This window comes from Netta rufina (genome assembly GCF_964035555.1).
Source record: "Netta rufina genome assembly, chromosome: 17".
Classification (NCBI taxonomy): domain Eukaryota; kingdom Metazoa; phylum Chordata; class Aves; order Anseriformes; family Anatidae; genus Netta; species Netta rufina.
The window spans coordinates 6,119,047-6,190,407 of record NC_140141.1 but is presented as its reverse complement, the minus strand read 5'-3'; the positions used below and the strand labels follow the sequence as shown (position 1 = coordinate 6,190,407).

The 71,361-nt window shown below is 46.1% G+C and overlaps 1 protein-coding gene across 2 annotated transcripts; it reads right to left on the bottom strand.

Moving 5' to 3' along the window:
* Positions 1-36,279: 36,279 nt before the first annotated feature.
* Positions 36,280-68,370, bottom strand: HIC2 (HIC ZBTB transcriptional repressor 2; the record flags this gene model as incomplete). Of its 2 annotated transcripts, XM_084297184.1 has the most annotated exons (3): positions 68,305-68,370; positions 44,259-44,397; positions 36,280-38,028 (listed from the first exon to the last, which is right to left on the bottom strand). In XM_084297184.1, exon 3 carries the CDS (start codon positions 37,990-37,992, stop codon positions 36,280-36,282), a length of 1,713 nt encoding a protein of 570 aa, XP_084153310.1. In that variant the 5' UTR covers positions 37,993-38,028; positions 44,259-44,397; positions 68,305-68,370. The 2 variants fall into 2 exon arrangements, with proteins under 2 accessions (XP_084153310.1, XP_084153311.1); XM_084297185.1 differs by lacking the exons at positions 44,259-44,397; positions 68,305-68,370 and adding an exon at positions 41,289-41,378.
* Positions 68,371-71,361: the final 2,991 nt, after the last annotated feature.

The window sequence follows — 71,361 nt, the reverse complement described above, 5'->3', positions numbered from 1 at the left end:
TTTTGTACATTTGTTCTTGCCTTTGAGGGGCATCAAAGCTGTAAGATTGGGTTAGAAGGATGTGGAATCCTGTAAGCGAAGAGATTTTATTTTTTACATTTCAAACCATGGATATTTGAAGTGAGGCCCTCTGGGACTGCTAGGGCTGTGCGTAGCACTGCTGCTTTGCTAAGTTTGGTTTTGAGTCAGCGTTGTTTGTTCTCACCTGGGTTCTGCACGCCCTAGGAAGATGAGGTAGAGTCAGCCAGTACCAGCTTCTGCACGGCAGCGTGTGTACAAAGGGTGGGTGAGGGTAACCGACCCAGGGCAGGTAAAACCAGCAGTGTTTGAAGAGATGTTAGTGGCTTTGGTCAACCTATAGTATTGCTAAACCCACTCCTTGTGTGCCTAGCCCTGGCAAAATTAGTGAAACAAAACCAACTCCCCCCAGAAAAACTTTTTGCTTTGAATTTGTGTCACACGTGCAAAATCCCTCCCTCCAAAGGAAACTCAGCCAGATCCACTTCATTTGCCCTGCTTTGGAAACTTTAGGTTGGGCCAGGTTGGCTTTAAAGGTTGAGTGACTCCTGGCCAAAACCAGCCTGAGTTTAAAACTCAAAACAAAGAGAAATCCAGATACTTTCTAACTTCTGCTTCAGGACGTTTCTTGGAGCCCTGAAGTTACTGTCAGTTTGAAATCTGTCCCTGGGAGATGGCTGGTGCATATGGCCCATGGTCTCCAGAAGTGGCAATTCTTTTTCCTTCTGTTATTTCTCATACTTTTGTGGGAGGTGCCTTATTAGCCCTAGTAAGAGATTATTTAGAGCTTGCAAAATATGTCTTGTGACTACTCAGCACTTTCCATGCATCCCTGAGCACTGCTTCTATTTCCTCTTGATGGAGATGGGGCCCGGTCTCTTTGCCTCTGTCGTCCACGCAGCAGTTTCCTCACAGCATTACAAATGTTCCACTTCCTACAGATGCTGAGATTCGTCGCCCAGGGGATGTGTTAACCCTAGCAGTGCTGCTGCACTGACCTGAGCCTACCACTGGTAAGGAGCTGCCTTCTGGAAGCACCCCATGGGGCCGATGCCTAGCCACCCCAGGAGGTAGTGGGGCACTGGGTGGGCAGATCTGTAATAAAAAACAAGGAGCTGTTGGGCTGTGGCATGTCCCCGACACCTATGCAGTGCAGCCAGCAGTGGTTCGGATGCTTTCTATGGGATGGCAGCTGGACGGGTGGAGGCCTGGAGGCAGATGGCAGCAGTGGGTAGCGCAGCGTGCGCGTTGGTGAGGCACAAGCAGGTGGTGCACCCACGGCACAAAGTGACGGGCGTGTGAGCGAGGCATTTCATCCTGTGGTGATCCCGGGGCTGGATGCCTTGCACCATCTGGATTTCTGGTGACTTCCTGCTCTAGCTGGTGGCTTAAGGGCATTGATGCTCTTGCACACAGCAGGCTGCTGCCTGCCTGCATGGTCGCAGGATGCTTCTCCTGAAACACGTTCAAGCAAAGGTTGCTGTGTTACACCTAAGCGTTCTCTGTGGTTGCTGCACCGCTTTCCTCTCCCCCACCTCTCTGACCGTGAAGGGTTAAAGCCGACTTTTCCCATGTGCCTGCTGATGAGCTGTGAATATGCAGCTAGGACCTGTTTTCACACATATGTCCCTTTCTATAATCCAATCTTCTTCTCCACTGTGGCACAGACCTGGAGGCTCTTCTGCAGCATAGTGTGGCAGGTCTGCTGCCATGGGATAAGATGCAGTAGGTTGATTTACATAATCACATATGCAAATAGGTCAAATCAGGGTCCTTTCTTTCAGCTTTGGTTTTAATGGGACTGTGTCCATGGGCTTGAGAGCAAAGGGATTTGAAAGGATGGTTTCTTCTCTTGAGCTCTTGCAAAACAGAGCACAGCATCGGCAATGTATTGCTCTTACCAGCCTTGTACAGCCCACTGGGCATATATGATTAATTGTGCAAAACCACCTGATAACCCATCCCATGCAAATACACCCTTACCCTCTAGGCCTACATCATCTGTTCCCTCCACTGGAAGTGTGGACTGCATCCTTATGCAGGAAATGAAAGAAACTGCATCTCTGAGGAACAAAGGGAATTCATCTCTTCATCTGGTGGAACATTTAAAAGATGTTAAGAGCAGCAACAGCCTCACACCTGTGGCATACCAGATGAGCACTGGTGGAGACACGTGGGGAGGTCATTTTAATGTGTGCCCTTAAAAAGGCTACAGAGAATAAATCAGAGCGCGGCAGTGTCTGTCAGCACTCTGAATGAGGATTCCAAACATTTCTGCTCCTACTTGCTTCAGTTTCTTTCAGTTCTTTGCATTACCCCTGTCTTGCAGTGATGCTGGCTGGCCTGGTACGGGCTTCGGGGGAACTCCCAAAGTTGCAGAAGAGAGCAGTGGGAACCATCCACGATGAATTTGTCAGTCAGTTCACTGATCTGTTTCCAGTAATGAACGTTGTAGGAAATCCCAAGGAAAACTTCAAAAAAGTGAGGCTAACAAGGTAACAGTTAAGGCAGTACATGGTCTGGACTAGAGTGACTAGGACAGGTACCAGCGGTATCACACGTTCTAGCCTGGCTGCTAAAAAAAATAAAAAATAGCAAGTGAGACTAGAGGTAAATTGTATGTGTTAAAAGTTGCATGAAAAATAATGACCTCTTGTCAATTTTAAATGCTTTTCCTTTAGAATTCCACTGACTTCAAGGGAATGTGCATCTTGCTCTGCTCTTCTGCTTGCATGGCCAACTCTTGCTTGAACATATGTGGAACTTGCCAACTTGGTTTAAAGCTTTAGATGAAGGAAAACATGGCCAGGTGCTCTAGCTAAATGCCACGGTTCAAGCTCAAAAAAACAAGAGATGCAGTAACTGGGTGCTGTGAACTCTTGTCCATTAGAGATTCTGATGGCATGAAGCAGAACAGTGGGCATTCAGAAGTAGGTGAAGCATATTCAAAGGTGTCTTTAGCTGTGGGCAGTCTCCTTGGTGAGGGAGAATATTTTGCTCTAAGTCTCCTAAGCAGCTTCATCATCCTGGAGCTGCAGGCACTAGGCTGCTGTAGGTTTGCAGCTCAGTGCAGTGCACTTATATCTTCCTACCCAGAGGCTGGCAGAGCTCTGTAAATAGCTACTCTCATATCCACTATGCCGAGGGCAGAAGGAATGAAAAACTGCCAAATGGATTGCTTGGAGTAGTAAGAGATTCCCTCTGGCATATAGTTAAGTCACTTCGGCAGTCTCTTTATCCCTGGAGCGACACAAAGTTACCATAGATAGGATCTGAGTTGCCTCATTAGAAGTGCGTAAACTGCTCCTGCCCAGTTCTGCCTTCCTTGCACGCTCCATCGCACCCAGGAGACTTCTAAATCAGCATTTATTGCGAAGGACCAACAGAAGCATCTGCGCTAGCAGGACGTCTCAGAAGAGCAAAGAACCAAAGAAGTTGTGGTTCTTGTAAGAATCGGCTAATGCCAAAGAAAAGAGAAGAACATCTCTTCAGTCCTGGGAGCACTGACAGTAAGGAAGCTGTGAGCATCCTTTGCAGCTGTAATGCTCACACACGGACAGCGCTGAGGATATTGAGCATTCTCTGAGGCTTCATCCCAAAATGAAGCTGAATGCACTGTTACTGGTAGGAACCAGTGCTGATGTTAAGGCTTGATCTGAGTCCTGACTTTGATGTCTGAGAGTGATGTCTGTGCTACCGAGATGTGTTGAACTGATGTAACATTTTGCAGCACCAGTGCACACCAGGTCAAAGTAGTTAGATAAACTGGTGTATCATCGGCAAGAACCAGAGCGATCTCTTCTTGAATATGACTGGATAGACAGCATAGCTACTGCCACCACCATTCTTCAGCAAGCTTGTTAGCAGCTGAGGCAAGAAAGGGTGGGCACTGAAGGATGACTGGCGACATTTTTCCTTGAAAGGTGAGCTTTTGAAAGCTATGCCGAGCTTGCACATCAGGCAGAAGCTGGGTGTGCCTCTCCTGTGGTCTCTTGGAGAATCTGGGTCTGGAAGGCTGAGGCTGCAGCAGCCTTTAAAAGTGCTCATCCATGTAATTTGATTCTGTGCTTAGTATCTACAGTCAGTTTGGTTGTCTTTGCCATCTCATCAGCCTTATCCTAATGAGAAGCTGACCTGGGCCACGGTTGTCACCCAGCATCCAGGTTCTCAGTTCTGACCACGTCCAGGCTGAGTGAGATGGGAGGCATGCTGACCAGCTCTGCTTTTGCATACAGAAGTATTAGCCGTAGCAGAGAATCCTGCAAGTGTGAGTGTGTGTATTTATAGGGAGGCAGATTTAAACCACATTTGTCCTGTGTTTCTGGCAAAGAGAGAGCGTGAAATATTTGTGACCCGAGTCATTGGCTTTCCTGCCATTTGTATAAAAATTTCCAGATGTGATTGTTGATGCCTCACCTGGGACCAATTAAAGAAAGAAGGAATATCCAGAACCAACTGTGTACATGTGGATACTTGACTTGTTTGTGTGTGTGCGTGCGTGTGCGCATCTCTGTTGCAATGCGTGTGTTTTAAAGGAAAGCAGAATTTCAGTTCAAAGAACTTCTGTTTTCTCCTTCCAGGGCTTTCCTTTTGTCTACATTATCCTGTCCTCCTTGGATTGTCCCTGTCCCACAGCCGAGGATCAATTTGGATTCCTTTGACACTCATTCATATTTACCTTCACACCTTTTCTGTTTTACCCCCAACAGCTGCTCTGTGGCTCACCTTGGTTACTGTGATCTTCCATGCAGGCGTAACAAGTTCGCTGTAGAAGACAGCTCTTGAATGCTACAAACTTCTAGAAGGACAGAGAGGAGTCCTCAGTAACACAGCAGAGACTAACCCAATCAGGTTCCAGCACAACATTTGGACTGCTCATCACAAAGTGAGCCCAGCTTCTTGAGCTGTCTCCTGCCCTCACTTTTCTCACCTATTGCTTCAGCTGTCAGTCTGCTGGGTCCTTTTTAGACTGCCTAGGGATTAAACTCCTGGCTCTTCCCTTCCAGGCCTTTTTTCACCCCACTAATGTCTGGAAACATCTATCCTTCTTGCTCCTTTTTTGTTGAGTTTCTCCATACTTTCCTGTTCCTTCCTATAGTCCTCCCTGAGTGCATTTACTAAGCTACCTCCCTGCTTCAGTCAGTCACACCCTGCTGGAAAGTAAATCTTAAGTCATCCAATCTTCTTCCCTTCTTTAATTGTTGTTTTTGCAAGGGGAGTTCAAACAAACAAACAATCCCCCAAACATCTGGTGCCTTTCAGGAGCCTTATACTCATAGCCAGCGTGAGCATGTGGAAAGACAGGATGAGAACCCAGCTAGCTTGCAAAAACTAGGCATAGACCCAAAGACAGGGACCTGTTCTCATTTAAAGTAGCCAACAACACGAATTTGAACTTACTTTCCTGCTTATCAGTCTTTCCCTTCAGCCACGATCAAACCCATTTAATGTAGATCCTCTGTGCCTGCTGGTGTTACCCAGCCCGTGGTGTGGGCACAAGGCCTTCCCTGTGCAAACATTTCTTTTAAAAGGGGAAGAATGCAGGGTCTGGTCTGCAGCAGGAGTTATTGGACAGAAGGTCTGGAACCAGAACTGTTGCTGGAGGGGCTGTTTCTGCGTAACTTCAAACAGTGCGGCAAGCATCAGGTCCAAAGTGAACTTTGCTTTCTTCTGTCTCATTTTTCAGAATTCCCCGTAGAGCTCTTCCAAGTGGATTTGGGTATGTTTATGCTTCTTTTCAACAGAGAGGATAATTAAAATACAATTGTAAATGCTAGTGTACATTTTACACAGTCATTTGTTCATTAACAAGAAGTTTCCAGGGCAGTTATGTTTTAGCTCTAAACTTTCAGCTAGGATTTTATTCCTCTACCAACAGATATTCATAGCTGGACTAGAATCGACAGCCTTGTTAGATGCATGTTAAAACAGGACTATGACTCCAGTGTAGATTTATCTTTTCTGTGTCTGCTGGGGAGAAGTATACACATGCACTACGCAGCTGATTACAGCTTTTTCTAAAAGGGATATTTTTATTTCCATGGGTTATAGTGAAGGGAAATTATTCAGTGTGGTGTTTTGCCCTGGGAAATGTCTTAAAAGGTTAAAAGGGTCCTGCTTCATTTCTTATGAATTCGAAAGAGCCACATTCAGAAAATCGGGACACGGCTGTCTTCTGTACAGTGAAGCTTTTAGGTGCCTTATCTGCATCTGAAGTGGTATTCTCTTCTTGAAGTTGTAGCTGGCACGTGTGTAAACCTCTCAGACTGCCTTTATGGTGTGTGCTGGCACCGCCAGCCCCTGACACAAATGTTTCTGCAGGATGGATAGAAGTTCAACGCCACCGTGATGGTGTGGGTGCCAGGCACTCCAGCTGCCTGCTATGGAGCCTCCTTCTGTATGGCAAGTCAGAGAATTAATGTGCTGCTCTATTAGTGCCGTATCTGCTGTGTTTCTCTGCAGACATTCCAGCTGCCCGGGGCTTTATGCCACCGCGCCGTGGTGTGTGCTGTACGCAGCTGGTCCCAGAGAGGAAGGGTAAAGATAAACTGCAGCAGTTTAGCAGTGCAGCAGCCAGGTTATCTCAGCTTCCTGCTGGTGCCAAAGCTTCCCTGAGTTGGCTCTTTGATGCTTGGCCTCCCTGCCTTTAACCCTAGCAAGTCCAGGGCAGTATTTTTCCATGTGCTGTGAGCTGTGGCCTCCTGATGGAAGGGGGGAGACAGGGAAGTGACAACGGTGCCCAAAGGGCAAGTGTGGGAGGAATGAGGGTGGGCAGCTGGAAGCCAGGGGGTGGGAGCTGGGCTGCTCTGGGTCCCTGAGCACTGTGATGGCCCCAGGGCAGTGCAGGAAGATCAGGACTGAGGGAGCTGACTAAAAGAGACCAACTGGAAGATAGAAGTGGGTGAGGAAGATTCATGGCTGTATTACAGCAGGGGAGCAGAGCGCTAATATTCTGGTGGCATGATCAGGTATCTGGCAGGGTTTGCTTGCGGAGAGGCCAAGCTGAATATTGTGCTGCAGAAATGATTCCTTGCTTTGCAGGGGAATTTCTGCCAAGTCCCTTCCTCTTCTGGCTCCCAGGTCCGGGTGTCTTGCTCAAGTCATGGGGCTTCCAACCAGTTTCCTGGCCGCTGCAGACTAAGGTGGTGCCAGTACTAAAAACAGCCTGTGCCGTCTCCCCCTCCTCCTCCTCTTCTCTTTGGTGAATTCCTGCCTCCTCCCTTTCAAGCAATGCTTATTCAGCTTTCCTTTGTAGATTCTCCCCCCCACCTCCTCCCTGCTCCGGAGCAGACTGAGCCCTGACCTGAGGAGCGGAGTAGGTAATGCAGGAGGGGCAATTTTAGGAAATATTCGGCCTTCCCTGCTATTACAGGACAGGTCTGACTGCTTTAAGCTGTTCTTTACCATCTACACCGGCTTGTTTGTCCCAACAACGCTTAAACAAACTCTTTTAAAGCTTTGCATTTATTTATTTTTTTTCTGTCTGAAGGGAAACTCGTATTGTTGAGGATCTGGCCCAGTTCCTGTTTACCCGAATCAACGCCAGGCTTTGCATGAAACCCTAAGGACCTGGGGGGCCAAGAATCCCCCAGCTACGTGCCACCCACCCGTGGGTGCCCAGCATCGGGCGCACTGGGGGCAGCGAAGGTCCCAGGCTTCTGCTCCCAGACTCCTGCTGCGTCCTCCCCGGGGCTGGCAGGGCCATGGCTGGGCACATGCCTCGCTCCAGAGGGTGAGGGCCTGGAGGTGGCTCAGGGCAGGCGGCCCCATGGGCTGAGGTGCCGTGGGGCTGACGTGGGCTCTCCCAGCGAGGCAGCACCCCCGTGGGTAGGGGGAGAGGCCTGTGGGCGAGGAGAGGCTGGGGGTGCCGAAGGCGAGCGGCTGTCCGCCTTGTCTTGTCTGTCAGACTTGATTAGATTTGGCTGGCGCTCTGGCGAAGGCCTCCACGCTGCGAGGGGTGGGGTCTGGCTGGAGGGGCAGAGCCAGGCCCTCCTTCTTTTATGTGCTGCTGAAAAGTAGCCTTTGTTGTGGGGTTTGCAGGCTTTGTCCCCTCCTGGAAGCTGTGCCCCTTTCTCGGGGCTTCAGTCCCTGAATGAGGTGAGCAGCCCTGTCTTTTTGTGTCAGATCCCAGCTCTGCCTTGCTTGGGTCTCTCGCTGACCCCCCAGGGGTCGAGAGAAGCGTTTTCCCTGCTCGTTTGGAGTTCTTAACGTAAAACCGTGCTTGGCGAGGATCCAGCAAGGTGTTAAGCTACTTTCAATCAGGAGTTCCCCCCAAGTCCCTCCCCTGCTTCGTCAAGCCTTTGTGAAAGGGTTAGAAGAACAACTGGAGATAGAAACTCAAATAAAATCCACCGTTTCAGGGCTTTCTGCAAACACGTTCCTCTCAGCCTGAGTGATCTGCAGTCAGCAATTTCCCATAGGGGTTTCCACCGTAAGCTTTTGTCACGGTGGTATTAATTTTGAGCAGCGTAACAGACCGGGAGTAAGCAGCCCTTAGTGGGCTTTATGGACACCGAGCTCAGGGCTGGATCACTGTCCAGCCCCTACAAACCACGTACCAAAACCTCCCTGTCGGGGAGCCACGGGATGCATACCCCAGCAGCCAGAGGGCTCGGTGGGTGGGAAGGCAAAAGGTTGGTGTTCCAGGGCGTGAGCTGCAGGGCAGAGGTGACCGTGGGTCCCGGTGTTTTCGCCTTGCTGCAGGATGGAGCTGGCTGAACACGCAGCCGTGCCCAAGGCTGGTCCAGTGGCACTGCCGCCCTGCTCCCCGTGCTGAGGGCTTGGGCTGCCCAGCAGGCCCCGTCCACCCCTCACTGTAAGTCATTAGCTACATATGAAGTGCTTTTGGGGTACACGCAGCTCAGAAGTGCCACAGCTTATCTACTGATGCTCCGGTGTCTGTGTTCCTGCCTGCAGTAGGTGGCTCGTTTGCAAAGTCGTGTGAAGGAGATGCTTTTCAGGTCGCTTTCTGCACACAACCTGCATGGAGCATGACCAAGCACTGGGTCTTAAAGCCACCCCCAAGACTCCCTGTGCTCTCAGCATCACACCAGGACAGCACCAGAAGCACTACTGCAGCCTCCTGGAGCGGGCAAGTTGCAGTCTGCTTGCCCCTCACACCTGGAACACGTTGGTGGCCGTGCTGAGCTCCTCAGAGGGTTTCCAGGCACTGTTTGAACGTGTCCCAGGGCAGGTGGCACAAGGCAATGGAACCAGACCCGAGTGCCAGCTGGTTTCACAGTATGTGCTGTGTGCTTTCATTGCTTAGGTTAAAATAATTTCCCGAGTACAGCAGTTGGAGCTTTGGCTATTGTCTTTAGGCAGCAGGTCTTTAATATGACCAGCCCTCCTGTGGTGCCTTCAGGAACCTGGGAATGGCGACCGACTTGGTGCTTCCTTCTCTGCAGGCTCACGCTCCCGTTGCCGTGGGCGTGCAGAAAGCTTCGGCACTACAGGGGTTAAGCAGCTTGCACAGGGTGGAGGATTCTTCAGCCAAACCCAAGCTGATTGCACCTGGTTTGCTCAACCTGTGTGTAAATGACACCATGGGCTTCCCACCCCCACCCCAGCAAATGCCACAGGGGCTGCCAAGGCAGACGTGCAGGTAGGGCTGCGGCAGCAGGTGTGGGGCCTGCAGCGGTAGGAGGCTCCTCGCCCCGGCCGGGGGGAGCAGGGGAGCAGCCGTGCCAGTCACACGCACGCTGCAGCCTCGTGAGCTCTAATTGCCACAACCAGTGACACAACAGCGAGCCGAAGCCAAAAGTCCCCTCTGTTAAAATTTGCAGCCTCCTGTTAGACATACTCGGCAGTTACTGGCAGGGCGTAGGGGGGTCTGTTCCTCGGGAGGATGAGAAGCACAAATTTTGGTCAGGCAGCCCGCTCGCTCTGCATGGCTCTGCCTTTGTGCAGGGCAGCTGGAGCCACGTGCCCAGCCAGGCAGCTCTGTGGCGAGGCTCGCTCCTGCTGTTGCTCGCTGCCTCTGGGACGGTGCTCAGTGAGCACAGCGGGACGCGAGGAGGTTGCTACGTGCTGGGCTGTGTCACCATTGCTTTGCTGTCTTGGGGAGGTGATGAAGGATGCAGGGCCGTAGAGTCAGGACTCAGAATTTAGAGTTACTGATGTGGAGTCTCTGGAAAGTCAGAGGAATTCGGGGTTGTAGGAAATTGCTAAGGATGCGCTGAATTCCTTATGGGAAACTGCTCTGGAAGTGTGTTGTGTGAAACTGTGCTTCTTTTCATGTGGGTGCCTCATGCAGCTCTGAAAACAATCACTATCGTGTAGTCGAGAGAGAATGAAATTCACATTTGTCCTCTGCCCCCACCCTATCTCCAGGCAGACACCGTCCTTCCTTTTTCCGGTCCGCGTGCACAAAGACAATGGATGGCACGAGGTGACCTGGCTCCAGAGCAGCCCATGCTTTTTTACATGTCAGTGGAGATGCTGCTCATTTCTTGCTTCTGTGTTCACCATTAAGACCTACCCTAAATCTGTGGGTGTAAACGATGCCGTTCTGCTGATTTCAGTAAAGTTTTACCTGGCTACAGTGTGAAGACACTGGCCCAGAGCTCCCGAAAGCTGACCTGCATTTGGGCTTTCTTTGGCTTTGTATGAAGGCGCTGAGGTGAGTGGTAAGGGCTGGGGAGATTCCATGTTGTGGCCCAGCTGGCGTGTGCAGCCACAAATAATAATTAATTGGCTCTTTAAGAAGTCTTGCAAACTCTTTTTTTTGTCTGTCTGTCTTAAGCTCCTTTTAATTAACTTCAGTCATGTCCCAACACATCATCTTGGCTGAATCACAGACCTCACTGTGCCAGTTTTTCGCATTCCTGAAATACACAGGCCGCCAGTGTTGCGAACGCAGCTCGGAGGCAGCGGCTCAGAGGAAGTCGGGCAGCTCTCCTGGAACTCAGAAATTTTCAGGAACTGTTGTGAAATCAAGAGGCTAAGCAGCGAGAGCCTCCCTGCTTCAAACTCCCGTGCTGCCCAATTCCCAGCAGTGTTGCCGTCTTGCACTTTCCCCACTGCCTCAAGGAGCAGCAATTGTAGCAGGCACCTGTGTACAAGCATCTTTGTTCCTGCAGAAAGCACCTTTATTCGGGTTACAGTGCTTGGGGCACGCAGCCTTTTTTTTTTTTTTTTTCCTGTTCAAGAGCTTGTTTCTTTGTCGCACTTCGTATTGCAAAGGGTCAGCTTTCAAGATCGTTGGGCATGTTAACAAGATACTCAGGAATACTTAGTCACCAAACAAAGTCTGCGGGGCAACAGGACAAAGTTTTCTGCCTCTTCACTAGAAAGCTTCAAGCCCAGTCTAAGGATCATTTCCTTCTTTACAGGAATTTGGGGTTCAGGAGTGTCTCTTTATTGCTCTAAAACCTGGCAGTGCTCTCACCAGTGCTGGTGGAAATAATCCCCACGTTTCCATTGACTCAAAGGTCTATCAGTGCTTGTTGTCCCTGCTCTAAGTGTTTTGAGCTGGAGATTTCTGCACTTGATAACCCAGAATCAATCTTAGCACCCCTTTACCAATACATTTGTTTTACAGAAAAGAATACGGATGTTACACTAATCTGTTAGTACTTGCTTAGAGAATGCAGCTTTGATAATGAAATTGCCCAGTCAGGACAAAATTGGTGTGTTATATTCAGTGGTTTAAAGCTGAGGCTCAGTAAATTTAAGTGGGAAAGAGTGTGCGGCGTTACAGTGGTGAGGATCTTCATCCATTTGAACAACTGACCACTGAATTCTTCATCCCTAGCCCCTGGGCTGCAGGTGAGGAGCTGTGAGATGCCCAGAAAACGCTTTCAGCAATACTTGTGTTTCCATAGCAGCTCCAGGAGTGAGTGCTCAGAGGTTGTTGCTGTGAGGCGGACAGTGGTGGCACGTTGGATTGTTATGGTGGTGAGTTTCGAATAAGTGGGAGGAAGACAAGTATTATAGCTAACAAAAAGCAAAGAAAAAAGTGTCTCAGCCTTTTGGGAAGAGGATAGCAAAAACAGGAAAGGTGATGAGAAGCAAGGACCAGGTATGAGCATGGGAGCCATGCCTGGATTGCTGGGGGGCGCACACAAGGCCTGAAGACATAGACCCATTGTGAGAGGATGAGAAGCAGGAGCAGCATTCGATAATGAGCAAGAGAGTAAAACAAAACTGTCACTGATGAAGAATGCCACATCGTTCACGTGGAGCTCGAGCTAATTGCTGCTGCTTCTGGTGTTTGACACCTCACTGTGTGTATGGACCCTGCCCTAGCTGCAGCAGTCACTGATAGGATGTACGAGCTGTTTAGGTTGGGAGAAAGACCCAAGAAAGTCAATAGTGAAATAAACTGACAGTGAAAAAGAGTGAGAGAGCTTCACGAGCTGGTAGGGCACTCAGTCAGCTCTGTTGCCTGTTCAGGATTTAGGTGTCTGCTGAGACACAAAGGATGTGGGGTTCCCAGTTCCAGCCATAAGGAGACACCAGCTGTGCTACAGTGGGTATGTTAAGGAACACATTTCCTCTGAAATACTTCAGTTCTCACCACTTGGCTTTAAGGAGCATATTACTAACTGTTCCCAACGTGATTGTCCCAGGAATAACACTGCCGTGGATGTGGGCAGGACTAGACCCAAGGCAACGCACACTCCATTGTGCGAGTGCAGAGAATGGCGACCTGGAGCGGGCTGGGCCCTAGGAGAGGTGAATTGAAAACGCTGGGATGCCAGAACTGCACGTCTGTAATAACAGCGATTAAAAAAAAAAGAAGTCATGGATGTTACAGTATTTTTCCAGAAATTCTTCCGATCGGGAATAGTAAACACTGGTTTCTAAAGCACTTATTGGGCACCTGTCCCGGGAGAAGTGCTTGAACAGCAAAACTGAAGCGAGTTGTCAGAAAGGGCCAGACTTGGCCTTGAGCCACTGACAGCCAGTTTAATGCAGCGAGTGAGGTGCAAGAGGAAGAAAGGAAAACTGAGTCACTGGCTATTAGAAATGATGAAAACAGCTATCAGGACCTGCTCAAAAAGATCCAGTGGTAGGTAGCATGCTTTTTCTCTGAATAGGGGCAAGGCTTTAGGATGTCACAGAGGAATATGCTTAAACAAATGGTGGTGGTGCTGATGTATTCTTTTCAGCTATGTGTTTCTTTCAACAGCCTAGCCGTTTGCCTAGGAAAACTATGAATCTTCAGGTGTTGATGGCAAGGCTGTTCGTCTTGAGAATCTGGTGTTGGGGTTCATATATATGTTTATGAGCAGCAATACGTGCAGTCTTGTAGCATTTATACTTGTAGCTTTTATACTACCCCTCTCAGCTTTTTGAAGTCACTGCTGTTTGTAAGTGAAGGTGTTAATATAGCTCTCTTTCACCCCAGGTCAAGATGTGACCCCATGCCTCACACTGATGCGTAAGAGGAAAAGATCCTTTGAAAAGACAAAGTTTGGGATTACATAATGTGCAAAATAAATGGCAGTGATTAAAAAAGAAAAGGGCTTCGATAGCAGTACTCAAACCTGCGGCCTGCTGACTGGCCACTAGTTGCCTTCAGAGAGCTGACAGGGCAGCTCCAGGCTCGCTGACCTCTTCCAGCTACTCAAACAAATATATCAAGTATTTATTAGCTTTGCTTCCCTGTATTCCCAGTGGCTGGACCTCCCGTAAGGTTTTCCCAGCACCGTGCATAGATGTGACTCACAGCACAGACAGCTGGGAAGCTCTGCTTGCTGCTGCTCCTCTGCGCGCTGCTATCCTGGAAGGCTGGTTCTCAGCTGTTCTGCGTGGTTGTGTACCGGCATTTTCAGCCCACATTTCCAGTTCCAATGGACTTCAAAAGAGGAAGATACTCCCATTAATGTTTTGCATGATAACAAGTTAGGCAAGCATCATTTTTGGATCCGGTAGATGGAAGACTGGTTACTGCCAGTGCCAAGTGGGTGTCTGAGTTGAGACTATCAAATGATGTCTGTTGTGTTACAGCTTTGTTGGATTTCCTGCTTGGAAAGTGACGCGTGTGCCAGACAAGCAATGTTTTCTGTTTTGGCCTTAAAGCAATCTTGGCACCCGGTGCAAGCTGTTTACTTTAAAAACTTAATTTTAACTATAGTTTTGGAAACATACTTGGAAATGTCTGCAGATCAACAGCAATGGAGAGGACAGCAGAGCATCCCTTCTTTTACTCCTGTGTCCTGTAGAAATACCTTAATCCGCTTTGCTTTATGAGAGCTGCTTGTGATTGGTGTGTGATTTATTCATGCATTATCTCTTGCTGGGTTGGACAGACAGTAAAGAACATGTAGCTGAAAGACAATTCTGAATGGAGAGCACGGAAGAACATAACAGACAGCACCATTTTAAGTCCTTTTAGTATTGTTTCACAACTCTTTCTTGCAATATACCTCTGATGGAAGGAGAACATACTTCATTTTGCTGAGTAGCCAACAGAAGTAGCCCATGTTAGGACCTGGAAGGGCACTCTCCAGTCTGCTGCAAAGCCAGTGGTCACGCTGACACGCAGTGCCGGTAATTTCCACCTAGCAGAAAGGTTCTTCAGAGCGCCAAGCGTGACGCCAGAATAGAAAACACTTCATTCATCAAAGCCATAAGTAAGAAACTCTGTGTTTTTGGTTTTAGAAGTAACTTTTGTACATTTATGACTTTTTCCACATTAAACACCATTTATGGTTTGGAAATTGTTCAGGCAAGAGGCATGTGGTTTGTGCTCCCAAATATCAGCAGCAGTTTTGTTAGGTTGAATCTCTATTTTATGTTGACGTTTTTTTGGCTTTTCATTTATCTTTTGGGTGGACATCTCTGACAAAGCCAGCTGCCTCAAGGAGAACCCATAGCCCTCTCTCTAAACCAAGGACTAAGTGCTCTGCTTAAGGTGAAGAAGAAGGCGTTGGGAAGACGGCATAGGGAATTTGGGTTTGGAAGCCAGGCTTGTGAAAGTACCTAGTGAAGAAGTACCTCTTCTGGGATGTTCCCTCATCAGAGCAATTGCTGGAACAAATTGGGAAGAAGGAATTTCACACCTGGATTTTGAGACATGAGTTGATGGGTTTTTCCATACGCAATGTGAGAAATTATGGACTAGCTGTTGAATTTTCAGTTCATTCTATTCCTGCTGAATAAATGGTAAAGGCCTGATGCAAGACCTTGGTTTATGATCTAGGAACTCCGTTTTACAAATTCTACTGAGATTTCAAGGGCCTTCCTATGCGTAAGTGCAATGTTTGAAGTGGACAGAATTACATAAATAAGCTCTCTGTGTGTATCGAAGCAGAGGAAACTATGGATTGGATCTGCTTTTGTTCCTGCAGCATTTTAGATTCTAGCATTAATTCTTTCTTTAGCTGACCAGCCAGGACAGGATTTAGAAATGAATGCCAACATTTTTGCCTTTCAATATTCAGTGTTCAGGCCTAGAAGAGCAGTGCTTCTTTTCCAGAGTGCCTGAACACTCTGCAAGGACCCAGTGTGTCCCATTACTCCATTGAGTCACTCACGACAAATGCATGCTGTGGGGTATGTGGATGCAGTGACAGGTACTGCGGAGCACAAACTTTGGGAGCTGCTGAAAGCTCTCAGTCAATGCCTTTGTGATTTGGGGGTTTGAAACAGCACAAAAATTGCCCTGCAGGGTCAGAGCCATGGACCAGGGACATCTAGTAGTGTGAACCACAGTAAACGATGTCTGGTGCCATTGGAATATGGGAGCAAAACCTGCTTCTTTGGAGGGGTGTGAGCAGATTGCAGCTGTATTTTGACCTGTGTTTCCCTTTTTATGTTTGATTGGATTTGTCCCTTACCTACCACGGTTAACCTTCTGTCTGTGCTGGGTGAACAGCAGCCCTACATTTCAAGGAGAGAGAAGCAATTTTCCATTTTGTTTCCTGACTTGGCTAGATTTTCACGTGTGCCTACTTTGCATCCCAGCTGCTTCTGCAAGTCTAATGCCTCTAAACCCAGTTTCTCTTTCCTGGAGCCCTGGCCTGAGGGCTTGGAGCACTTATCTCTGGCCTCCCGTAGCAGCACACCCTGTGAGCAGGGTGTCACTCCCGTCCTCCCTGGGTCAGGACCGCAAGCCTACTCTTGGTGGTGCAAGCTCTCCGTGCTCCGCGTGCAGCCTGATTTGTGACGGTTTCCCAATAATGGGAAGAGATGATGAAAGCAAAGAAAGACGTACAGATGGGGAGAGATATCTCAGGGCTGCCAGGGCAGCTGTTTGAGATCTCTGAATCAGATGGAGACAGAGCTCCACCACCCTCAGCTTCCCCACCCTCAAACAAGCCATCTCCCATGTGCAAAGCAAAAGCAGCCGCACCCCGGCCCTGCCATGTTAGCTCACAGCCTGGTTAATAAATGGCAAATTCCAAGGGTAATCCTGTCAAAGTCTTCCTGACATCCCCAATTGATGATAGTAACCACAGAAGTGTCTCCTTGCTCTTCTGATTAATACCAAAAGAATTCTGCTTGATTAGATCATTACTGAGGGGAAATGTTGGAAAACATAAATATTGCAGGGAAGAAGCAGACTCCAGATGAGGGGGAAGGCTGCGAGTTTCCATGGTTTGTAACAGTTTTCACCTGATGCAGAAAAAAGGTCTGTGATTGTCTTCGGCTCTCCAGCAAACCTCCCAAGAATTTGCATGTCCCAGCCTTTCTTCTTCATCTGTAACTCATTCCTGTCATGTCGGGGTGTGCAGGAGCCACACAAGTGCATACATCTTGGAAGGGCTGGAGTAAATGTAAAGTCCCAAGGGCAAAGACTCAGGTAATTGTTTCCTTGACAAGTCTGGCAAGGTCAAATTAGTGCAATTTGGGATCTTGGCACACCACGGAGGCATTGAGGGTGCAGGGAGGAGCAGTTCCCTTATCTCTGTCTCCTTGCTACCATGTCCTCCTTCCCTGGAAAAGCTGGGGTGGCGGTGTGGAGGCTGGGTGAGAAACCCTGTGTTTCGGGGAGGATACCAGGCGGCCGCTGCCGTACCCATTCCTACCCCTTCCAGATCTGTGGTCCTGAGTTATCTTATGCTGAGATAAGTGGAGGCTGTTTGTGCTTCTCAGGCTGTCTGCAGATTCAGGCAGACATCATGAGATTCCTCACGCACGGTCTTTTATGCATTTATCACCTGCAGGCTTATGGACATGATGGTGGCTTATTTTTGCCTTTTTTAATGACTGTCAAGAATGTAATACAGAAGATCGGTAGAGCACTGCTTCACCCTCATCTTCTGATGCTGGCCTTGACATCTGTGGTGCTGCATCCGTGTTCCTCTGTCGCTGCGAAGTACAGTTGGCACCACAGCCTTGGTCATGTAGGTTTGACCAGAGCAGGAGCCACCAAACACTTGGGCTCCCCCGGGGTTGTTAGCTGCATGTTTCACCCCAGCAGCTCCCAAAACCTGGAACCTGCTTCACCCACTGAAGCACAGATTAGTGGGAAAAGGAAGTGTGGAGGCAAGAAAAGAGCAGGTTCTTCCGTGTGGACCTGATTCGCCAATCTATGCAAACACTTGATGGGTAGGGATAAAGGGGATGAGGCCAGAGTCTTCTCAGTGATTTCTGCTGTAAGGGTGACTGAACACAGGAAGGGGTTGTCCTGAGAGGCTGCAGAATCTCCATCCTCGGAGATCCTCAAAGTCCAACTGGAGAGCTCCTGGGCAGCCTGCTGTAGTTGAGCCTGGCTTGAGCAGGGGGGTTGGACAAGCAGTCTCCATGGATGCTTCTAAACTCCGTGATTCTGTGGCTATGTTTGCAAAATACTTGTTAAAGGGTAGTTTGCTAGGCTGCCTGGGAGGTGAAACCAGCTTCAAACATTCTCAGTAGGTCTCTGAAAATATCCCAGCTAACAACAACTCTCCACGCGTCTTTTTTAAGGTATATTTGTCCAGGCTGTGCTGGAACACAGCCTGCAGACTAATTGATAATCACAAGTGAGGAAAGGGATGAGCTGCAGCACGGCAGAGACAATGGAAAGGGGAAATTTCTAAGCCAGCTCTATTATTTAAGGCAATCCGTCATGCAACTGCACTTCAGTCCCTGCCCCCAAAGTGTGGGCCTGTGCCATTCTCTGCTGAGGTAGCAAGCTTGGCATTTGCCTGCAGGTATGAGAAGAGGATGGAGGAGGTCTCGATGAGCAGAACGCAGAGAGCCTGAGGCTCTGAGCCAAGGAGAATGAAGGAGCAATGCGATAACATCATGAAGTAGTAAAGGGCTGGAGGGACAATGCAAGTAACACAAGGAGGATGGGTATAATTTGTTCTCCATACCCAGGGCATATAGGACAAAATGTCAAAGTTTTTGACTACAGCAAGATGTTAGGAAAAATCTTCCTAGCGCTAAGGCTAATGAAGCCCTGGAATAAAGTGCAACAGTGGCTGCAGGGTCTACAAAGGCAGTTCTGAAAGCAAGGTATAAAAATTTCAGTCTCAGATTGCAGACTGAACTGTCCTGCCTTGGAGCAAGCAGCTGGACAGAGCAGAAGCTCCCTTTCTGTCCCTGGTTTCTGAGACTCCCTGCACCCGTGGGGGTTAGCATGCAGCTGAGAGCTTGCATGTAGGAAGGAGCTCCTCTCGCTGTCCCTCACTTGGATTCGAACTCACAGGGGAAAGCAACAGAGATGCATTTTGCCCTGTGGTTTTCTTACCTCTGAGCCTTGCCATGGCTGTTCACACCTGAAGTTCACAGAGTTCACGTTTCAAATTCAGAGTTAGTCCTGGGTCCAGCTCTGTCCTTGCAGAGGTGCTCAGCACCAGGAGTGGCCTTTTTGTTATGCTGAATGCTGGGCATTCTCCTTCCAAGTCAGTAGCCTTTCTAGAAGACCTGTGCAGGGTGGATAAAGCCTAGCATATCACGTAACTCGCTGCCAATATCAGCGTGTTTGAAAATGTCAGGTTACACATTAGGGTGGCTCCTTGACATGGAGCAATGCTGGAGGAGAGGGAGTGTGGCAGACAGGCAGGCAGCCTGCCTGGAGCGAGGAGAGGCAACCTTTCTTGTCAACTGATCGTGTGGGAGGAGGAGAGTGCTGATAAAAATAATAAAAGATCTTAACCCAGAGAAATTTGGGCACCAGTTCACGTACAAGAAACATCCCTAATCCAGTGAAGGACTTACTGTCCCGGTCTGACACATCCACAGGGAATTCCCCACCAAATATGCCTTACTTCCCTCCTCTTCGTGCTCCTACACCCCATCCTGGACCACAGATAACACTTTCAGGCATGCTGTGAGTAAGCACAGGGGACTGGATCCCACTGGTAAAGCAGGCAGCTGGGGAGGTGACGCTGCGTGCTTTGAAATGTCTTCTCCAGAGCCTGCCTGGCTTCAGCTCAGTGTTGGGAATGCATTGGCAGCTGAGCAGGGATTTTCAGGTTTTACTGGGGTCTGAGTGGGGAAACTGAAACCCCTGAGAAGTGTCCAAAACTGTCTGAGGCTCCAGCTTATAGTACCTTTTCAGACCATCACCCATTCCTTCCTTCTGTGGAAGGCGCTGGCCTCAGCAGCCTTCTGCCTTTTGCTCCCCGCACTTCAGAGGGGGCTTTTCAAGTGTGGGTTGGCATCATGCTGCCGTGAGTCAAAAACCCTGTAACATGCTGAGAGAGCAGACTCTGCAGTCCTGGCATTTCGTTATATTCCAGCCCACAGCCATTCCCTTTCTGAGAAACCTAACCACTTTGTCTCCTTTATTCCCTCCCTCTCAGCTCCCTGGACACGGCTGCTGCCATGAGATGTCTCAGCCAAGGATTTTGAGCCAAGATATCAGGGAAATGGTTTAACCAGATGTGTGCCCATGCCTGTGACACTGAACTCCGAGCTGCCGATCTGTAAAAAGCTTGTCATCTCCCCTGCCTCCCCGCAGCTAGGTGAGTATGGGTGGGACAGCAGCATATCCAGAAAAACACCTCTTTTCAAGGGGAAGGAGAGAAGGTTATAATTCAACTGTAAAATCTTGCTCCAGGCTGAAAGCTTGGCAAACAAAGGCTAAGCTTAGAAGTTATTTAAAAGGAAACAACAACAACAACAAAAAGCATAAAATAAATCAGGGCCGTCGTTTTGGGTGGAGATGAGGGTATAGACCTTAAAGATCATTCTTCAGGGGGGCAGGAGAAGGAATAGCTCAAGACAGAGTTGTATTTGGCTCTCAGCCCTACTATAACTAAGCCTTTTAAAGCCAGGAGAATAAATTGCAGCATCTGAATACGCGTCCAATGCCTGGCCTTTCCCTTCACCCATTTATCAGAAGGAAGTAAGGCCCTGCGTACCCATAAAAGCATAGTAGATGCAGATATGGTGGCACTAGCTGAATTCTTCCAACTGCTACTTTCTGAATGTGGATTTCTCTGTAACTTAAAGTGTAAAAGCAAATAAAGCCACTGAGGTTCAGCTGGCCCAGAGCAGAAGAGGAGAATATGTTGCTTTCAGTATTACAGAGTTTCTCATGTCTCTCCTTCTCTGGGCTCTATCACACTTGTTGCTCAGGATTGTGCCCTGCAGAAGCAGCCTCACACTCGAAGCCCCTTGAAGCCCTTACATGGGCTGACTTCTGCTCAGTCCCGGGCTCACAAAGTTCAGAAAGAAGAAGGAGAGCTGGCTCTCTGCATAGCAGCAGAGACCATGAGCACAGAACATGCCTCTGGAGGAAAAACATTTCCAACTATTATCTAATGTGCACACCACACGTGGTTGGCAGCATGGCTTGTACAGGCCTCGGGAACAAAGACAAGGCCCAGCCAGTTAGCAGCTCTTGTGTCTGTCCTCATCTCCAGACCCTTGGGCCTCCGCAGCCTGTGTGCCCACACAGAATTACACTGCAGGCTCCCTCTGTGTTGGAGGCACTGTGGGACTTTCCCCATGGTTTGGAGCCCCGACATGTCGAGTTAGGGAGGAAAGCGTAAGGCTGGTATTTTGGACAAACCCCTCAGCCCACCGAATTACCTATCAAATTGGATATAAGGAAAAAGCTTTTGCAGTAAGAGTGCATTAAGCACTGTAACAGGTCACCCAGCAAGGCTGTGAAAGCTCCATCCTTGGAGATTTTCTGAACATGATTGGATAAGGCATAGAGCAACCTGACATAGCTTTGCTAACTCTCCTTATTGCTCTGCACACTTCAAAACCAGCCAGCCCCTCGGCTGCCTTGGGGAGTGCTTTGGCTAGAGCAGGCACCAAGGTGATGATCATGTAAGATGTAAAAGGCCCTTTCTGAATTTTTCTCCCTCACTCCATGGTTCATACATGTTCAACTCCATCAGCAAAAGTGACCCAGTCCTGGTTCAGATGGGATTTTACCGAGTTCTGCCCAAAACAGGCCTCCTTTGTAGGGCAGCACAGCTTAAACTTTTCCGGCTTTTGTACCAGACTTCAGAGATTGCTTGCAAATCTTTTCATATGTGTTTGCAGATCCTTCCTTCAAGCACTCCTGTGCTGTCTGAAGAACTTAGTGCTCTCCAGCAGCAGACAGGGTCAGGTCTTGCTTCATATTAAAAAAACACACTTTAATTCTGTCCTTTCTCCAAGCTTAATGAGACAGGTGGAAGAAGCCAATAAAGATGCATTTAGGACTAGGTCTATTTGCTAAGAAGACTTGGAAAAACATTGTCTTGTGCTTCTGGCCATGTAACATCACCGCAGTATTAAAAGATCTCTTAGATACGCTAGCATACTGCATAATTTGAGATCAGGTTGTCAAAGCATTGCCTTCCTGAATGTCTCAGTAGGGTCAAAAGAGGAAGGCTCTTTCAGATATGTTGTTGAAGAAAAAGAAGCCTGGCCTTTTAGTCTGCTCTTATATTCCAGTGTTGATGCTCTCTTGTCATTTCTAGGGAAGACTGAGACATGGAATCCAGTCCATCTTCTACCTCCCCAAGTACAGCAAGAACATTTGTGGACTGATCTACAGCTTCTCTCAAGCACTGGAATTTCCAGGTGCATACGTTCTCAGGGCACAAGCAACCACAGGAGAGCTGCTTTTCAAAAGGTATGTCATCTCTTGTTTAGACTAAAAAAAATTCAAAAGAAAAGAGAAAGGAAAAAAAAAGAAATGAAAAAAATTGACCTTTGGCATCAAAACAAAGCGGGTCTTCCTTTTCTGTAATCTTTTTTTAACTGTGCTTCACACAAAACAAAGTGAAACTGTAACACTGAGTTAAGAAAGGTAAAGGTAAAAGCAAGGTACTGCCATTGGAGATAGGCGAAATCAGAGCCCAGCAGAAAGAAGATGGCAGGGGAGAAGTTTAACAAGTTCATTTTATGTGCCACTGTGTCACGCTTCCCTTTGTTGCTCAAGAATGTTGTCTCACTGGTTCCTAGGGTGTGAAAGGGCCATGTTGCTGGGAAGATGTGTCCCATAGACCACGCATCAGGCACTGTTGGGCTGATGCTGACAGAAGGTTGATCCTTCTGAAAACTGCTTTTTTAACTGACACTGCAGTTGTGCTGAGGGTCAGGAACTGATGAGAACTTCTTGATCAGAGGCCCTCTGCACTGCAGTAGTTTGAAGAACAGTACCATGCAGGGCAAAAGTGTAATGAGAGTAGGTAGGCACTTGAACTCAATCAAGGGAAATTAATATGCCTCAGTAGAAAGTGTTCACAGTGTTCAAGAGGTTTGGAAAATATCCATCTTGTTAGGAGTTCAGGAGATTAACCTAAATGCTCTCTAAAATAATGGAGATCCCCCTCACTTCTGCTGCCTTCAAAGGAAATAAAGAGGACAAAAGTGCTCATAAACAGCGTTCTGTGTACACACATAAAGCAAAGCACAGGAGGAGCCTGACGGACCTTGTCAGGAAGGGTAGAGTGCACAGGGAGCGTGTGACAAGCTCTGGCACATACAGACCTATCCACTGCGATCTGTGGCTCGAAGCCAGGCTAGGTCAGAGTTTACACCAAGAATTGACATCTCTCCCGCTGCCAGTATTTGTACACATCCTAAACTGCTATTGCACAACCTGGCGTGAGTGGCACGCTCTGCTCAGAAGCAGAGACTGGAAGAGCAGGCTGCATCTGTCTGTTGGGCAGGACTGCAGAGCGCTGCTAGAGACATCCCAGCCTGCTTGCTTTCTTTGCCTCCTTCCAGTTCCCACCCATGCCCCCAGCCCTGAAACAAAGACTCCCACTAAAAGCAAGGCAGGAGCTGTAGCAGCAGATTCCCTAGTTGCTGCCCAAATGTCGACTGCTGCTGCAGGCTGTGGCTTGTGTGATGACAGTCCTGATTCAATTAGCTGATTTTTGAATCCTTCCTCGTAGGGCAGTAAGTCACTTGTGTGGACACTTAAACCAGTTAGAGTGGCCAGGAACTGATCGAGCGTAAATCTGTTAAAGAAAAGGAGGTGGAACACTGCTTTCCTTCTCTTTTTCTGTCTGTTGCCTCTACCTAGATGCACAGCCAGGCAGTTTGGTTGCAGTGCTCAGCTGCTTTGCCTTAGAAGTTGCTGTTAGCTCTTTCTAGGAAGAAAAAGGTTGTTCTGCCCTTGGTGATCTCAAAGCCTGTTGTAGAGCAAATCCTTGTGTGCTCCAAGGCTGTTCTTTGTAACTGCCCCTTCAACCAATTCCAGCCTAAAGACATGCGAGAACTGACACTTCACAGGGCTTTACAGCAAAGGACCACACTTCACACGTAAAGGGCTCAGCAAAGTGAAGGTGTGACTCCTGTAAAGCTGTAACTCAGACCTTTTTGCACACATCATTTTTAGTTAATGTAGATGGTGTTAACACTAATGCCCTAACCCTTAAGGAAGCCAGTTAATTTCCAGCTTGATATGAGCAGGGAGCTGGCTAATTTCTAGTGTTTTGGGGAGGGTGCCAAGATGAGCAATGCCAGGGTGGTTTTGGTTGCTGGTGTTCCCGAAGGGAGCACAAACGGGTCTGTGCTTCATCCCAGGCCTCCACCCATGGCCTGCCACCCCACCGTCCTCTGCTTGCGCCGTGGGCTAGGTGTCTGTAACGGCAGGGCTACAAGCTGCAGCTGTATGTCGTGATACAGTCAACCAGGATGCCTGGAGGGGGACAGGCTGGCAGCTTGTTAACCGAGTGACACGAGGCTGGTGGCCTAAGAAGACACAGCTACCTCAGTCTAGTTCTGCGTGAGTAAGATGCAGAAAAAAGTGACACCATCACGCATGCACCCGCCCGTTGTTACCGAAACGTGGATCTAGCAGGGAAAAGGCTGTGGCAGGCAGGCAGGAGAGGAAAAGGGAGGGGGGAGTTCAAACCCTGTGGCCCAGAGAAAGAAAACCCTGCCTTCATGCTTGCGTCAGTAGCCTGTCTGTGTGCTGACCCCAGGCTCACCTGAGCCTTGGCAAAGCTCCCCTTTGTTCTGTGTTGGCTTCAGAATCCAGAGTTATCCCACAGCCACTTTGTGACCCGTTCCACCCAGACAGCCTGCCCATGATTGCTTCATAAAGCAAGACCCAGGAATCAAAAACAGGGCATGCTTCCTGAGCAGAGATGGAAAACAGCTGGGCTGGAAAAAAGGAGGGGTTTGCTGGCTGAGCAGTGGAAAATACAGATCAAGGCCTGGTTGTGCAATCTTCCCTGGCTGGCCTTTGGCTGCTATTGTGGCAAGGGGACCAGCTGGAGCTGGCAGGAGGCTGGTGCCAGGCAGTAGGGTAGGGAGAGCCTCCGGTGACAAGAGGGCCAGAAACTCAGCTCTTAGTTCTGCATGTTTTAGACTTGAGTGAGAGGAGACAAGTGACATGTGGTGATGTTGCCCTCTCCACTGTGCTGTAGTCAGATCTGTCCAGCTAGCCCAGATGGCATTTGAGTGGCCAAACCAGTTACAGTAAAGGCACCCAGAGCTGTAAGGCTGCAGAAAAGCGACCTGACTGGTGTGGAGCTTGATTCCTGGTGCTCATAAAGTGCTCGCTAGGTGGCCACAGCAAGGGCTGTGGTTCCATACTCTGGTCAGGTTCCTGCAGCTGAATCCTCCGTGCCCATCCTGGTGAGTGGGTGCACACCAAGCAACGAAACAACACACACGTGTTCTGCAGGGAGGCTGAGCAAAAAAAAAACGAAAAGGCAGAGCAGGCAACCATCACCATCCCCTGAAATCAAGGAAGGGCCTTGCCATGTTTTTCCTAGCCTTAACTGCTGGTTGCTTCAGGTCAGGCTTCTGGACAAGTTCTTGATTTGTGTTAAATTCAAATTCTCTAACCAGAAGTAAAGGAGCCTGTAGCTTTAATGTGGCAGCTGATTTTGAAGCCAGGGAAGAAGGGTGTGGGACCGTTTTTTTTGTTTTAAAGTCTAATTATTGAGTTCAAGAAGGAGGGGATGGACAAGAACAGAGATAGAGAGTTAGGCCTTCGCTTCAGAGCCAAATTATCTACAAAAAAATCACTACAGTCTCCTGCTGAGAGAGCCCTGCAACGTCCCTCTTCTCCCAGTGCTCCTCTCTGTAACTGAGCAAGAAACTAAGGGAAGGGGCAAAGTGGTAAGAAGCAGAAAGCAAAGGATGTGGGCAGGACCATCCATCACCTCCTCGGCTGATACATACCAGCTACATTGGCCTCTCTTCTTAGCACCTGGAACAGCAGACAGTATGATGAATGTTTTTCGCTATATAGTATTGGAGCCATGGACGCGCTGTAATTGCAGGGAGATCGTGCTTTCTTAGAACTGGCTCAACCGACCGAGCTGAAACATATGGATTCAGACCTTGCTCTGCAGCAGTTTTCAATCGTGTTCATCAATAAGACACAGCACAGCTGCAGAGGGAAAAAAAAAAAAAAAAAAAAAAAACCTGCTACAGAGCCCATGAAGGGAAAGAATGAAGATGTGTTGTGATGACCTGGAGGAGGCAGGAAACTAGAACTGAGGCAAGAGCAGCGCCCAGAGGAGTGCAAAGGGAAGTGGTTTTGTCCCAAATAGCAAACTTAGGAGCATTTCCGGCTCTCTGTGCCAAGTTTTGGCATACAGGTACCTCAAGGTGTGAGGTGGGATGGGTGTTGGCTTCAGTTACTGGAAGAACACAATCTCACGGAAACCAACACCAAGAAACAGCGTTGTGACCAGAAGCAGGCTGTGACAGGACACAAACCATCGTGCAGAGAAGGATGAAAACTACATTACATTTGCAGGCTAGGGGCTAGGCTTCCAAATGGATGCAACCATTGAATTATTGGAGTTCTAGGCAGTTTTCATCCTGCCATAAAGTATCCTGTGGTCCAGCATGGGGAGCTATATCCACCAGATGAAAGGAGTGAGGGACCTCCCAGCTCTGCTGGTACCAGTGGGAGCCCTTTCAGTTGGATTCTCAAGGTGCAGTTTAAGGGGTGCTGCTGGACGCAGCTCCCACTGTGGAAGAAGCCCAGCCCATAACTCTTACCCCAGCAGAAGAAAGCCTTTTCTTAGATACTTCTAACATTTCATGGTCTGAGAGAGTATATGTAATAGATTTTGAGAAGAATTCCTCTCTCAGAAGAGAAGAAAATTAGAAAAATGACATGCTTAGGGTTTTGTTCCTATAACAAATTCTTTGTAGACAAAGAACAATGAGTTTTGCTAAGGCAAATGCATAATTTTAGCTATTGCAGACTTAAGCCAGGTCACAATACACTTGGTACATAGCAGGCTTTGCACAAGTGCACGCAAAATCAATTTGTTTAAACCTGGGCAACTTTGTAGTACATCCAAACAAACAAAACCCAGGCAGATACACAGAATTAATAGGTGGTAATAGCTTCAGCATTCTAAGAGCTGCTGAAAATTTGGCATTGCTTGCAGATAAAAAACAGTGTTTCAGATTTTAGTTTCAATACAAAACAGGATGAAGGCGTTTTTTAGAAACAATTTGCAAAATGAGGTGTTAGTCTTTTGGCTTCTACTGACCTGAAGTTATTCTTTATTAAAAAAAACTGTCCTTCCCTTTTAACTTCTTAGTATGATATCTGTCATCAGAATTCTTATGAAACAAACATTCTGCATCTGTATCTACTCAGCAGGGTCAAAATTGGATTTCAGCAGTGGCTGAAACAAAATTTCATTTAACAAAAAATTGGAAGTTTTGTTCCCAAGGAAGAGTTCCAATTTTGATGAAATTGTATTCCCTGCAAAAGAGCAAAACCAAAGCTATCGTTCGAAGGTTTTACCCAACGTCTGTGTACTCCTCAAGAAGGAGAAAGGCACTGGAGAGAAAGCAAGTGTGGGTTTGGGAGAAAAGTCCTACCAACCAATAAATGGGAGCAATGAAAGCAGAGGGATGAAAAGTACAAATTCCCAGGCATTCCAGACATATCTGGTATCCTTTACATCCTGAGCTGGGCACTTCACTTGTACATATTTCAGTGTTCCACCACAGAAGCAGCTGCATTTCAGTCGTGAGTTATTATATGAAGAGTTCTGTATAGTTGTCGCAGGATCTTATGAGATGAAAAGGAGCTGACCGCGGCAAAGAAAGTAAAATAGAACATGCAATCTATTAACTATGCTGGAAACCACTTATGCCACAAAGAAGTGGGTGCCAGGAAGCAAAAACTTCCAGAAGAAATTAAGGGGGAAAAAAAAGGGAAGAAAAAAGGAAAAAGAAAAATATTTAAAAAAAAAAAAAAAAAAGGAAAAAAAGTCACCGGTAGCTGGGAGAAGAGTACAGGCTCGTTACCACATCTGAGCTGTTGAAAAATAGCCGCTGGTTTTCTGTAGCTCTTCATCTGTTTTTCTGTTCCTTTTTGTCCTTCTACTTAACCTTGCCGGGTAAAACACATCTCCAAGGACAAATAAAAATGATATTCTTACCAGCGCTGCTGACTTTGCAACCTGTCAGAAAACTGACTAAACTTGAAGCTCCTTCAGTCAGTCACTTTAAAATATAGTCAGCACTGCGCTTAAAAAGAAGAGGAAGAACAAAATACAGGAATTCAACACCAGGATTACTCTGCTGAATATTAAGACGTTCCAACGGGCTCTGGGAGAAACAGCACAACTGCTGTGATGCGCAGTGTGACAAAGGGAAATGGTGCAGAATATCAGGCTTGGCTCTTGCATTATGGTGCAAATACTTAATTTGTCTTCATTAAATATATATGAAAGCATGTTTAGATCCAGAAAGGTGGCCTGGGAACAACTGGGAATGCTGTTAAAACATGGACCAAAGAAATGTTAATTAATTTCACTAGGTTCATACTTCACCTGTCCAAGGAAAAATGACTGGTTTTTAGCATTTGAGAGGGCGAAATCTGCAGCCAGTGCTTTTGTCATTACTTACAGTCATCTTCCCTGGAAGCATTTCCCTGGTTTATGTGCACCACATGTGGATAGAGAACCTTAATTTCTTTTAGGAAACTTTTCTGCTTCAGATGCTTCTCTGCTCCTCGGAGATGGGCCTACAGAGTTAGACGTGCAGCCCAAACAGACTGCAGGGATCTGCAGATCAGGAGGTGCATCTGCCTCCTTCTGTCTCTGACAGAGGCTGCTTTCAAACTGTCATTAGGACATGAGCAGAGCAAAGCAAGAGTGACTGTTCAGAAACAGCCTCAGGTTGCTCAGGGTCACGACAAGAAAGGTAAAATTAGGGTACCACCACTGTCCTTCACCTGCACGTTTCCTGTATGCCAGCCTGGCCCGTGTTATTTATCCTTTCTTATATTCTAACAAGCACCACATTCTGGCTTACGAGCAGTAAGTGCATAAAACTGCTGTGTGTGGCTGTTTTGGCTGTGTTTGTGTGAGGCAGTGGCTCTTTGTGCAGCAGCTGGTTCAAATCCCTGGGCAAGAACAAATGAGGGAGGAGAAAACATGGACACAGTCAGCTGTAGGAACAAGGTGAACTCTAGAGCAGAAGAGGTAATTTTTCAATCAAGCTTTTAATGAAAAGATCATAAAATAACAGTTTCTCATCACTGTACATTAAGACTGCAAATTTCTGAATGCTGAGATCATATTATAATTTCTGTATCTTTTTATATGACACTTGAGTTGAAGCCACAACTCCGTGTGGCTCTGACCTGAATTCAAGCTCTTGAAGGAAATGAACAGAACATTGCAGCAGGAATGTCGGCCTTTACCTCGCCCTGCCCTCTTCTCCCCCTCCCCAGGAAACATCCAGGGCACCTAGACTGACTGACAATTAAGGCTTAAAATTAAAAAGAGAGAGAGAGAGAGAGAGAGATGGAGCATCCCCTTTTTAGTTGTATTTAAAGTATTAAAATAAAGTGGGGGAAAATATCCAGCCAGCCAAAACAAGGTCCTGTCCTCATTAGGAAAGTTATCCTCAGCCAGTTATCCTCAATTCTCGTGGCATTTAGAGCAACAGTTGTCCGGGTGCTTCGATTGATAACTTGTGAACGAGAAGGTTTAAAAAACATCCCACTCTTCAGGAAAAGCAAGCACTATGAGGTGTGTCCCCTAACTGCCAGCAAATACTGCAGCACAAAATATTGTTTTAAACCTTCCCTACAGCATCCCACAGGGTCTGCTCTGTTCAGAAAACACCGATCCATTTATATTTTGAAGCCACTGGGCTTCCAGGAGAAGAGACAGCAGGAAGGACTGAATGACAAATTAATTTCTCTCTCTGAACTTCTGTTTCAGTATTTTTGAGTCATGTTAGTTCAAAAAAGGAAAGCAGAATAAATAGCTGTTACATTGTGGCACAGAGATGAACTAGGGCTGAAATGAAGAAGCCTTCCTAAGAGGCCCAGCTGGGAACTCCACAGCAGAGCTGAACTGCCTCACAGAGGATCCTAGAGCTTTTGCTTTTACAAGGAAAGTAGCAAATATAGTGAGTGTCTTGGGAAATCGTCAAAGGTGAAATTGCTTTCTTCCCCTACCGTGAAAAAATGCAAATACAAGGAGTGGAAAGGGGCTGAAAATCATCGACTGCTTGCCTCCTTATCTCCTGCACTAAAAAAAGGACATTAAGGTACCATGGGACTTAAAATATTGCAAAAGCAGCTGCTGAAAGCAACCTCCAAATTTTGTTTTCAAGAATGTGACCCGTTCTGGAGTGAAAGTAACTATGGAAAAAAAGGGGGGGTTATAGTAAATGAAGAGACTTTGTTGAAGTTGAGAAAATCATTAAGTTTAAACAAAAACAACAACAACAAGAAAAAATGCTAGAAGACCAATTAAATACTGCAGGATCACAGGTCAGAGCTCATTTAGAATTTAAATTCCTGCTTAAATAAGTGTTTAATCAAACATGCCATCTCAGTGGTAAGCATTTCTGCTGGCTAGAGAGAGCTAGATGTTTACCATTTAGCACCTCATACCCATTTAAACTGTGGGGAGGATTTTTTGCTTTGTTTTTGGTTTACTTTTCCCTTAACTCCAGTACAGCTGATTGGGAAGGTTTCTGAATTTGGCATGTACCCTCAAACCAACAAACATCTCTTTCCTCGTTCTCATTTTTATGGTTATTGCAGGACCATAACTGCTAACTCTACCAATACTGGCACGAGAGGCTTTGTGAAGTACAGCTTTTCCCAGGGACTCTTACCACCTCACTTGGCAGGGAATCTGGCGCTTCAACGTCGTTTGCGAGGCCCATCACAAAATGGCACAAATGCTGTTGAGTTTGGCACGAAGCTTCCTCCAGCTACCTTGGGCATCACCTCCCCACCTTTCAGACCTTATTGCTTCTACAGTAAACAGTGAAAGGAGGAAGAGAGGGGGGTTGGTAAAGGAGCTCTGTCCTGACCTTCATGCAGGACGTAGACCCCTCTCAGTCACGAGTTGCAATCGGAAGCACACAACCATTCCTCTGATAACTTTTACATTCTCTGAATTTTGCCAGCATTTACCCCAGAATTAATTTTGTTTGACTGAGTGCGCTGGATGTTTCCCTGGTCAAGACCCATATTCCTGCTTTTCGGAACTGAAGCGACACGGTAAAATACTGCTAACCCAGACTTTGAACCTGCACTGCTTGAAAACAATGCTTTCCACACACACGAGAGAGAAGAAAAAAAAAAAACAAAACAGGAATCTTAAAAGAGTGACACTGTAACTGGAAACATTTAAATACAGCAAAACATAAATTCCTCTTCTATGCAAAGCTACAAAAGTCCAGTCTTTGTATTGTCTTCACAGGTTATGGTTTATGGCTATGCTGAGAGTCTCTGAGATTCTTTTTTTTTTTTTTTAATATATTTTTTTCATTTTTTTGAAATCCTGTAGAGAAGACCCTGCGGACACATCTTTGTGTTTGCAACTTTCTGAATTACATTGCAAAACTGTGCATACAGAATCTGAGAAATAAATACATTCATTACTGCACATACATATTGATACAAAAACAACACTGTCAAATAGTGTTTGCACCATCTTTGTTAGATATTAAGACCAGGCAAAATTAATATTTCATTTTCCATCAGCCCCCCCCCCTCAAATGTTTGAGGTGGCTTTGGTGTAGAAGGTAAAAGCTACAAAGGGTCAAGACTAATGATGGGGAATTTAAAAAAAAAAAAATCCTTTTTTTTTTTGGCTTCAGCGGTAGTTTAGCAAACCATCTTCATTGGTCATCTTTCGACTGTTCTAACATGCAAATCAAGCTTAGGTTTCACCTAGAAAGCCTTGCAGGTTTTGGTCGGTCTCTTTGCGCGTGACTGTAAGGTCTGGAGTGAATCCATCCAGCTGTTCAACTAAAAGGTGGCTCAGGCAGTCCGAACGGGGAAGCTCAGGCCCCAGCACAGCTCTGGACAGAAACAGGAGGCCACGTACCTGCGCTCTCTGCCTCACCCCAGACCCTTAAAGCTACCCAAGTCACCGCCTCATCCTCGCGGGGATGTCGGCCGCCTCTGCGCAGCCCCTGCCCGGCGCGGCGGGCGGCTCAGAGTTGTGCGTACTCTGCCACGTCAGCAGCCACAGAGCCTCACAGAAGCTGCGTGCCAATAGCTCTTTGGTGTCTTCTGTGGTCTCTGTGGCTCCTGCTAACTCCCCCAGATGCACAGAGCTGGGCTTTCTTTTTTTTTTTTTTTGCCAGGAATTTGGTTTTGGACGTTCTGCAGTAAGGACTGGAAAACAGTTCAGCCCAGCTCACCCATGGCTAGCGGTAAGGAGATGTGCTGGGTACAGCGGCTCCCACCATCCTCTGCCAACACCCTTCTCTGATCTCTAGAGCTTCTCGCGTCTCTCCCTACCCTTTCTTTACCCACTCCTCCTCCTCTGAGGAAGAGCTCGGCTGGTTTAGGCCAAATACCAATATTCGCCTCCCTGCCGCACCTGCAGACCGAGGGCCTGGGCAGCCCTGGCTGCAGTGGCCCTAGCCCAAAGCACCTCCTGCTTGCCCAGATGGAGACACTCCCAGGAGTGCCTCCGCGGTCCTGCCTGGGTCTCTCCTGCGATGCCCCTCGTGGGTTGAAGACAAAACCCCTAAATCTCCGTGCCGTATTTCTGATCGCCCTCCCCGAGCAGTGCTGGAATGCAGGCCGGGTCGCAGGTTTCCCCTCTCGGTTTGGGGAACGCTGCAGTAGCCTTCAGAAGACAAACCAATGGAAAAAGCAAAGATTAATTTTGACTGGCCCCTAGATCTGTTGAGGTCTGAAACTGTAAAAGTTTATGTAAACAATGAGATAAATATATTAGTACTTTTCTGAGCCAAGTGAGGTTCCATACTCATTCAAATGTGCTTTGGTTTAAAAAATAGTTTTGTGAATTTGGGTATGAGCTTCTTTATTTTTTATACAACTTTTGCTATTTTATCTTTTTTTTTTTCCTGTTATTCCGAAAACATTCTGGAACTAAGTGACTAAAGCATATACTTAAGCTGCCAGGCCTCTTTTTTTTTCTTTTTTTTTTTTTCTTTTTTGTTGTTTTTAAATTGCTTTATTCCTCTTGAGGCTCTTTGTGTATTTCAAAAAAAAAAATTAAAATAAAATTAAAAAAAAATGCAACTCCCTCCCCCCCACCCTAAAACTCTTAAAATCTTAAATATGAAACTAGTGTTTTGCTTTCTCATTAAAATACAGAAAAATGTTTGATACAATACTATGTCGTACAAATGCAGTTGAGTGTTCAGGCCCAAAGCAGGCCTTAAACAGTCCCTGAAGTTTTGAGTATTATTAGTTATTCATTATTACTGTCACAATTTGGAAAATGTTGTTTATACTCAATCTATGGAACACAACTTTACACAGCTACTTGAAAAAAAAAGAACAAAATTTCCTTTTGTACAATACTCTCGCTGTACACAGACTTTATGTCGTATTGTTTAAGTGCTGGGGGAGGGGGGTAAAGTTTAAAAAAACGCTCCGGAAAAAAAAAAAAATAAAAAAATCAAATAGCATTGGGTCCTGAATCGTCACAATGATTCTCAAGGCTTAAAAAAAAATGAAGCGGGGGCCTGGAGGGGCGGAGGGGTTAGGAGAGGCTGCACCACCCACACTCGTGCTGTAGAAATGGCACTAACCGAGGGCAGCAGCTCCGGCTGCTCCCAAGGGGGCTCTGCTCAGGCTCCTGCTGTCCCCAGGGCCAGAGCCACCGCAGGGCACAGCCAAGGGGGGCAGTGGCAGCGGGGGGCAGAGCTCAGCGCCAGCCGCGTGCCGCTCACCAAAAGAGATAAAAATTGTTCGGGCAAGCTGGGCTCCACGGGTCCGGAGCCAGGCAAGGGGAGCCGTGCTCGGCAGGCAGCCCGGGGTCCAGCTCAGCCTGCGGGCTGCTGGAGGGAAGGGAAAGGCAGGGTCAAAGTGCCTAGGAACTCATCTCGCACGGCTGTCCCTGGGCCCTGCTGAGACTTGCTCCGAGAAAAAGGTAGATGGCAAGGCCTTCCCCGTCTCACCCCGAGACGACTCCGGGGACGTTCTCAGGGCTTGGCAGGGAATCGAGGGGAGAAGAATTCAATATATATTCAAAACGTGGAAGTGCTAAAGACACTAAAAACCCACCTAACCCCGCAAAAGAAAACAGTGCATCGCGGCACAATGAGCAAAAAGAAGGCCAGGCTCCCCTCATGCCCCCAGCTCGCAGCGGGGCCGGAGCAGGCAGACAATGGCACGAGCAGAAGCAGAGCGGAGCGGGCAGGAGAGGGGCGAGCGTGTTCCCTGTAACGTGACACCAGGCCAAGGCGCAGTTGGGTTCTCTATTGCTTGGAGCCTGGATTCCAGTTTCCTCAGTTCATTCAATTGACCCAAAAACTTCTTTTGGACTAGTCTACCTTAAAACAAAACAAAACAAAACAAAACAAAACAAAACAAAACAAAATGAAGCTTATATTTCTTTGTTTTAGTTAAACATGCTCACTTTTTCCTTTTTTTTTCTTTTTTCTTTTTTGGTCAAAACTTAAAAAAAATGGTTTCGTTGTTTGTTTTTTAAAAAAAGACAAAATGTGAGGTTTGGTAAACCCTACACATAGAGACTATACTGGTTTGAGCAGAAAAAAAAATATGAAAAAACGCAAGTGTAAACCTTACTCAATTCAGAAGGGATGATTCTACTGGCTGTGAATTTTTACCACCACAGTCACGGGAGGCTTGAAATAAGCCATAGCTTTCCACAAGGTCACGCCAACAAAGTCAAGGGGGCCAAGAATCGGTGGGCTACGTTCTCTGTCTTCTCTCCTAAACCAATAGCAGCTGTTGGCTGTGATGTCTTATGCAGATGTTGCAAGAACATTTTGTTTCTTTTTCTTTTCATTTTTCTTTCTTTTTGTGTGCGTGTGTTAAATTGTCTAAAAGGGAGGATATGAAACACTTTGGTTTGCTTTCTCCTCCTCTCCCCCACCTTATTGCACTCTGGATTCTAGTAAATTATAGGCTGCTATGCCCTCACCCTCTGTCCTGCCAGGTGTTTGCAGACTGACCCAGATGTGCTGGGGGAGCGGAAGATGAGGGGGACATTTTCCTCTCCCCAAAGTATCCAGAGTCAATAAACAAAGCTGGAAAGGGCCCAGAAAGCTCAGAGAAGTTTTCTTCTTTTATCTAAAAGTTACTACAACCAGCCAAGAGACTGCCAGCGAGCCAATCCAAGCAGCCAGCACAGCTTCTGGCGCTGCGTATTTTTTGCTTTGTCTTTGGCCAAGCTTTGCGTTAATATTTCTCTAGCTGACTTTCGATGGAAGGACAGGGTGGTAAAAATCCCTTAACTTTAATTTAGCTTCTACTTTTATACATTTAATTACTTACAATAAGAGAAAAAAATGCCTAATCTTTCACTAACCATCTTATTGTTCTCATGAATTCAAGAGGTAGCAAAGGTAACAAGTCTGTCCACACAGACTCGCTCTTTAGTGAGGGAGGAAAGCTAAAAACATACACACACACAAAAAATAAAATAAAAAATAATAAAAAAGTACCTAAGGAACTTGTAGCAAGTCCAGCCTACATCAAACCCCCTCCCCACCCACCCACCCTAGAATTAACCTCAGACCTTCCAGTTCAAACATTCACATAAACGTTACAATGGTTTTTCCTTTAATAAAACAAGTACCTCTAAGCAAAGAATATTCATACGAAACTACTAGAAAAGTAAAGACGACCCCCTGCTCACTGAAGGAAATTCCCAGGGCATCCAGGCCCTGTTCAGTCATGGGTAAGGCAGAAGAGGTTTGCGTGTTTTGTGGGGAAGGGTGGCGTGTGGTTATGCGTGCCAGGGAGAAAGATCAAAACGAAAAGAGGGAGGGATGGCAAGGGAAGCATCACCACTTCTTGAAGTGAAGCACTCTGGCGGTGCACGCCTCGGGAGGCTGCTCTCCCCACCCTGGGCAGCCCATGGGCACGGCTGGGGGGTCCCACCACTGCTGTGGCTTTCCCACCGGATCCGAAGGGGCTGCCGACCCTGTGAGATGGTCCACAGACACAGCTGCCACGCTCGTGAGGGTGATGCTGTGTTATTTCACAGCTGCTCAGGCCGCTGAAAAGATGTACTTTTTTTCTTTAATGGCAAGAAATGCCCCTACTGAGTTGGATGTTAAAAGAGGACGTGAGTAGGGTAACAGCAACACAAAGGAACGAGGCAGGGAGGAGGCAGCCAGCGGAGGTCAAAAGTTCCCCCACAGTCCTGCTTCCCGCTGCAGGTAATCAATATGGCAAAGAAGTCAACGTGCTCAAAGAGAAGCGGCATTTCTTGCCAGATCACCAAGATTTGGAGGGAGAGTTGGACTAAATGCATCAGCTTGGCTGTGGACCTTTCTTTTTTTTTAAAAAAGGGAAAAAAGGAACTTTTTTTTTTTTTTAAATGTTAAAGCTACATTTGTTTAGGCCTCCCATGACTGAACAGAGTGTGGGGAGCTGCCCCCTTTTTTGTTTGTTTTTTTTTTCTTTTTTTCTTTTTTTTTTTTTTTTTAAGCAGCAAGTCTACAGAAAGGTAAATCACTGCGGATGGGCTCGAAGCTCATTCTGGAGTCTTTGGCTTATGTGGGAGAGGTATGCATTCGCAGGTGGCTGATCAGATTGCGCTGCTGGGTGAATTTCCCACCACACAGTTGACATTCGTAAGGTTTTTCTCCTGAGTGGACACGCATATGCTCTGTCAGTCGGTACTGCCTGGTAAAGCGCATCCCGCATTCCTCGCAAGCAAAGGGCTTGAGCCCCAAGTGGCTGCGCATGTGCCGTGTCATGGTGCCCCGCTGCGTGAACATCTTGCCGCAGATGTTGCAAGGGAAGGGCCGTGTCAGCCAGTGAGTCTTCTCATGCTGCCGCAGCGTCGCTGGATCCTTGTAGCTCTTCTCACACACCGAACACTTGAAGGGCCGGGACTCGGCGGCGTAGGCCTGGTTGGGGTTGGACAAATCCTCAGCTTCATCCTTGCTGCCGTACGTGCCTTCCTCCTTGATGTAAAGGTCTTCCTCGGTGTGCGTCTCCACGTGGGCGTTCAGCTGCTCGGAGCTGGGGAAGCCTTTGCCGCAGGGGATGCAGACGTACAGGTTGTCGCCGTAGGCCACTGGCTCAAACCCCTCCTGCCGGTAGACGTAGTTGGCGCTGGTGTGCCCGCCGCTCTCGCTCTCGCTCTGGCCGCTGTCGTCGCTGTTCTCCTTCCCGTTTTCCACCTCCTCCTTGCACGGGTAGGGCAGGTCTGCGCCGTAGGCTCCGGCCAAGCTCCGCTCCACAGATTTGGACAAGGGCCCCAGCAGGATGCCGTTGGGCAGCCCTTCGCCCTCGTCCCTGTCTTTGCTCCCCTCCTTTCGGTCAAAGGCGCTGTCTTTCTTGATCCACTCCTTCTTGCGGGACGAGTGCCGGAGGCCCTTGCGCTGGCTGCTCTCCGTCAGCGCGTGGTGGCACTCCTCGCTCAGATCCATCTCCATGGGGTCGCTGCTGTCCGCCATGCTGTGAGGGGCTCCGACTCCAGACTCGTCGAACGATGAGGCACTGTTGGCTGCGGGGGCTGAGGCAGATTGGGGAGAGCCGTGCTGGCTTTCGCTGTGCTGCGTGTCATCGTGGGAGGCTGCAACAGGGAGCGACGGGCTTTTTTTGGACAGGTCGAGGCCTAGCTCCTGGTCGCCGGTGCTCCCGTTCGCGCTGCCGCCCCCACCGCCGTTCTTACTGGCTCCCCTGCTTAAGGAGTGACAGTTCTCTTGGTTGGAGCTGCTGATGAAGACCTCGTCATCGGAGAGCTTTCCCTTTGACAGCTCCTTCGAGTGCGAGCCCTTCATCCCCTCATTTGACCCTGAATAGCGAGCTTGGATGACCGAAGCGGTGGAAAGTCTCTGACTCCTGGCGGATCTCCCGACCCCGAGGCCGCCGGCCTTGCCAGCAAAGGACTTGCTGCTCCGCTTCAGCTTCTTTCTGCAGAGAGCTGCCAGGTCGTGCAGTTGGAGGTAGCTTGCTGCGGTGAGGAGAGCATTAAAGTTCTGTTCACCGGGCTGGTCAGTCGTTAAGAGCTTACCAGTATAAATAAAGTCCAAGATCTGCCGGAACACGGTGGGGTTCACCATGTCCGTGTCTAAGTTAATCAGGTTGTCATGCAGGACAAGGGATTTGAAATACATGCTGCTGGCTGCCAGGATGTTCTTATGGGCACGAAACAGGGCATTTTCTACCACAATGATCACATCACAGAGGAAACCTTTGGCTCGTTGCTGGTTCAGCTGCAGTAGCAGTTGTTTGGCATGATTTGGCAGTTCCATCTCCACCTTCTCTTCCTTTCACCTTCACTTTACCACCTGCAAAACAGGAGGACGAGAAGTGTGAACCTGCTGTTTCCACTTGAGCAAGTCGACATTTAATAGACTGGCTTAACACGGTGCAGGCTGCCTTCGGCTTGACACTGACTAAGGAGGCCTGGGAATGATCCAGCCTTGCAAGCTGTGATCCTGCTCGGAGCACAGACAGGAGTGGTTCTCATCAGTGGCTCTCATTTTTGGTTCTCTCAAAACTCAGATTTGCGAGTATCTTTTTACAAAAGAAATCAGCATTGGCTGGAATTAGCGTTCAAAAGCTACCAGCGAGGAAACAATAGTTAGGTACAGAGGAAAGCTGTTTCCCTTCCCTGGTGCAAATCTGAAGGGTGAATGGGGAGATAGAAAAAGGGAAGAAAAAAGAAGCATCTACCTCTCTGCCGTTTGTGTATCTGAGCATGTAAAATAATTGGCATAAGCTGCAGCTTCCCTGCTTTACCATGGAGTTTGTTTCCTGGCTTTTACATGTTGAAGTCTTACAAAACCCGGTGGCTCTGGGGTTGTGAAAATGACATGTAGCAACTAAATCTGTAGGAGATGGAATTAATCACACTGAGGTGCGAATGGGAAATCTCCTTAAGAGTATGAAAGGCTGCTTTAAAAACCAGCCCCCTGGCAATGTCCACAGCCCAATCCACTAACCTCAGGGGCTAGAATCAACCCCGAGCTGGCTGAAATTCAGGGTGTTGAGCGAGCCAAATGCCACCAAAAGTCTTCAGCAATCTGAAACTGTTTTCTTAAGTCAATTCCCCTCCCTTAGCTTGAAGGAATTTTGTTTAAACTGATAGAGTCAAATAACCTGTCTCAAGTCACGGTCTCTCTGCCCTGAAATACTGAGAAGAGAGGAAGATTGTGGTTCCCTCTGCGTAGTTCATGTGTTTCACAAACAGTATTTATGATGTGTTTTAGTTTAGATATTTATATTGACTTTCCCAGTAGTATGACGCTTAGGAAACATCTACTTTGAGGAGGATCAGAATTAACTAACTGCAACTGCAAATTTGGTAGCTAGTAAAGCACATAATAACTAGAATTTAAAGTTGGGGCTGCTTTCAGAAATCCAACATCTTTTTCTTTTTTACTTTGTTGTTGAGACTTTTGTTCGAAAGTGCCAGCTACTATTTGTAATAGGCATTTATCTGTTAGTTTAAAGTTGGTTTAAAGCAATTGCTGAATTTCAAACATAGGAATTAAATACCAGACATAAAACAGCTACCTTTAGCCTTCCCCTTCTTCATTCCTTTCCCACTTCATGTTATTATTGAAACAGATTTCTGCTTTTGAAGGAGGAGCGGGCCATACATCCATAGAAATGAAGAGCTTAAGTTTTGTCTTAAAATCATCTTGAGTTAATGTTTTTATTGCTTGTGAGCCCCATTACCACATTCTGTCCCATCAGACTTCAAATGATGAAGCATTAGACTGAATTATCTTCTCTCGGGGTCAAGTATGTGTACTCGAGGAAAAGAAATATGAGTGAGACTCTCATTAGTAAAAATAAGCCTTTTTCAAACGTGATTCTTACTGACTGGTGATTAATAAAAAGATTTCAGTTGGCAGAAAGGTGGTAAATTTACCTCATCCATTTCTGTACAACAAAAAGATTTTTCTTTATGAAAAAAGCTACAGAAAAGTAAACTAATGCATTTTTTCCTCCCATACTGCTGACTCGCTAGCATGGTACTTTTGTGGTTACCAAAAGAAATGCCGAGGATGTGCCTCCCTTCTTCCACGGGACACATGTCTCCACTTGGCTAGCCTGAAATTCGTTTAGGCGTTTGGTGCAATTTTGTGGCCCCTGCTCAGTGCCCTGCCACTTAGTTCTGCACCCGCACGGATCTCAGGGGCTTTTCACCTTGACCCACAGCTAAAATGCCTGCTCTGCTTTTCTCTTCTGTTCCCATCCGTTCCAGCAGTGGATGAGAACCCAGTAGATGGGGCATCCACCACTGAGCCTTTGGCACATGAATACTGTTCCCTGAGGTGGCTGCCTTTAAAAAGGGTTGCAGCCAAAGAAGGAAATGCAGGCTTGCTGTGGTATTAGCCAGTTAGTTCTTCTCTCTCTGTAGTGTTTCTGCCATAGAAATTCATTCTGCAGCATCACAAAAACACGACAGAGACAGGGATTACCAGCGCTGAGCAGTGTTGAGCACTTTAAAAACAAGTTTTGCTGTAATTAGCTACATCAGAGTTGCAGCACGCAGGCGATGTGTCTGGCTTTAGTGGCTTGCTTCCAGAATTGCTGATTAAAAGGAGGAAGCAACAAGAGAGGCACCAAATACCCACTTTTATCTAACTAGGCCAGTAAAAGCACTTACTTCTGGGTCACCAAGATATATTGATAGGGAAGGACAAAAACATGGCTTGCAACGTAACACAGCATCTCTCTGTATAAATGCATCATGCTCAGGAGACAGCCCATTACTACACTATTTTCACTGCAGATAGAATGGTGCTTCTCCACACATATAACACACAAAATCCCTCAATAGGATTTGTAAGTGTTCCATCAAAAAAAAGAAATGCAGGAAGGGAAAGGAAACAGCATAGCCAGTATTTTTTTTCCTAAACACACTGATAAAAAAGTATGTTACTGAACTAAAAGTGAGCTTATTTCCCATTCATGTGGCACCTGAAGCAGTGGCCTAGAAATCTCTGTGTACGTGTTTGTCTAAGCCTTTGCAAAAAGTCAAGGATTGCTGCTGCTTCTGGCAGGAAATATTTTGGGATTTTTACTTTTTTTTTTTCTTTCTGCTTTAAATGATCTTGAAGCCAGGTAATGAGCCTGCAGGGAAAGCCCGGGAAGCTGACGTAGAATTATAGTTTTGCTTTTTACTGACCTTTATGAGGAAGATAATGTTATTATTAAATCTCAGGACATTCTGCAGCAGAAAAATTAGCATAGTACAAGTTGTTTAAATTACTTCTATTTATCTCACCTGTCAAATTTTACAAAAGTACTCATGTTCAGTAGGACGTAAGTATGGGGTCGGTTATTACCTTTAGGAGGTTTTAAAAGCAGTGGTCAGCTTTAAATACTACAACGCTGCCTATCACATTTGAATTTGTTAGCTGAAGTCTAACGTGGATTTAGCAGCCCCAACAAAATGAATGTAATGAACAAGGCAGGAAAACCTTCAGCCTAGTTCAGAGCCCCATGTTTAAAGGTTTGCCAGGCATTGCCCACTGAGCACTTTTCCCAGGACAGCCAGGTGGGTCAGAGCACACACCCTTTGACTGCGTACCTTTGTTGGCAAAAGCTTTATAGCATCAGCCTGGCTTCGGTATCTTGTGTAGTCCTGAACACAAAGAAATCCCTTCTGAGATGTCTTCCAGAGCTGACCAGTTATAAACACTTCTTAGCAATGATGCATTTTTGGGGTAGGGAAAGAGGGGGGTGTTGGAAATCTTGTTAGCAAAGAGAGAAGCAGGCATTATTCCTTAATCTGTGGCATTCCTGAGATCTCACTTCTAGCTGAAAGCATGGGACCAAAGATAACTACAAGGTTAAGTCCAGCATAAAAGTTAGCAGATCTTCCCAAACAAATGGCAGGTGCAGCCTTACAAAAGCCTTGCTATCCATTAGTTGGCAGAGAATGGCTCTTAACAAACCCTGAACATTTGGCTACCACCACCAATAACAACAACAAAAGCCCCAAAAGTCCCTGAAAAATTACAGTGGTTTATATTTCATGTATTTCAGTACAATTTTTAAGACCCCTTCCTTTTCTTTCTTCTGCACATAAATACAAAAAATAAACTCCCCATTCAGAGGAGCCCTGGCTAAGGAAAGGCTCAGCTGCATTTCAGGTTAAAAAAAACAAAAAAAAAAAACACCAAACAAACCTAAAGAATATGTAAATATCTCACTGGGGCCACAGTCTATTAGCATTGAAGTTGGTGTGCAAAATTTTATTCCTTTGCATTTAAAACAATCACAAAAGGCTTTGTTCAATTAGCATTCGAGATGTTTTTTTTCAGATTTAGGTTGCTTCCTAGTCATTCAAGGCACGCAGTTCTCAGAGCAGTGAACCTGCCACATATTCTTGTGCAAGTGAGGAAGGAAGCAAGGCTGAGGCTCTCCACTACCTCCACCATATCCATGGCACTGAGACACAGCACATGCAAAGGTGTGGGAAATACAGGGCACAAATCACAGAATGCAGTAATGCTGCAAGCAGATGCCACACATCAAACAAAGCTACGCAAGCTAAGAGCTGATAGCATTTTCACAAGCAATTGTGCCCAGGGAGCTGGGTAACTGAGCTGCTGTGCCCAGCCTGGAGCACACAGTGATCCAGTGGGTATGAAGATGGTGCAGAACGTACCAGCTGCTCCAGGAGCTTTGCTGCTCTCACTACAAAGCAGGAAAAACATAATTTGCTCTCAATTTCCATAAGGACTCTGGAAATCACTAAAATTAGATTGCCAAATACAGGAGAAGAGGAATGCCTTCACCCCGTTAAGTAGTATAAAATCTACATATTCATTACAGGTTTGATTCTCTTTAATAGTGCTACATCTCTTCATAAAAGTAATTCCTGAATGAATGCTAAATGGGTTATCCTAGCAACCTCTGGCAGGAGATGCTATTTGATTTCACCTCTGTGTTATAGATTGCAGCATATGAATATTGTTTACCTTTTAAGAAGCAACACCAGTGAAGCAAAGAATCAATCAAAAACAGATCTAAGGAATCACTCATTTCACGTAGAGGATTTGTGGATGGATGAGAAGGCTAGACACCGAGCACCTGAGCAGTGCACTAACCGTACTGCAGATAAAAACCAACAAACAGATTAGATGTGATGTATCAAATTAGATGCCATCAAAGCGCTAGCCTACTGTGCATGTTATAATATACTTAGGACAAGATAGTGGCCTGCTGGCTTATATCTCTGCCTTCCCAAGCAGTTCTGCTGCACTGAGCACACGCTGCAGTAGTGAGCATGGGGAAGAACAAGACAAAACAGAATCACTCGTTTCCTATGTTGCTCTTTCCACCAATTTACTTCTAATATTAAAAATACTTTGTCTATCTACTACTGGATCTGGGTGAAACTGAGACAGATCGCTTTTCCACCCTTCAGTCTCAGAGGAACTAACTCTTTTAGAACACTGGAAGACCCCAGTGGGAAGAGCTTTCCTGTTGCTCACTGGCTCATCTGATCTTCCTCTCCCCACATCCCAACAGAACTTATTTCCATGGCTCTCCTGAGGTATCAGTGAGGTGGTCTTTCATGGCTGCTAACCTTCCCCCTAGGAGCTGCAGTTGGCAGGTCATTAGCCCATGCCTTGTAAATGTATTCACATTCCAGAGCAGCAGAGGCAGACAGAGGAATGCACGAGCTGTGTTAGCCCACACGGTTCCCTATCCCCAGCCCCTGCGAGCAGGCAGACAGCAGAATGTGGAAGCAGAGGCAAGAACATGCACTTTGTTCATCACTGGCAGTGGAGCAGCAAAAGCTCTTTGGGGTGATCTCAAGCAGAAAACAGGATGCAGCACCCTTGTTTTCACACAGGAGTATCTCACGCTTCAAAATAGGTAAGAACAACATGTCGAGTTACTCGGAAAGAGGTCTGCGAGCTGGGCAAGGGAGAGAAAGCGACATGCAAGGCAGAGCAGGATGCGCAGCTGTTGTTGCAATTGTGGACATGGAAAGGAGAAGGAGAATGGAGGATTATTTCACAGAGGATACCACATCAGCAAACTTAAAGTGGCCCTTATTTAGTTTGTTACATTCCAATTAGTGCCAGGCAGAACTGCCCTCCCGGCTCCCTGAAGCAGCTCTTGCAGGACTCCCACAGAAATTGTTTTGCTTATGGACACAAGCACCTGTTTGGTACCCTCGTGCGGCAACGTTTGGACGTTTGGTACGTGGGCAATACATGCTCAACTGCTACCAGCTCCTGCCCCAAAAAGGAGAGAAGATAAAGAGTCAGATGATGTCCCCAGTCCCTTCTCTTTCCTGTCCTAGAAGAGCAAGCAGAGCCTGACATGGCTAGTCCCTTCCCTACTGCATGGCAAACTGTACAGGGAAGGGGAATCGCCATCGGTGAAAGGGGTAGGGGCCCTACGTGCATGAAAGCACTAACATCAGGAGAGCAAAGTGATTTCCAGTCATTGCAAGGCTGCAGCAAAGCAGGAACACCTTGCTATACAAGCTGAGACTACGAGCAGTAGAATGCAGATTAACCGCTTGGTTGCCGCTTACCATGCCAGGTACATTGGGCTAAAGGCACCTCCATCCAGTGCTGCCCGACGTGCCAGGTACATCCCATGATGTTCCATTGAAATCACAACAGGCCATCAATAGAACGTGGCTGCACGGATGCAGAATGGAGAACCAGGCGCTGTTAAATGCAATTAAAAAACTGCAATCAAAATTGAAACGTACATTTTAAAATGGCCACCTGCCTTAAAAATGTAAGTGCTAGAACAACCTCCCCTCCACCCATCTCCCCGGAGCTGCTGAGCTGCAGTGAACACGGCAGAAGGCCTCTGCAAGTTTCTTGTTGACTTGCTCGGGCCATCTCCATTCACGACTCCAACGGCACTGAGCTGTGGGGGGAGCAGGCGACACGGATCCAGGAGCAGCAGATCCCAAGGGTGTCTGCACCAGCTTCCTTCTGCCCACGAACTCAGGCAACTAAATATCGTCATTTAGAAATGCTTCTACAACAAGAAGAGCACGGTGCCAGAGCTTCATGGTCTTGTTCCCCACATACAGGCAATGAAAGAAACACATGAATGCTGATCCTCTGCGGTGGGGCCTTTTCCCTGTCCCTCTTCCCGAGCCCCTGGTAGCCTGTGGTCATAGTTGAGCCAAGTCCTTTGGCTTTTGTTACATCTGTGGAGCAAGGAGGAGGAAAAAGGGAATCTTGTGTACCCACTCCTGTTTATAATAATGCTTCGCTAACAATTTGAGTCTCCGTTCTTGGAGACTGGAGATGAAGCTGATTCATGGTGAACTGCAGCTCATACGAGAGTCACAAAACTTGAGGTGTAATTCCACCCTTCCCTGCCCAAAGGTAAAAACAACAACATCCTTTGCATGCCAAGAAAAGGCACGTCCCACAGACACTCAGCTTGTCAAACCTAGGATATCCTCTGCAGTGCATATCCTCCTCCAGCAGTTCCTGTAATCAGCTCTGGCAGTTATCAAAGAGGATACTTGCAGGGTAGATGGCTAAGTACGGGTCTCTCTCTACAACTGATGCTGCTGCCCCAGTGGGAAAAAGAAACAACCCACCAGAAATAAGCCTGTGGCTGTTCAGGGATTTAAAATAGGTTTTAGACCCTCCTGGCAAAATGGAGCTTTTGCAGAGCTCTTGATGGCTGCATGTCTCCAGCTGTGCTGTTGGAGATAGAAATCTTACATGTGAAAAGTTAGAAGAATATCGATTATCAGTTCAACCTTAAAAGATAAAAGGCCGAATGAAAAAGGCTTACAATAAGGAATCTATCTGGAGGACAGGGAATGGAAGGGGGGACAGTGGCCTGGCAGCTAGGAAGTGTCTTCACGAAAAGGACACCGAATGTAAGGAGATCTTCATTCTTCCCAGACATCTGCTGGGCTCAGGCCCAGGACAGCATGTTCCCATTATTCCCACCTGCGTTCTTACCCCACAGTTCTGTAACTGAATCCCTTCCACAATGAGCTAACAGGGCTTTTGTATTCAGATTGTCCTGTTTTGACTGCTATGGGCTGTCGATTTTTAAATCTTGTCAATACAATGAAGAAGTGAAATGTAAGCAAGTGTTTGCTTACTGACCTGGGCTACGCTGATCCAAGAGCATTTGCTGAACTACGGACAACGGGCCGCTGCCAGCACAAACAGGCCAACCCACACTGAAACGGCCTTCAGCTTTAGGCACAAAGGGCCTGAGCCCCGGGGAGCTGGAGCTCCCCTCTCCAGCAGATCACACCCTCCAGACTGCCTAAAAGCAAGGCACCTCGCCTGCCAGCATCGGGACTCTGCAAAACCCTCAGCAATACTCAGCTTAAGGAATGCTGAATGCTGCATTGAGGTATTTTTTGGACTGGTTTCGAGACAGTAGCTCAAGAGCAGATTTACACCCAGATTACAGCAATTTACTTCTTGCTACTGTGAAGCAAGAAGCTCTTCTCCATAGTTGTGTTTCCCCTCTAGGGCAGAGATTAGCAGAGAACTGCTTAACACAAAGGTGTTTCCTACTGCTAGAACATCACGCTGCAGTCAGAAATAAAGCTTCCTGCCAATTCCTAAACAGAGCTTTTGTATACTATACATCTATTCTCAGCGTTGACATGAAGACTGCCCAGATCCTTCAGATGCGAGGAGAAAAGCAGAGGCATGGACGTCGGAGATCTTGTCAGGCAGAGCCAGGCACCACAAACCCTGGCAGATCTGCAGAGCACAGTTGATGTCAGCACAGCAGTGGCACAAATAAAGGCTCAGAAGCCAGTGAGCAGCAATAGATGTCGGGTCCTCCTGCAGCCCTGCAGCAACTGAGCAGGCTCAGCTCCAGCTCGGAACTGCATTGCAAGTGGTACAGGCAGCTTTGATGCCTCACACTGATCTAAGGACTCCTTATTGCAATAAAATACCCACACAGTCAGTGGAGTAGCTCAGTCCTCAGAGGAGGAAGGGAGCCCCTACCCACCCACCAGGTAGGGGCCCTTTGGTATGCAAAACTCCTGTCTCCCAGCTACCTTTGAGCCTTGGCATACAGAATTCTCCCTTTACAATGCAAGAATTTAGGACATGACTAAAGGACTGCTGCTACCTCCCAGCTAATCCTAGAGAGTGTTAGGCAGAATCAACAACCCTATGAATTGCATGGAGTGAGAAGATGCTTCTGGTCCTAAAATCACGGGGTCTGCTCCTCGCTGTGGTGAGCTACAGCTGGCAGGGGGTGCTCGGGGTGGCAGCTTCGTGCCGGACATTGCTCCGGGGGCGCGGTGGGGAAGGAACGCTGTGACCCTTTTCCAGCTGAGGCTGTCTTACAGCAGCCTCCCCGTTGCAGCACAGCTTTAGGGCTCTGAGTCACCACAGGTACAAGCTGATAGCTGGGTTGTGAAATGCAGCAATTCTGGAGCAAATGCATGGCTTTCAGCTGTCCCTGCGACTGGGGAGGGATCTCCAGGACAGGGATGAGGCAGACAGCTGGGAGTGTTAAATCCACGAGCTGTTGTGACTCAGACCCCTTAGTTACAGGGTTTGTTAGAGCAAACAAGGCCCCGGAGTACTAGAAGAAATGGGAGAGGGTTTGATAAAGATCCTCTCAATTGGCCTGCTTAGTTTTATTTCTTGTTGTGGACTCAGCAAACTTTTCTGCAGAGAGCAGCAGTCTGCGCAGGAGCATCTGCATACAGAACACCGCTAATGCTGTGAACGTGTTGCAGTAGTTTACATTTCCACTAAGCTCCGTGTTGAGGGGTGCGGGGAGGATGTGGGCAGTCACAGTCTTGGACCAAAATGTCATCTCTCTCACCATATGCCAGGTGCCAGTGAGTAGAGAAACAAACTTTGCCGTCCCATTTTTTTCGACGAGATCAAATCTCATAACCTTATCTCAGCCGTACCTGTGGTTGCAGCAGCAGTTCTCCTTAACACAAATAAGCAATGCTTTAACTATGGCACCCTTTGCATTGTATCCATCATTTTTTATTTATTTATTTATTTTTGCCAAGAACTGGCCGTGTGCTCAGGCCTGTACTTCCAGAGAAATCTTTGCCTCCAAGCACCAACCTGGCCTCAAATTCTTCCTGTATGCTCCCCTCCTGTGCAGTCTTTTGAGCACAGCACTGTTGAAGAATTAGTCCCAGTGGAATCCAGACCGTGTGCTGCACTGCCCATCAAACACCCCTCCAAATCCTACGCTTAACTGAGCATCCTGAACACTCAGGTGCTGGGTGCTGTGTAACTACCGCAGTGTTTCTGCAACTCTGAGCCTGGCAAACGAGAAGATGCCAGAAAGCCGCTATCACTTGTAAAAGCAGGCAGCCTTACACGGACTCAAGGTCTTGCAAACTATTTGCATTGCAGTCAAATCTGTCCAAGCTGAAGATATCCTAAGGGGACAGCAGAGCTTAGGGCATTGCAGGAATGGTTTCTGTGATTTTACTCATTTTAAAAATTCACGTTTCCTTCTCTGACTGTCTTCAAATGCTACTGGTAACCCAAATTCTCGTTTCAACTGTTTTATTCCTCTCTTATCTCCACTTGAGACTTCAAACTTTCTTTACATTTGGCTCACTGGCTACAGGGAGGTCACTCCACATATGCTTCCAAACCCATCTCTTCCCAGTGAGGTTTGCATCCTGCCATCCTTACCCTGCAGCACTGCACAACTGTGGGCCAGGGCTGCAGATATCTCAGGCACATTTGGCCAGCCTTCTGTCAGAAGGCTTCTCAGCTTCAGTGATTACAACCCCAGGAGGGTTATGAAAAGCTGCCCAGCAAGGTCATGGGATGTTGAAAGCTTTGCTACAATCCAAAGCAAAGTATCTTACTACTTACCTTCCCTACACTCTATTCTTGTCAAGGTCAAGGATTTTTTGGCAGTTCTCAAAACACACAAATTATAGGCTCTTGTCATGAATCACGACTCAAAACATGCCTCCATTTAAAAAAAAAAAAAAAGTGAAAGGGGAGGGGCAAGGCAGAGGATAAGGTAGTTTTGCCCAAGATTTTGTTTGAGAGGGGAATTGGTAGCCTCTGCATCTTCAGGACGGGACCCCCGAAGCGCTTTATGCTGAACCATATGCACGCCCCGCAGCAAAAGAACCAGCATCTCCCTCAGCCCTTCCAGCCTGCTCAGCTTCTCCTAAATCAACACTGCCAGAAGGCAAGACAGCGCTACAACAAATTAGCACCACTCACAATTTGTTGAAGTTGCTGTTCCATTGTTTGTTTATTTAAAACACGCGCGCGAACACACACACACACACACGCTCCGATCTCACAAGCTGGCTCTCTGCTGCCATCATCCAAACTCGAGATTTGTCTCAAAGAAGCATCAAAAGGCAGTGGATTAAACCCATGCAGAGCAACAGTCACTCCACTGGAGCTCTGCTTGGGTTTTGCTCTTTCACTACCAGCAAAACAAAAGCATGCCCACGCTGTTCCAGCCTGGAAGATGAAGGTGTCAAAATCCTTATTCCAGCACTTGACCGGGAAAGGGTTGTTACGAAAAAGAAAGAGCCACGGGCTTGAAAGGACCCAGCACTAATAAAACTCTTAGTGCTAATGCTGTTTATGAACATCCAAGGCATAACCTGCACCCCTTATCAGCACACAAGATTATAACATATTTAAAATAGGAAACGTCTTACTTCATAAAGCACTGGATAAGTTTACAAAGCACAGTATTAGTGGTAATAAATAATTGTCAGAGTAGAGCAGAGAGGTGGCTGTAAAGCCTGAACAAGTACTGCCAGTCCCATTTCATTCTGAGCTCTGGGCGGTCAGACTTGGTTTACTCTTACCGGTCTGTTTGGGTTTTAAGAGATTATTTGGGAGATGTGCTGTGCTTTTATTTGCGCTGGAGAAATTAATATTTTATGGTGAAGTGATCACGACAAGGATGACTTTAAAAGCTGTAGGAGCGTCTTATCGTCCTCCAGCCTAATTTGCCAGCGTGTATCTGCGTGCCACTAATGGTTCCTTCGCACAGCATTTGTATCTGTAGGCACTTGTTCTGCGCAGAGCAGCCCAGCACCTCAGCGATTGCTCACCAGTTGCTTCATAGAGCCTACAGACAGCTTCTCTTTTGCTTCTCTTGATGTAACCACGTTACCGTCTGGGCTGCTGTGAGCATAGTTTAAAGCACAGCAAAGTTGGCATCATCACCTTAAACCCTTACTTGCATTCGTTTTAAGAAGGTTTATGGTTTCTGAACGCTCTACATGTTTGCACCCTCTGGCTGCTGCATCACTTGCTGAAAGCAAGCTGCATCACCCAAAGCATCTCTGCTAGCCTGGGTTGAGCACGGCTTTGGTTTCTGGACAGGTGAACAACAGATACCACAATTATCTCCACCCGCCTAGCAACAATTAAGGAAACAACTACATTTTATACTCAGACTGAGACCTTGGCTCAGAATCCTGTCGGTTCCAAAACAGTTAAAAGAATTTTATTCTTCAGATAACCCATGGTTTATCAAATGCTTAAATACTCAGGCTTAAGTATTTCGAAAGCTACTCACTTTGCAGTCGTCACCTAAGGAAATTGCTAAGCCATTTGTGCATTTATTTCCTGTCAGAAACAAGCCTCAAAGAGCACAGCAGAATGGATCGCCCTCCTTCTTTCAGCACTATTAAAACCATCTCATTTGGTAATTATTCTCCTCAAGATGGGTGTGGGGGAGAGAAAAGCTGGAGCAGATTCTATTTATAGCAGATAACCTTGGGAAAAACAGGAGGTACGAGAGAAACAGGCACGAGGGGTGAAGTTGTGACAGTACTGAAACTAGCAGGAGACGCAGGTGTACCAGGTGTCTGTGCCAGAGAGCTCTGAGAACACAAACGTGGCCGCACCTCCTGCAAGATTCAGGCTTGACTGGCAGGTTTCATAGGCACTTAGATGAGAATTCACAGGGAGAATTCACATATTTAAAACCTTGAGCAAGAGTTAAAAAAAAAAAAAAAAAAACAACACACGCTAAAAGGCTATTTTAAAAGTTTGCTGGATCTCTTCCCACAGAGCTCTACCCTCTCAGCAAGAAAAGTGGTTAAAGAAAAAAAAAAGCAAAAAACAAAAAACCCAGAACCAAAACAGAAAAACCAAAACAGCCAGAGGGACTGAAACCTCCGTTACACAGATGAAACAACTCAGCAGTTTTACAGCTCCATAAATATGATCAGAATCTGGCCAAAGGAGTAATATATGTACAAACTACTGCTAACAGCCACAACAAACACCAGTGCTACACCTTGGACTGGAAGGAAAAAATAAAATTCTTATATCCTTACCGCTTCCAGCAGAGCTTGCTAATATAATAGCATCAAGAGACTTCCAGGTGATGCAGAAAGTATGTTTAATGAGGGTATATTTGGACTAAAACCTCTCTTTTGGCATTGTGCATTACCATACACCTGTATCTAGTATCTAGCTGCGTTCAGTCCCAGGCCCTTGGCTGCACATTATTCAGCCACATGCAGTTCTGTCCTGGAGGAGGGCTAAATAAATTGTAGCACTGTTATGCCACAGTGCAGGTGCTCCAAAACACACGTGTCCTAAAGCTCATCAATTTGAGAAGAGGTGTGCTTCATCTTCCTTGTAAGACATAGGGGTGTTCTGATGCCATCCAACTTTCTCTGACCCATCAGGTCAATCCGTCTGGGGTTAATTGATCGCTTCTCCAAACCTTTTCTTGGCAGACACCTTTTCTAGCAGCAGGGAAAGCACTCAAAAATCCCCAAACAATTGTCTCCTGTAAAGAACTTGAATTTGTGGCATAGGTGGCATCCTTCTTACCATAAGGATCCTCCATCATGGAAAACATCTGTTGTCTAAGAGAGACTGTGTTCATTTGTAGGCAGGCCACCGTGATGCTAACATGGCTTTAACACTCTTTCTGTCTCAGGTACCTCAACGTAAGAAGCCTGACAATAATCCCAAATCCCCAGATCCTTCCAGGACCAGTCATTGCATACACAGACCCACTCCAATCAAAGTCTTAAAACAAGGTATGTAATATAAAAATCCTTTTCATCTTCTGCAGGGGAAAAATAGCAGGGACCTGCCTGAAGAAAAAAGTTACATGGTAATTCATCAAATTGATTTAATACAGCCCAGCTGCATGTGAGAATGCTGGCCCAAGCAGAGAGGGTTCCAATGCTATGAATTTGCTTTCAAACAGGCAAGGTGCTTTGGCACTACTACTGCATCCTTTGAAAAAGTTGGTTTTGACATGTTGGGAAAGGACTTAGATTTTCCAACGCCTCTCTAAGTAGGAGGCAATTCAGCGAACACACCCAAGACCCTGCAGCAGACACCACTCTAAAATTTGTCTTCATTATGTTCTAATTTTCACACAACTTTCTATTATTTGTAGTAGCCAGAAAGTGCTGATGAAATTTTTTGTGTTTCTAAAAACAGAGGAAAGGTCAAGAAAGCACTGTTACACATGATTTGTTCTCTCTCTAGCAGCAGTCACTGAAAGTGCTGGGCCAGGGTTTACTGCTCACATTTTCCCTGTTACTCTTGAACCAACAAATCAAGTAGGGGTGTCGGGTTTGGTGGGTTTTGAAACAAAAGGTGTATTGGAAGGGAGTTGATTGTGTTTGGTTTTGTTTTATTTTTGAAGACAGTTGTTCATAACAAATAGTGAAATGGCTGAGAAAATAAATTCTGCTTTGCCATCTTGAAAATACTACTTCTTCCCCTTCAGAAGAGACCGGGTCACTGGGACATAAGCAGAGCTCCAGAAAAGCCTAAAAAAATGTGCTAAAATTGACTGAGATGCCCCAAAATAACTGACGAGTTTGGGTCTTGCAATGGGATGAATGTAGCAAAGGTGCAGTAAAAATCCTTAGGCTTCCTAGCTTTTTTTTCTCCCTATATGTATTCTTTCACCATTTGTATAAAACTTTCATCGTAGGAGACAAAAATATGGTTATTAGGAGCTGTCAAAAGCACACCAGAGCTTCAGAAAGAATCCCCAACTCAGACTGTCTCTCATTTGAAAGAGGGTGATTATTACAAGCCACTTTTTTCTTTATCTGCATTTTTGTTTTCCTCATCTGAAAAAACTTTTTTGTTCATTTATTTTTTAATTGATCATAATATGTAAAGGACTCACCAAGGAATACAAAAATTCTACAGAAGAGTTTGTCAGGGAGGTAAAAATTAGAAAAGCTTCATGATAACACCCCCCCTCCAAACACAGGGTTTGCTCCTCCTGCCACACATGCTCACTCAATGCCCTTTTGCCTTCCCATGAGAGAAACAAATCCAAAAGATCTGCCATAAAAGGCCTGGAAGACACCACGCTCAGTTGGACACATGGTGGGGTGATGCTGGGAAGCAAAGAAATAGCTGAAGTTATATGGGAATAACAAGCTGCACAGAAGCTCCCCTTGGATACAAGTCAGCATGTGGGAATGATGGATTAAGATTGAGGATTTGCATTTCCCAGTCAGATGCCAAGATATCAATGCTGGCATGCTAAGGTGTTCTGGCGTTTCTTTAGGGAGTCTCCAGCCGTCAGCACTGCGTGTGCACAGGGCTCGCCTGCTTGCAAGTCTCTCTCTCCAGTAGCACATGCATTTTTAATTTATTTATTTTTAAATATGTGATCTAGGTTAGTGCTCATAAAAGCGAAGGATTAACAGCTACAGCCTCGCACAGGCAGCTGGGCACGCTCTGCTGTCAGATCCCTGCTCACACAACCAACCCCGCGTGAATCCCGCACTGCTCCCACCCACGCGCAGCACGCAGGTAGTGCCACGGCTTCAGGCAGCGTGCAGGGGCAAAGACGTGCCATGGCACAGCGCTTCCTCCAAAGGACAGCAGAGCATCTTGGTCTTAGCATGTAACGGGCCCATCAACACCTGCAGGATCAGAGTGCAGAGCTGAATCCCATGTCAGGCATGCTTTTTAGGATAAGACGTAGCACTCCTATATCATTGCCCACCCTACTTTCACCTTTGTTTTTTTTAAAGCCAGCATTAACATTGCCAGTGGGAAAGACAGGTACGTTGTTTCCTCATTTTGCAGATCAGGAAAAAAAAATAAAATCTATTACTATAAATGATGAAGCATCGTGATCTGTTTTAGGCCATCCAAATCAAGGAGGCCACTGTAAAGGTTAGGTCTTGCCCTCCTGCCGCATCGAGCCTGGTCTGGCTCAGCCATACACCCCACGGTCTTCCACTTTGGTGCAGCTGAGCCGGCAGGAAAGCACAGCCAAGGACCAGGAACACTCATCAGCAAAACTGGCTGTAAAGCCAAATCCCGTATGTCAGAGGTCACAAAAGTAATTGAGGATCGTGCTTCAAACTCCAAAACATCCTCCCCTATCCAGGAAGGCTGCTGGCAATGGGTGGAATATGGTGGGGAGACAGAGGAACAATGAAGACGAGGAAGGTGGTGAGAATTTTTCTGGCACTGCATGTGCAATGAAAAGATGGATCCGAGCAGCACTCTGGACCAGGAGGAGCTTCTTTCCTCTCAAAGAGAAGGACAGAGGTGAATGCTCCTGCCTGCCTTTGGGCCTGAAGTTCTCCTCTCTGACACTCCAGTGAGAAGATCAATGCCTAGCAATGAGAGATGCTCCTCCTTTAAAATAATCTTCATTTCTAGATGCTTAATAATTGCTGCCTTCCTCCCTTCGAATTTTGTAGCAGCCCGGCAAGGATGAACATTTAGAGGATCTCCCAAAAGTCCCCAAGATGCATCAGAAACTGAAAGCTGCTGCAGGGCTGCAGTACGTTGTCTCAGCAGATTTAGTGGGTAACAAGGGCTTCTGAAACAAAATGTAATGCGCGTTTCTGCCTGGACTTGCCAAAAGACCTTAATGCAAATACAACTCCAGGAAAATTAGGGTGGACTCTAGTAGCTGCCTCCCCCTCAGGGTTTTTTTTTTTTTCTTCAATCCTGATGAAATTCATTACAGTTGCATTTAAACAGAGGTTGTGATTTACATTTTCCAAAGCAGGCAGGGCAGGTTTGAAAGCCTGATATATCAGAGTTTATGCACTTCCTGCAGAACTAGAGCAGTTGCAGAGCCTTCCCAAAGGGGTGCCTGGTCGGTCCCCTCACCCCCTTGACATGTCTGCTGTCACACAGGACACCAGATTCCTGGCAAGTCGAACAGGCTTGCTCCTTAAAATGAAGCAGCCCCACATTCAAGCATGCCAGTACTTTCCTTGAAGGTATTTACAGTTTACTTTTTAGTGCTACTTTAAGTTCAAAGGGGCTAGTAAAGCCCCATTAAGCCATTTACATCAAACTGGTTAGTTAATTATCCTGTTGCAGGCTTTAAATTAGCAATTTATAACCCCTTCCCTAGAGATGCTAGCATTTGGAAACAACTGAGCAGGGACATTTTGCAGTGGGGTGCAGTTAAGGAACCAAAAACAAAAAACAGAAAAAAAGAGAGAAAACAGAGTTTTCTCTCCAGTTTTTGGTTGGAAGTTGACTAACTGTGGGAATCCAGTGGGGACAGGGGTGGGAGAGAGCCCACCATTACCAGCCAGCAGGGACAGTGAGGCCGTGTCTACCCTAGGCTGTGTCCTTGCCACAAAACGTAGTGATGTGCAGAGATACAGAGCTCGGCCAGGTCTGGGGGGCACCACACCCAGCCGAGGATAATGCTTCCCTTACAACGAGATATTTTGCTTCTTAGTGTCATGATCAAAGGTATTTTCACATTAATCCATACAAAAATGTGTCTGCACAAGACTGAAACCAGTATCTGCCCACAAGGAGGAAAACGGACTTGAGGCTTTGGGGCTGGCCAAACTGGGAATACCAGCGTGCAGGGACTGAAGAGAGCCGTGGGTTTGGTCAGCAGCTCTGCTCACCCATGCAGCCAGGGAGGCTCTAGCCACACGGCAGCCACCTTTCAGAAGAGGATCAACAAGATTCCAGATGTCCCTGTGCCATAAGGGTCAGTGACCTGCTCACTCTGGGGCTGCCCCATGGGCCAGGTGAGGCTGGAGCTGAGGAATCTCCAGTCCCGGCGTCTTCTCCCTTGCCAACAACATTTCATATATGAAAAGGAGAATTTGTTGTCCCCTCAGGGTCTGGTTATTCTACCACCGTGCTCAGAATTCAAAGCTTTTATGGAAGGGGATAATAACCACCTCCCACCTCAATACCTAACAGCCCAAACTAACCAAGTCCTGAAATAAAACATACCTCTGACCTTCTCTCCTGTATTTCTGCCAGCCATTATTAGTTCTAAAAACAACTAAATATTGGATATTTATTGGCAAATTCTATTAAAAAGTATGGGAGGGAAAGACCATCCAGTTGCTACTATTTTCACACAACAATCAGGTACAGGAGAAATCTTGGCCCCACTCCTAGAAGCTGTCCCACACCACCAAGAGCAGGAATCCGTGAAGAGAAGTGTCATACAGAGTGGGACCAAGGCAAACTAGGAGATTCCATACTGACATCCAAAAAAGCACATGAAAAGAAATTTGATAAAAAATTCCATTCTACTTGAAAGACTGAAAAAAAAAAAAAAAAAAAAACAACAGATAAAATCAAGTCATATGGCAAACTCTGCAACTTTTTTTTCTCCACTTTAATACATCCCTTTTTCAATGACGAAAAACTTCTGCCAAATAAATGTCAAATTAACTTTAAAAAGAGAGATAAAAATCTAAGCCATTTAATTTCTTTATAATACACAACCATGAGATTTATTTCGCATTTGCTGGCTTTTTTTTCTCTCCGTGGAAAGTAGCCATTCACAGTTTTGGGGATGGGGGGCAGTAGGGCAGAAGAGAGAAAGACACTCAAAGGTTTCAAAGCAAAGGGATGACATATTTTTGTACAAAATTTGGTAAATTGATATCACTTATGTGTTTTACTGCTCCAAATTGCAAGAGAGAGGTCTTATAATAAAAATACAGGTAAACACAGCATAAAATCTAAATCATCTAAAGGACTCAAAAACCCAGCCCCACACATAGATGGCATTCTCCAAATTCTCTGCCCTTTCTTGGGAGCAGTTACACCCAAACCATCACTCAGTCCAGAAGCTGTTCTCGCGTGCTAATCACTCTGGAATCACACAAAGGTAAAAAAAGTTCAAATGCAAAATGCTAGCCTGGCCTTTGAAACAGCCCAGTGCTACAAGGCCACAAGATCGCGTGATATTAGGAAATTATAAAATACTGTGAGGCTGGGGAGAAAGAAGAAAGGAAAGCCCTCCTGTGGATGAAATAGGAGTCTTTCCTGCTCCACCAAAACCTCCCATTTCCAAAGCATGCAGTGCCCAGGCCTGTGCCTAGAACAGGTGTGTCTCCTTAAATACCTCACATGTCACACTTGTGTCTCATGGACACAGTCCTGGGGGATTATATTAGTACCAGTGCATACCAGCTGGAGCTACCCCCAGCGGTATCCTGTAACTCCTCGCACGGGGGGAGCCGCTCTCCATACCACGCGGGGCCCTCGCCACGTGACTTTTCGGAGACAGACAGCGACCCCGGGCCTGCAGCTTCACAGCATTTGTGCTCGAGGGGCTGGATCAATCCAGGGACGGGCAAGAGACTCCTCCAAGAGCAATGACGAGGCGCTGCCAAGTGACGGTGAGCAGAGGGCTCCAAGAATTCTCTTTTTTCCCTCCTCTGCCCTTACTACCAGCAAATTCTCAACTGATTTATGCCACACAGACACTCTGGAGATCTCCTTTAACTAAAAAAAGATGCATGGCTAACAAAGCAAAGTCCACTCAGCCATTCCTAAGCAGAAAATGCTGACAGGGCACAAGACAGATATGGCTAGCACAGGATGAAGGAAGGACAAAGGAGAGCAAGCCTCACACATCTCTTCAAATCAGTGCAGGAACAGACACCCCTTGGCAATTTCAGCCTAAGTCGTCACTAGGCCTTGCTGGCCTAAGTGGCTGCAAAAGCCAGGAAGAAAATTCTGGGGGCAGCAAATGCATTAATGGCAGTTTTTGTATCACGTCTTTGTGCTTGGCACAGATAATAAAAAGAGAAGAGCTGCTTGGTTTTGCTACAGCTCTGCATCGCAGCACAGAAGTATTGAGCATGAAGAACTGCTCCCATGCCACCCATCTCATGAAGGGCATTGTGCAGTACATGACAAGGAGACTGAGCACTGATGGAGGCAAGAAGCTGCTGACCAGCAGTCATGGGCTCGGAGGCGGAGGACTGCAGAGCCCTGCAGGACCCTCCTGCCTTATTCTTCCTTAATTTCATTCATTTTCCAGCAGGGAATTCTTATATTCAGGCTTATATTCTTATAGGAGAGAGTGCACGAGTGAGAGTGCACGCACCGATCTTAATGAAAAGTCTAATTTATGAGGAATCTACCACATCCATAAATTATTCCACTGGTTAATTAATTCAGATTTCCAGGTTTGAGCACACATCAGGTTTGTCTGCTCATCCCTACGATAAATGGCCCCGGGCCGTGCGAGCAGCTGGCAGCGGTGGAGGCAGTGCCAAACTAAACGTTCCTCAGAAGTGGCGTAGGTAGAACTTTTTCAGGCCACCAGAATGCCTCGAGGGCTGGGTGACACAGAGGGTTCAGTGTACCCAACTCATCAATCCAGCACAGGTTGGAAGTAAAGAGAAATTCTCACATACTCTACGTCCCAGTCATACCTTCAGCCCACTGGCTGCCCCTGGTCAAATGAATCCCAGAATGAGGTCATGCCGTGATACTTCATTCTTAGACGAATAAGCAGAACCCTCAAACCCCCAAATCTATCTAACCCTAGAAACATGTACCGTTCTTACTGCTGCCATTTCTCATTTTCAGGAGGTCTCAAGTCCATAGCCATAAAAATCAGCATTAACCGCCAGGTGAACTCTTACTCTTAAACCAACTATTTATTACACCGGGGCTTTGATTACCAGACAAGCATCTGTTACAAATGCCACCCCATGTTCTCAGACAAGAGGAGTTTAAATGTTGAGCAGTTTCCCATAGCCAAGATTTAACATCTTTACATTTTTATTTCTACTTTGGTGATCGCAGTGTTAGTGACTTCCTGGCCAGTTAGCAGCCAGCCTGGTAAGAGCACTTCACTCTTCACATCTGTCAACTTAGAATATACGCTGCCATGTCCTTCTCAAGCAACTTGAAACCAAATCACAAGGGCAGGTCTGTGTCCCCAGCAGACAAATGGAGGCCCAGCTGTATTTTATATCTGTGCAGTATATGGGATGTGCATATTGAGAAACATTCATTTTTAATGATGCGTCTAATGCAGAAGCAAATAATTAAGAAACCATTAAAGAAATTCCCCACATGTAGTACAGGAGCGCAATCATTCATGTCATTTTTCTACAGATAAAAATTCAGACTTTGAGAAAACCAGGCCTTCTTCTCAGCAAGCTCTACGTACAGCCAGGTAAAGCTGTGTTCCCGTGGGGAGGCAGCAGCACTCATTTTCTCTGAAGGTTCAGGAAGTTTGAATTTCTTGGTAAGAGAGCAACAAAATAGCTCACTTCTAGTAGGAGTAGCTGAGAACAGAGCTGTCCATGAGCCTCTGTACAGGCCTCCATCCAAATGCTCAACTCCCACTCTTGTCAGTACTTGCAAGCGTTAAACCCAAGAGAGGCTCTTCACCAACCTACAGCTATTTCATGACATGCCTGTCTTGGGGCAGAAAATCCTAGACAGCGTTCCTTTAAACCAAATGCTGGCATTATATAATTGAAGAAGTTTTACAGGGGAAAATGGCAAAAATCCCACTCATTAAGAAGAAAATTAGTGATCTAGTGCACAGCAATGATTAACCAGATAGCTATCCTTTTTTATTGAGGAACCAGACTAATAATTAAGGTGTTTCTTTCTTGAAATATATAAACAAATTATTGGAAAGTTTTACACAGTTTTAACCAGCAGAATTTCAGAGTTCAAATAAATTACAAGCTATTTCACCGTTGGACTGTCTGCCTCTAAGGTCATAATTAATTTTAATTTTCAGAAGTTACAGTACCAAACATAAGACCAGTAGTAAAATAAGGAAAACCTCTCTAGGGCTGCCTTGAAGTTTGTATCAAACATAGAGAAGACAGGAGAACAGGAGGCCAGATGCACTTATCTCCAGAGGCAGCTCACACACCTTGAGAAGTATGTACAACGCGACAAATTTACAATCCAGTTGCCCATTTTGATATTTGGGCATGGTAGTGGAGATGAGAGAAAGACGAAGGGGAGAAGAAGGGGACCAGAGAGTGAGGTTATTGACTTACTCCATGCACACACAGAGGGAGTTCCTTTGTCTGTCACATCACAGCCCGTACAGGAAAAGCCGTGGCAATGCCATGCCAGCAGTTAAGGTGCTTTTACTTACTCCTTTTTTCAAATAGTGTCCAATGGTGAGGGAAGGGTAGATTGAAAACAGTCATCTAAAGCTACCAATTTTAATCTTGTTTTACATTTATGCTCATGTTGTTTCTGTAAAGGATGATCAGTGGCTGGTAACTGCTAAGCCATTTTAATTTACATCTAAATGTAGCCTGCTCTCCTGCTCTCAATTTGGTATTATTTTTTTGCTAACTGGAGGGATGCACGATCTCCAGTTGAAACATTTATTTTATTTTACAGGTATTTATCCAACTGACATTTTCCCTCTTTTTTATTATTTTAATAAAAAGCCAATGACATTTGTTAGACGTTTTATTTTTTTCATTTGAATTAGGCTGCCTGAAAACTCAAAAAAATAACCAATCATTGAGAATTTTCTGACCTCGTTTCCTTATCAGGCATTTAAGTCAGAACATGTTTAACATTTAAAACAAACTGATTTATTAAGGAGAAGTGAGCTGTAGCTGATGATGTAAAACTGAATTCTCATTTCCTCGTCCTTAAAAATGTAGAGCTAGCTGATATTTGCCTCCCATTATACCTAGTCTTTATTCACCAACTTAGAAAAGGAAAACAAGCATCCCAATTTTCTTAAGCTTTCATTGGTTTCTCAGCTTTGAATGAAATCCTTTACTGCATTAAGTAGACTGAAATGAAAAGAAATGCCTCGGCAAAACCAGATTAAAAAGTCAATACATTTACTGTGTCCCTGCAACTGCATAAATGTCAAAGCAAAGTGAACCACTTGTTCCTGGAGTCAGAAGACACTGATCTCGTGAGGAAGTCTTTGCTAACAGCTATCAGTATGTGAAAGAAATGCGGGCTTCACCTGACCAGCCAGGGGCTGCTGGTGGGCTCCCAGTGACTCCGTGCACGGACGGAGCACACCTCAGGCACAGCTTGAATGAGACCTCCGGTGCTTCAGCGATCTGACAGCGCTCCTAACCACAAGAGGTGCAGCATGTGTGTAGCGAGCCCTGTTTCAGAATGATGCAGCTCATCCGTGACCACAGGTTAGCCGTGCAGTAATCTGACTGGTGTGATTATAGCAGGAGAAGCAGGTATTAGAGAGTGCCCTGGTCTGCATCTTGCTGGACAGCCCTCCTGTGTGGAGCTGGGCCACTGAGAGAATCTCCCAGGGTAACTGATCCACTTTTTGCTGGATTTCAGTGGTGTCTAGGGAGCAAGCACGGAGAATGAAGTGTTGAGTTCTTACAGAGTTTTGAAAAAATCCTGACTTGTTGAAGAGGTAGAGCCATAAAACTTCCTTGCTCCTCTGTCTAAACATTGGGTGGTTTGCTGGTATGGAGCTAGGGGCAAGCAGAGGGAGTACAGCTGCACGTCCCTTCTTCAATATACCCTAGTGAGAATGCCATTTCCCTTTCTTAATAAAGTCCCTTCTTCAGTATTAAAGGAAAGTAATCTTTCAGTAGCATTTTAGCCACCTCAAAGGGCAATTTAAAAAATAATGTTCTGTTTTGATGTTTAAACAAGCTTCCCCAGCAATTACTTGTTAATAGCATCCAGAGGCTCCAAGTAAGAAGCCGGACCCATCGTCCAGAGCAGTTTATAGTAGCAATACACGGAGTCGGGCAGAGGATTTGAAGGGGAAGAGAATGCTGGGGACAGGAAAAGGGGGGAGGCTTAAAAACCACAAGTCAGTTTGCTAAGTTTGTCCAACAACTAAAAATTGGAATAAAAGCCATGCTCCAAAGCCCTCTGGAAATATAAACTGTTTTTTAAAAAAAGTCATTACTTCCTTGTTTGTCCAGTCGGGTCAGACACAGCAGCTGTCCTGCAGCCTGTGTTGTGGAGACCTGGCTTTTTGCTAAACCTCTGGCAACCCTGTGCCCTTGAGTACTCGGGTGTGGCAGGCAGTGACAGCTGACAGGTACAAACTCATTTGCCCCAGGGGTGCCTGGCATGCAAACTCTGAAGGGCTCCATAACATGGAAAAGAAACCACCAAATGTCCAAGAAGAGACAAAGTCCGAGAGAAGAGAGAAACTCGCTATTTTGCCTTGAAAAGCCTCCCGGTGCCCTCCTCCCCAGAGCTGGCCTGCGCCGTGTGTAAGATGCGCTGCTGACGCCCGCGCTGCAGTCCGTGCTCCTCGGCCGGGGAATGCCATGCTGCAGTGAGCTCGCCTGCTCCCAGGTTCACGTGGAAGCATTCCAAGCTACTCAGCTCCTGACAGCGCTCCAACTGCTCTACCACGCTGTATTGCTTTACATTACATTGCTTTCCCTGCCAGGAGGCACTGCTGTATTACAGTACGGTCGTCTAGCAAAATGTAAAACTGATTTTTTCACCTCCCAAATACCAACTGACTGTTGCCACTGCAGTCACAACGAGACGCCCTGCTCTGTATTAGACTCTCCTGCTTTTCTACATATGCAAGGGATTTTAGCTTCTCCTGCTCAGCTTGCTGCTGCTGCTCTCCCTTCTGTGCTCCCAAAGCATCCTCTGCTTGCAGCCCAAGGTGTCACTACTACTTGAGCTCAAATGCCTAAGCCAGCTCGTTAGGTGCATTATCAAGCAAGCTGACTGCCTAGCAGGAAACACAGAGGTGGGAAAAATAACCAGAAACATTGTAGTGACTCACTGCTTCATTAAGACGGTCAGCTTTTTGCTAAGTCAGAGTTTTAATGAAGTAAGCAGGCTACAGAAGCATTTCATAACAGATTTTTAAGGTATTAGGAGGCATTTGGCTCCTAATTCTCTTTATTTCGGTGTGCTATGCGGTACTTGTAGGCTGCAAGACAAAACTAGTTCCCTGCACTGCAGTGTAGCTAGTTTCCCTTCTACTTTTGAACTATAAAAATAGCCATATTACAATAGAGCAAAGGTCTAGCTGCCTATCTGTTCTTCAGGAGTAGCCAGAACAGTGGGAAAAAAGAGGCAGTGAAATAGGGTAGAGCACAGGCAGTCTTTTCCCTTCTAATACCCTCTGCAATTGTTAAAGATTTTCTGATCCTGAGGTTGCATCCAGGCCATCACTTTTAATAAGAACTTATCTGCCCTTCATCGATTTTTGCATCTGTTTAGACTTTTGCTATCCATAACACCCTTTGGCAATGTGTTTCACGTGGTAACTGCTGCTTGACAGTGTGTGCTGTCTTTGCCTGATTTGATTCAGTTTAGTTAAGACAACACAAGAACTGTGAAGAATCCCTCCCTCCTCCCCTTCCCCTCCCCGTTCATGACAGCACAGAACAGCTGCAATTTCTGTAATAAGTCATCTCCTTTCTATGGTGAGGAGAGGAATCCTGTTGACTGACTTGAGACCCGTCTTTGATGGTCTCCGGACCGTCCCTAGTCCACCACTGCCTTGGAGAGGTGGCAGTCAGAACTGCATGGTGTGTAGGGCACTGACACACCACGAATTTACGCAGCAGCATACTGATGGTTTCTGTTTGGTTTACCAGCTTGGGTAAACATCCAGAGAGCTTGTTGATCGCTCAGGGAGTGTAGCGTTTCCTCCCAGCTGGCCCATGGCCTCTCTGTAAGAAGATTTTGGGGACTCACTTCAACCAGTGCTCTAAAGCAGCCTGCTGGGATGGCGAGTGAGCATTTTCATCTCCAAACAAGTGCCACCGCAGATCTGTAAACTTTTTACCCAATTCAAGCTAGTAAAAATAGGGATTTGTTTGTGGTTAGGTTTTGTTTTGTTTCTTATTTTTAATACACGGGGATTAAAGTAGGCAGAAGTAATTTGTAAAGCACTGCTCCAGCATGAAGAGAGAGGAGAATGGCATTCCAGAACCATGAGGGACGAGCCCTGTCATCATCTGCAGAGACACCACAGCTGAGGTGCTTACTAACTTCCCTCAGCTCGCGTTAAGCTCTCTTCCTTCTTTGTCTTAAAGAATTACATTTTTATGCAGAGGTGGATTTTTACAATTGCCACCACCGCCCCTCCACCCATGCTGGTGTTCTGGCTCCCTGCGAACTGCTGGATTCCTCCCCGCAGGAGCCCGAGGCTGCTCACAGGGTGCTTGCTTGGCACTCTCCAGGTGGGCATCAGGCAGTCCCAGGACCCCAGGAAAGGACAGCACAAAACCGAGCTCATTCTGTCACCACAGGCTAAAACATGAAACGTGACCTACACGTGTGTTATTTTTTCCCCCATTTAGACCCAGAAAAACCTTTTGAGCCCAAGTCCTTAACTGATTTTGCCGCTGTGGTAATTGGTTTTACGTAAGACCTTCCAACAAACCTTGCCTTCTTTACCTTGCTTAAAAACAAATAGTAACAAAAATGCTAAAACTTACTTTTTTTTTTTCTTCCTAATTTAAGCTCACCTTTGGTGCAAATTTGCAGGTTGTTTCATTGGTGTATACTTAACTCACAATGTAATTTCCTCCCGTACTGTCAAATATCTACTGAAACACCGAAATTACACTCCCTCCCCCCCCCATTTCCTGGCCTGCAGTGTGCCAGGTACTGCAGCTACCCCGGGCTTAGAGCTGGAGCAGCACAGTGAGCTGAGCCAAAGCACAGCAGCAGCACAAGCCACAGACAGCCTCGAGCTGGTCAGAGCGGTACCTGTGGTCCTTCTCTTCCATCTCCCACTCCTCTGTTCCTTTCCTTGCTCCCAAGAAAGAGCCGTTTCTCCCAGTTTGATTGTCTCTTATGACACTCACAGCTTTCAAATCCCTGCCGCTCTCCCCTTTTCCCATGAGCACATCAGTTTGCAGCTCCTCAAAGCTCAGTTTCTTCTTTCACCTGCACACCCAGGAGGAAGTCCCACAAGCCAGAGAAGCAGAAAGGACGTGGTTCTCCCCAGCAGGCAGGAAGAAGCACGGGTGCATTAAAATCTATACTGACCAGCCCAGGCAAAACTTCTGTAAGCTCATCCCAGCAAATACCTCAGTTTTAAGAAGTTTCCCAAGTGTTCCCGTATTAATGAGTGTCCTGCCAGGATCAGTCAGACTTGGCACCGTAACGCACTCAGTTCACTACGCTGCCTCATGAGTCGCCGCTAATCCCGAGAGGCATGCTTCACCAAATATAGCTGCTCCTTTTAATTGCTTGGCTTATCTCCCCTCTCTTCTACATGGTTCCTAAAGCCCTTAAAATTAATGATAGATATGCTTGCAGATCAAAATCTTGTCTAATGCCACGTGCATCACTTGTTCGTGACAGCTCTGTCAGCCACTGTGCTCAGCTGCCATTTCTCCATGCTTCTTAGTAGCAGCTCAAATCCTGCCAAATTCGTGAATACTGGGAGAAACATCAGAACAGTTTGTTTGACCCCAGCTTCAGAATTTCTGGGAAGCATTGTAACGGACCATGAGAAAGGTAACACGAAACAAAGTTACGAGCTGGAGCACTGCATCTCAGCATAGCTGAGCAGAAAACTGAGCAGGTAATTTGAGCAAACAGATGGCTGTGAACACATAGTTAACAAAGATAGCTCAAGACACCTGAACAAAATAATAACAGAAACACATTTTACTTCCACAGTTAGAAACCTCTCAATCTGAATGAATAAATGGTTGAAACGACAACCTTTGCACATGGACAGAATTCTACCAGTGCCCAGAAGCGTCAGATAGCATCCAGAAGCTAGGTGAATATTGCCAGCCAGCTGAACAAATTGAGATCTAAACTTTCCTTCTGGGTATCTCATTTTCTGAATGTTTTGCATACAGTGCCTGCAAAAATAACATCGGACGTGTTAAGTACTGGGGAGAAGAATCCCTTTCCTTCTGCTTCTGAAGGAAACCAACGTGGGACAGAACATCACTTTTACTCAATGGGATGAGAAATTCCAGCAAATCCTTTGCTGGAACTCTGACAGAGGCAGTTCAGAAAGTCAGCCAGCGACCTGCCCACACCCATCACCAGTGTTTTTCAAGGCTGGAATGAGATAAAATTGCATTTAAGTTTTGTACTCAGGCTCAAATGTTAGCCGTCTCCGTTCTCTCTCTTTTGAAAGACATACATGTGTTTATACACACGCAGACACACACATCACTTCTGGTATTTCTTCTGAAATTTCTACTCTTTGTAGGGATTTTGTGAAGTTGGAGTCACAGGATTAGTTACTTGCTGCTATCTAGGAAGGTGTGCACAAACCAGTAAGGAAACATCTCCTGCCTCACTTTGGACTTCTGTCCAGGCTTTCAGCTGCAAAAAGTCAGTATGTGCAGTTTGCTCACATCCCCATTCTTTGGTAACTGATTAAGGACATGTTATTTAGCTTTAGCATGAGCCAAGAAAACACATTTCTTCATAGCTGAAAAACATCTAGTTCCAGCTCAACTGGTTTTGGAGAAGATTTGGCTGAGAAGAATGAGGATGCCCTCCTGGAGATAGATGTTCTGGCCTCTTGTGGGTGTGACTCTCCCAGCAGGACTTGACAATTCATCATGTTATTGCAGAAAATGCATGTGAGTTCTGTTAATAGGTCCTCTTCCAGGAGAGACTCTAGAATCTCTGTTCACCCGGAGTCATTGTTCCAGAAGCAGAACTATTACTGCTGGAAGGGAATGGGCTCTTCTAAGCCACAAAAAGAGGACTGTGGGTGAATTTAGTTTGCAATTTGAGATGAGTCCTTCTTATCATCCAGAACATTTGCATAAAATGCCTTCCCCTGTTCCTGGTTTAATGGATAAGCGAATCAAGCCTTTCAATGTATATTGAAAATAGCCATAAGGATTTGCCATCTGAAGCACCTGTACATTGCTCCCTTTCCATACCCACTGTCTACAAGGAAACATTTCTCGAGTGGTCATCTAGAGGAGCTGGCAGAGGGAAAGCTCAATGCCTAGCCAAGCTGACTCTGCAAGTAAAACATTTGGACAACACAACGATGAAAGTTTTGGAGGTATTTTGCAGTGGCTTTGCTATGTTCATTTTTTCTTCAAAGAAATGCTCTTAAGATTTTCTTGCAAGCTGGTAATTTTTCTGCTGCATCAAATTTCCTTCCCTTCTTCATCTATCTGGGAGAAAATTTAGTTGGTATATGAACATTTGCATGGCATATTTATTTGTGCTGGGAAAAAAAGTCAAGTATAGGGGTGGAGAAACTTGCCTCAAAGTTACAATGGCAGCTGCAGAGGTGATGAAGGCCCCCCATCCCCGGTCCCTTAACTATTCATCATCTTGTAACTAAATAAAAGGATAGCCAACGGGCAGTTAAATAAATGACAAACCTGCACAGTGATCTGGCTTCATCTGCCTGAGCAAAGCTGCTTCTTACAGTCGGCAGCAGAATCCCATCCATCTCCTCTCAGAGGCAAGCCCTGAGAGCCGCCCAGCAGCATGCACCCGGGATACACAGAGCCCATGATCTATCCATGGGGTTAGGCAGAAAGTAGTATCCAAGGTACCTATCATGGCAACATCTAAATGCAAGTATCAGAGCACTTTACAGACAAAAAGGTCTTTCCCCCAGGCTGTTTAAAATTTGCATGTTCCTATGTAGCACGGAAGATAGCAGCAGTGGTGATTCATTAAGATAATGGTTTAAGTAGGAGGCTTAAGAAAGTCAGGGTGGATTAACATCCAAAGGGCTGCAGTTGGAGCTTCTCCACTCCAGCCTGCCACCTTCCATTTTATGGGGAGGGACAAATTCCAGGAGTCCAAAAGAGAATTATGAATTAACAGCAACTATATCACAACTACAATGCATTAATGTACAAGAGCACTATCTCTATTCCAGCCCATCCTCCTTAGCAAGGTCAAGCACAAAATTTAATGTTAAAAGAAAATTTTCTTTGGCATTATAAGTTATTGGGTTTTCTTTTTTTTCTTTTTTTTTTTTTTTAATTAGTTTGTTGGTATAGGCTCTCCACAAAAAAAAAAAAAAAAAAAGGCATTTTTAAAATCTAAGATTACTTTCTGGCCCTCTTAGAAACAATAGTTTTCTTCTGAACAACTGTCTTTCCCCACTATTGAATAATCAGACAGGTTTGATAAATTGATTGCTCCCCACATAAAACTGTAAATATACACAAGGAAAAAAGCATACAAGTCCTTTCCACACCCCAACATTTAATGCACTTGTGACGGTTACGAGCTGAAACATGTTTTCTGTCCATAACATGGAGTTAATGCTGAGACAGTGACAGGTAGCTAATATTTCATCCCTGCTAAGTGAGAGGCCTTTGCACAGTGATTTTGTTACAATACTCCCAGTTGCCTTCTAGAAAGATGCACAGGCAACCCATTTTGCTATTCTTCTGCTCACTCGTAATAGTTGCTATAGGGCATCCCAGCGCACATTGCCCCACTCACCGCTAGCTGTGCTTGGTCTGAACGTCTTCTAGGCACTCTATCCCATGCTGATTCAGTACAGAATAGCTTCCTAGAATACAATTATAGAAAGAGTAAGGGTTTGTCTTAAAAAGGGATTATTCCAGAACAGCTATTCCTTATTCCCAATCACCTCTTCGGTAGGATTATGAAGTTAACTGGGAACAGCTCTTCTACTCAGATCTGTAACTTACCTTGGTCTGAATCAGTGACCCTGTGTAAATGTGCCCTTAGTTAGTACATTATCATACAGTTAGTGTGATGGGTTCGTCAATAAAAACAGACTCCTAGCTGCAATGAGAGTAGAGCTGCTGCGTGGACCCATCTCAGCTGAGTTTGTTGTACCTTGGGCAGTTTACAGGATCAAGAAATAGGTTTAAAAATAGTTGTTCCTTTAATGTTAAATCTCATCAGTACTGCGTGTGACATTTTGTAACTTAGAAGTCTTTGGGACTGCCTTGTTCAAACTTGGTTTATTCCTTAGATATATGGACACTTCAACAGCAGGGAAATTCTGAGTTCTGTAGCTTCTTTGTTTATTAAGTTCTTAGCTTGCAAGATTTCTCATCCAAAAAGGGCTGAGAAAGTACCTGGCACATCTTGGATGCTTATTGAATACATTAAATAAATCAAACGTTTTATGATAAAATTCCACTCCCCCACACCAAACAGATGTAGGTGCAAGTCAAAGAGGCTTGAAAAATTGCACTAAAATTGATTTTGCTCCAGTTTTCCCCAAAGGAAAAAATTTGTGTGTGGGTTGAGACAAAAACATGGAAAATTTCAGCTATCATGAACAACTGAGAGGAGAAATGGAAGAAAGACAGAAGCCAAAACTGAACTTCACATTCAGACTGCATAATTTATATTCTCTCTAGTGTTCTGTATTACAGGCATTCCTGGACTTAAACGTAAAGTGAAAGACTTTTCCTTGGGCTCATCACATTTATAGAGAAAAGTGCCAAATAGCTTAATGCTGGAGCCTTCCAGCCAGCTCAGGGGAAGTCGCAGATCCATAGAGAACTCTGCTTGATAACAAGATTCTGAGAGGCTGGAAAAGAGAGGACCCAACATAGCGAGGACAACAGCTACAAAATTGGGTAGAGTAGTACTCAGAAATACTCATCAAGTCCTACAGCACAAAATTCAGAGAACATCTACCACTTGAAACATATTCAGAACCATTACACGTACAGGGAAGGAACAGAAACAAAACACTACTCTGTTAAGGCTGCATCTAGGATGTCAGGGTATGACTTGGTTTACCCAGCTGTCAAGCATCACAGCCAGTTCTTCAGCTGGTGCTAGGTATTGTTCTGTAAGCGGGGCCCCAGCACATTGGCACCTCTCCTGGGAACTGTGGCCTCAGGAGGAAGCTCTGCTGCCTTATTGCCCAAGAAGTCCCTGCTCTCAGGTCCACTCTCATGCTGTTGTCACTTCACCCACCAACTGCAGGGATAAACAGCACTTCCCACTTCGACCCTCTGCACGATTTCCTATGCCAGAAGCCCATGCCCAGGCAGAAAGTGTCAGTGGCCAGAGTTCAGCCATTTGCAAGGACAACGCTGGCATCTCAAGGAACTCTGACAAAGACAGGCACAGCACTCAGTATTTCAGGGCAGCGTTCAACTGCCAGACCCACCAGACCATTTTTTTTGTATCCCTGCAATTCCTCGTTCATCCCACACCTCCCACATCCACACTGACAGAGCTGGTCCATCCCGTACACTGGGTGAATCAGGGATCCTATGTCAAAAAATAGCAGGTGACCCAGCCTGCAATTACTTGGTCGCGGGATCTGCGTAACTTGCAGTCTCCCTTTGCACATAGGCATTCTTAGTCCACATATGTATTATTTTATAGGCAACTTTTATGGTCTCTTTTCCCTATAGGACAGAAATTTAAGAGAGACCTGATACAAATGGGAAAGGGCAATTATAAATATATGCAAGTCAGATCAGGAAAGAAGAAAAAAGAGAGAAACTGAAACCACTTCCAGTCTCTCTATCCAACAAATTCCACACTCTCATGGTCTCTGGCACTACTTCACAGTAACCCCAAAAGATGTTCACCTGCTCCCACAGCAATAAGAAACAAACAGTGAAACAGGAACAAAGAAGCTCCCACCTAGGATGACCGACATAATCCCCTGACAGTATATCACAGAAGGAAAACCTTATTATCATTAAAGCAGAGGAAAAACAAACACACACGCACACACACACAGCTCCACTGCTGTGCACTACTAGCATCCTCCCCATTTTCTATACACATCTAATATCAGGAGATTTATATTCAGGCCAAAAGCTCACGCTGGCAGGAGAGGAAAGTACTTTGGAGAAGAGAGAGGAAGGAAAAAAAAAAAAAAAGCCTCCAGTTTCTTGGCTTGTGATCAGCAGGCTGGATGCATTCTGTGGAACTAGGCCAAAGCGTTAGTTATTATATTCAAGAGAACATCTGAATCCCAGCTCAAGGGAGCCGAGTTTGTGGCTCTCATTTATGCTGTATATCAATTGAATATCAAACCACATTTTCCGCCTTCTGAATAATAAAGCTTAATAGTTTGGGACTCCCATATGGTCTATTGTTAAAATATTTCCAAACACTGGCTGCTGCTTTATTTCTGAAGGAAAGATTTCTCTTTCCTCTTCAAGCTTTACTTGTTTAAAAGATGCTTGTAGCAAAAGCTAAATATATTCATCTTTTAAATATTTCCAGAGTTCTAAGGAGGCCTGAAAAATGAGGGGATAAGGAAAAGCAAATACATTTTTTAAATTGGCTCTTTTTTTTTTTAATGTCACATGCAAATGTTTGTTCCAGGCAGAAGCAGCTGGTGCCACCAGGCTCTGCTGTTCAGAACAGGGGGTGCAGGAGCTTTCAGAACCCATGAGCTGTTCTAACAAAGGAAGACCACACAGACTCAAGCCATTCACAAAAGGACCCAGGCCGATTATTTGACTATTACTTACAAGGAAGCTTGGCCAGTAATGTAGGCAATAAATACTGGAGAAACCTGTTCTGTGCATAACCCAGGTTTGT